The 72,089-nt window shown below is 33.3% G+C and overlaps 5 protein-coding genes across 7 annotated transcripts; 3 read left to right on the top strand and 2 right to left on the bottom strand.

The window, feature by feature from the left end:
• Positions 1 to 12,043: 12,043 nt before the first annotated feature.
• LOC129875582 (uncharacterized) lies at positions 12,044 to 12,850 on the bottom strand. The gene is made up of 3 exons (XM_055950880.1): positions 12,656 to 12,850; positions 12,482 to 12,595; positions 12,044 to 12,343 (listed from the first exon to the last, which is right to left on the bottom strand). The coding sequence occupies exons 1-3, from the start codon at positions 12,848 to 12,850 to the stop codon at positions 12,044 to 12,046; spliced, it is 609 nt and encodes a 202-aa protein (XP_055806855.1).
• Positions 12,851 to 16,433: 3,583 nt separating this feature from the next.
• On the top strand, positions 16,434 to 30,190 carry LOC129877839 (ATP-dependent zinc metalloprotease FTSH 8, mitochondrial-like). 2 transcript variants are annotated; one of them, XM_055953376.1, is made up of 8 exons: positions 16,434 to 16,663; positions 16,745 to 16,988; positions 17,079 to 17,153; positions 20,300 to 20,430; positions 23,581 to 24,066; positions 24,198 to 24,965; positions 26,834 to 27,061; positions 29,485 to 30,190. In XM_055953376.1, exons 1-8 carry the CDS (start codon positions 16,619 to 16,621, stop codon positions 29,953 to 29,955), a joined length of 2,448 nt encoding a protein of 815 aa, XP_055809351.1. In that variant the 5' UTR covers positions 16,434 to 16,618; the 3' UTR covers positions 29,956 to 30,190. The 2 variants fall into 2 exon arrangements, with proteins under 2 accessions (XP_055809351.1, XP_055809349.1); XM_055953374.1 differs by having other exon boundaries at positions 16,435 to 16,663; positions 16,745 to 16,991.
• Positions 30,191 to 32,347: 2,157 nt separating this feature from the next.
• On the top strand, positions 32,348 to 39,634 carry LOC129876303 (ATP-dependent zinc metalloprotease FTSH 8, mitochondrial-like). Its single transcript, XM_055951701.1, has 6 exons — positions 32,348 to 32,505; positions 35,509 to 35,669; positions 36,381 to 36,827; positions 36,927 to 37,694; positions 37,839 to 38,066; positions 38,810 to 39,634. Exons 2-6 carry the CDS (start codon positions 35,550 to 35,552, stop codon positions 39,425 to 39,427), a joined length of 2,181 nt encoding a protein of 726 aa, XP_055807676.1. The 5' UTR covers positions 32,348 to 32,505; positions 35,509 to 35,549; the 3' UTR covers positions 39,428 to 39,634.
• A 2,363-nt stretch (positions 39,635 to 41,997) lies between these two features.
• LOC129876737 (uncharacterized) lies at positions 41,998 to 49,031 on the top strand. Of its 2 annotated transcripts, none has more exons than XM_055952236.1 (3): positions 41,998 to 42,281; positions 46,881 to 46,987; positions 48,003 to 49,031. In XM_055952236.1, exons 1-2 carry the CDS (start codon positions 42,002 to 42,004, stop codon positions 46,955 to 46,957), a joined length of 357 nt encoding a protein of 118 aa, XP_055808211.1. In that variant the 5' UTR covers positions 41,998 to 42,001; the 3' UTR covers positions 46,958 to 46,987; positions 48,003 to 49,031. The 2 variants fall into 2 exon arrangements, with proteins under 2 accessions (XP_055808211.1, XP_055808212.1); XM_055952237.1 differs by lacking the exon at positions 48,003 to 49,031 and adding an exon at positions 47,276 to 47,994.
• A 441-nt stretch (positions 49,032 to 49,472) lies between these two features.
• LOC129876736 (scarecrow-like protein 9) lies at positions 49,473 to 53,022 on the bottom strand. Its single transcript, XM_055952234.1, has 3 exons — positions 52,758 to 53,022; positions 50,004 to 52,375; positions 49,473 to 49,909 (listed from the first exon to the last, which is right to left on the bottom strand). The coding sequence occupies exon 2, from the start codon at positions 52,367 to 52,369 to the stop codon at positions 50,090 to 50,092; it is 2,280 nt and encodes a 759-aa protein (XP_055808209.1). The 5' UTR covers positions 52,370 to 52,375; positions 52,758 to 53,022; the 3' UTR covers positions 49,473 to 49,909; positions 50,004 to 50,089.
• Between the last annotated feature and the right edge of the window lie 19,067 nt (positions 53,023 to 72,089).

The following is a 72,089-nucleotide window of genomic DNA, read 5'->3' as shown; positions in this document are numbered from 1 at the left end:
AGTTCAAAAATATGCAATGTCTTTCAATCGACTCCATCATAGTTTTTCAAATCGACTCAATCGTATGCAATCTCAATCAAATCAAATCATTCATTTTGTATTATTATTAGGGAGTTTCTCTAACTGACAACCATCGTTTATGAGATAGTGATGATACAACAAACTACTGTCGTTGTCACAACCGCCCATTACTTTGTCAGGATAAGGGACGCAAACTCAATGGATCCAAAATTACTCAAAATTCATCGTTTTGAGACTTAGAAAGGCATAGCCTTTATCCTATGCTGGCTACCTAGTTTATGGGCTCACCCCATATCGGTGCTCAATACTACTTTTTTATATTATGCTCATATCCGTCAAGTGAGAAAATACTCAAAAACATCATTCAGTCTTTTTTTGGACTTAGCTCAAAACTCTCATCTCTTCTCTTTAAAATAGGCATAATCTCAACTCAGTGAATGCATTTAAAAAAATATACATATATAATTTAACTTCTCAACTCAATCTCAAAATAGATGTTTTAATGTAATAATGCTCAACTCGTTTATACTTAAAATACTCATGCTCAAGATAATAATTAAGAGATTTCTCAAACTCATGCTCAAAATAATAATTATGGGACTTCTCAAACTCAACTCATGGTCAAACTCTTTCTCAATCAAAGATGAAAATAGTTATTCTTTAAACTTAAAATAGTGCATAAAATAATTAATGTAAAAACGTTCACAAATCATTCTTCAATGCATAAAATAAAACAAATGAAATATCAATTAGGGTTCATGTGAATGCAAACATGAATACATACCCTCAACAAGACTCAATTCAAGAAACTCATCAAGGGATATTGTAATATATACAAGAACACAATAGGAATCATAAATAACTCAAGAACTTAATTCATGGAACCTCGAAACTCACTCAACTCGAATCAATGAAGATGTAGGGCATGTGAAATAACTCAATCCACATTATGGTTAGCCTTACATACCTTAAAAGCTCCACAAATCTTGATGAAAAATCTTACTTGGAAACCCTATGATTAGGATTTAAGATTTCACTTAGCGATTCATGTATATATGAAGAAATTTGGGTTGGAAAGCTTGAAATATATGAAGAAGGACTTACCTTGTTGAAGAATCTTGAAAAAGAACTCTAACTTGATGCTTTCTTGAAAATTCTTGAGCGGTAAAGTTTAGGAGTGAATGAAAGGGTTTTTAATGAGGAAAAATTGATTTCTACACGTTTTGGGACCTTAAAATAACTCCTCAAAGATTTTTAGGAAAAAAAACCCTTAAAAAATAACAGGGACGTCGTTTGTCTTAGGCAGCAGATTCTGTATCCTCTCTGCGTCGCAAAGCCATCGCGGACTTCTGCCAGAATGGAGCGTCTCCAGTAAAACGATCATAATTTTTTACTCTGAACTCCAAATGAAACAAACTTGACGGCGTTGGAAAGAGGACACGTAGATATTTAATTTGATAGGTCATGAGCTAGCAAAATCTTAATATTCTGAGAGATATGGTCATTTGAAGTTGACCCTTATATGATCTTATAGGTCATGAGCTAGCAAAATCTTAATATTCTGAGAGATATGGTCATTTGAAGTTGACCCTTATATGATCTTATACGAAAACTCAATCGGTAAACGATCTTTGAACTCGACTTAGTACTAGAGGTTCCTTAGGACCCTAATTCACCTCTAATACACTTCAAAAACTTAGGAACTTATCCTAAAACATATATACATGTAGAAGTCATTGGGCTCGGGCATATAGGAATAAGAAGAATGATTTGGATCTTAGCTTAAATTTTTTTGGGGTATAACATATACAAAGTATAAAGAACTATACAAAATATTTTTTTATATATTAAAGGTTATACAAATAACCTCCACCCCACCCTCACCTACACACACTATTTATAATACCCTTTCACAAATAATCATGTATAAAGAAAAAAAAAATTTAAAAAACAACATGAAAGGAAAGGAAAAAAAACTATAAGAAATAAATTAAACAAATCCAGTACAACTCATCATTCCCTATTTTTTTGGCGTGGTAAATTGATTTTCTTACTGGAATATGTTATATAAGGTAATATTTTATATGTTATAATACATAATTAATATTGATGTATATATGTAATAAGTTTTTAAAAAACTGTCTACTTACGATTTCTTCCCCAAAATAATTAAACCATATGAAAAACTATTAAGAAAATAATTTATTATATATCATACGATCAGGACAATGATATATCTAGCAAGGAAGAAAATATTTTTTAAAATATCATATGAGGATAGTTATTTATCTAATCAAATGCAAAAAACTAAAAACTATTTTTTTTTAGTTTTAATAGGAGGGTAATGATATATCAAGTAAGGCAAAAACATTTATTAAATACCATATGAAGACAATGGTAAATCTAACCAAATAAAAAATATTAGAAAATAATTTAATTTTTTATTTGGTATAATGGGTGATGCTATATTTAAATAGGAAAAATATTTATTAAATATGATATATATGAGGGTAATGACATATCTAAGAACTAGGATCCATTCATAATTTATGAGGAATAGCTTGAATTTTAGACTATCTTTTGTTGATAGCATGAAAAAAAATATCATAATTCAATCTTAATTCATGTTATCCTTTAACTATTGAATCGTCCAGTATCTATCTTTTTTTGTGTCATATGTAGTCTTGATGATATCAAATTTGATTACTACACGGTTGGTACATATCTTTTTTGTGTCATATGTATCAAATGTGTAATAATCAAACCTAGTATCTTCAAGACTAATTTTAAGAAGATATTTAATTTTGTGTCCAAACCATTTGGTTAAAAGCTTATTCAAAACTAGTTATTATTTTTCGTGCTTACTCATGTGTAACTCAAGTTTACATAATCAAGTTGATTGAAGCAAATATTGAATTGATTGGATCATATTATGAATGTTGACTAGTGCCAGCAAAATGGATTCATATTTTGTAACCTGCTCAATCTATCCATATTTTAATGGTTGGGTGAGTGAATTTTTACATGCGTAAAATATGGGTTTAAACTCATATTCACCTCATAGAAATATTGGTAAAACATGGGTAAAATATGGATGAAAATACCTTCAAATCAACTTATTTTTCTCAAATTTAGAGAAAATGATCTATCTCCAAAACGTAAGAAAATATTTTTTAATTTTTTTTTTAACCTCACACTTTAACTTTTCACCCTAACTCAAATCTCGGGTCATAGTTCGAAAGTTGGCTCTAGGATCAGGTATTGAAGTCAGGTCCCGATTCAAAAATCGAGTTCTTTATCGGGTGTCGGAGTCGGGTCCCGATTTGAAAGTCAGGTATTAGATTGGAAATTGGGAACGTGTCTCAAATCAGGTATCAAGATCGAGTCCCGAATTCGTCGTCCAAGTCAGATGTCGAAATTGAGTTTTCAGCTAGAAAGTCGGATTTCGAGTCGAGTGTGAGGATCGAATCTCAATCGAAAGTCCAATCTCATCGAGAGTAGAGATCAAATTTCGATTTGAAATTAGAGTCCCGGATTGAATGTCGGAGTTAGGTCTCGAGTTGAAAGTTAGGTCCCTTATCGTATGTCGGGGTTGGATCCTCTCAGTTTGAATGTCGGATCCCAATTTGAATCCCGAATCAGTGTAGGGTCTCCAGTCAGGTGTCGATATTGAATCCCGAACCAATCATCGGAGTTAAGTATCGATGTCGGGTTCAGTTTGGATCCAGTTCAAATGTCGGATCTCGGATGAGTAGTCAAATTTTGGATCAAGGGTCGAGGTTGGATCCTAGATCATAAGTCGGGTTTGGATTTTGAATCAACCATCGAAATCAGGTGTTGGGGTCTAATTTCAATTTGGAAGTTCTCTCCTGAGTTGGATATCGGGTTTGGACTCCGATTCAGGTCTTGAGATCGAATTCCAATTCAAATATCGGATCCCAAATTGGGGATCAAAATTGGATCCCGAGTCGAAAGTCGAAAGTCAAATTTTGAATCAAGGATCGAGGTTGGGTCTCAGATTATATGTCGGATTTGGATTTCAGATCAATCATCGAAGTCAGATGTTGGGGTCTAATTTCAATTTGGAAGTTGGCTCCTGAGTTGGATGTTGGGTTTGGGTTCTGATTCAGGTCTCGAGATCGAATCCTAGTTCGAATGTCAGATCCCAAATTGGGGGTCGAATCCGGATCCCAAGTCGAAAGTCGGGGGTTAGATCCTGATTAAGAAGTCGTATCCTTCATCGGGTGTCGTGTTTAGTTTTATGATACAATAAAATTAAATAAAATATTTTCAACATTTTTCATTCAAAAAAAACTTTAAAAAAATTCTCCATTTTGATTTTTAAAATAGAATACTATTTATTCATGAAAAAATATGGGTAAATATGAATAAACTAGTATTTTGTAATTTCCACGAAGTAAAATTGATACATTATAACTAATGAATAAATTTATAGAGGTTAAGTGATTTTTAGTTATCTAACATTTAAAATTGTGATATTATTTTCTTCGATATTAATTCTTAAGAAGGAATTATCATAGGCAATATTATATATTTTCGATAAAGATAATCTCAAGAGGTTTTTACTAGTTTTTGACACAGATCAAACAAAAATATTTTGATCTGTATCTTCATTAGTTATGAATCAACTAATACACGTAACCTCAAGTAATGTTATCAGTTGATGATTTTACGTAAACAATACATAACTATAATACTGTATTAGTAATAAGTAATTATTCTTTAAAGAAATATATGTTGAGATTGAGATTATATCATAATAACATTGAGTGCATACAACAATTTGTTTTAACTCTTTTTAACTTATAGAGTTTTCTAAAGTTATTTATTTTATTTTTGTAGTATACAAATATAAGACACTATCCTTCTTTTAAAATTTTGATTATCTCAAATAGTAATCAAAACTATAAGTCTGTAATTTAGATTTTTCAATTTATGTGAGATGATGTCATAATTATATTAAAATTTAACAAAATACGAACGAATAATACTACAAACTTTGCCCTCATCACGTGCAAATCATATTAACCACAAAAGTCATTTAAATATCATACATATTTTCAAATCAAATGATGCAATATATTCAAATTCATGCATGAAGCATTTTAAAACATAATCCAATCGAAATTAATAAATGCGTTTTCATTTAACTACACACTTTTTTTTTCTCAGACACTCTCATTATTATAACCCAACACAATAATCTATGAACCCCTTATACAAAGATTTTCACTAAACACTTGGGTGATTTCTCGACTAATAAAAATAATGTATATGCAACATAAAATATATTAACTTCCATAGAATAGAAGTTGTGCTTATATATCATAACCCCTATTTGCTAAAATTTCTAATGTTATTTATAATTTAATTTCAAACTCGACCACACAAAAGTTGTTTAATTTAGGAAAAATCATGCCATATATGTATTTAAGAGTCAATATTACAAGTTTTAAATGTAGTTTTTAGTATTTACCACTTATAATATTTTATTTACAGGTCTTAACATATCTGTATTTATTTAAAATTAGTTTAAATTAATTCTTTTTTAATATATTTATTTAGAACATAATTAATAGGAGATAATTATGTGAAGATAGATTGTTACATTCTGATTTTTACCTTTAATAGGAAATAATTATGTGGAGAAAGATTGTTACATTCTGATTTTTACCTTTATCGTGTAGTTTTCAGTTTCTCTCTCTCTTTCTACTTCACCCTCTCTCTTCAAGTTCATTCAAAACAGTTTCCACTCCATTTCAAAATATCTGCGTTCAACACGATATCAACGGTTCTTCTGAGAATCCAACTCCTTAGAAGAAGAATCCAACTCTTCTGAAGATTACACCAAGAAGAAGAATACACCCAAGAAGAAGAACACTCAAGTAAAGAACAAATAAACCACAAAGAAGGGGAGAGGGGGGAAGAAAGGGGAAGAAGTTGGAGTCTCACACATCCGATTCTCATTCATCCAATTTTTCGGATTCAAATTCAGATTCATATTTCGTAAGTGAGAATAAATCAAAAAAGGCAAAGACTGTGAAAAATGGTGAGCCTTCAAAATCCTCTAGAAAAAAAGACCAGTAACATTGAAGGATTCAAAAATCCTCAAATCAAAAAAGGTCAAACATGTTGTGAAGGTATTTATATTTATGAACAAATTCATTTTAATTTTTTTTATGCATACCCCTGTTCTGAAAGATGTATGAAATTACTACTAAATTGGTATAATTTATGTCTTGTTTTTCTTCTCTTTTTTTTGTGAAAATAGGATGATTTTGGTATACATTATGTATATTTTTACATTGTTTATTGTTATTACAGACTACATTTTTTATTGTGCATTTCAGAGTTGTATTATACACAGGTCTTATACAAACACTTTTGGAATTTAAATTTTAACTAAATTTCATACAGTAATGGATAAGAACTTGTACATTTCAAATTCAAACAAATTTCATACACAAAAGAATGTCCTGCACAACTAATTGAGAAAATTAAAGATAGTAAATGCGAATTATTGTTATAACTAAATCAACTGAATGAGAAAAATAAGGGGTTTAATTTCTGGATTGATGATAATTCCATATTTTATGGTAACTAAAATTAATTGCCCTTTTTATTCCATTTTAATTAATTCTTTATATATTAAAACAATAAATCTCTGGAAGGAATATATCTAACCGCATCAATTAGTTGAGAAAATTAAGAACAGTAAATGCGAATTACTGCTACAACTAAATCAACTAAATGAGAAAAATAAGGGGTTTAATTCATGAATTTATGGTAATTATGTTACTTTACAAAATCTATATAAAAAATAAATTAATTTAAAATCATGGATGAAAGCATAAAATTTATATTGAAGATAAATAAGGAAGAAAAAGAAAAAAAAGTGCATGAAAAATTAATGAAAAAATAATAATGGGTATATTAAGGGAGAAAATTGTGTGAAAATATTAAGGGGAGATTTAAAAAATAAAATAGATTTAAGAAATAAGAATACTAAATTAAAAAAAAAGATTTTCAAATAAAAAAACAAAGAATGATATCAATTTTCAAAACAATAAAAAAAATATCGTAGAAAGAAGGAGGAAAGAGAAACTAAACCAAGAGATTGATACTATTAATTTTGATATTAATTAGGAGATTGATAACAATCAAAATAGTGTCCAACTAAATGGAGAAAATCAACGATTGATATATTTGGCCATTTATAAAACACTATATTTAAGGAAAAATATTTTTTTTATTTAATTACTTAATAAAATATAATCAATTAATTTATAAATTAAAACTAGAGTCTTAATTGAATGGTAATTTGGTATTATTATTAATACATTTATTACCTTTTTCTTTAATCCGTTTATTAATAAATTAATTACTGCATTATATTTTAAAATTTGTTATAATTTGATAGAGTTTTACTGCTACAACTTGAAACTTATAAAATCATGTTATAACTCGAAATATAATAACTTAATAATGACAATTCTTCAAAAAAATTCAATTTAATTTATCGTTTGAGTTAATTTCTTAAGTTTGACAATTTCATATAGCTATTTGTTGGAACGGCAAGAAAAGTTTAAGAGAAAGTCATAATAAATTATCTCAAAACAAAAATTAAAAGAAAAAAATACATCACCCACTCTGAATGTGATATTCATGCTTAATCAATTGAGATTAAAAGAACAAAATATCGCGATACGAAAATATGAGATTTTATCAATTAAATTAAATTCTTGTTCTAGATGAATTACAAGATATATAAGATACTTTCAATAAATATTATGTAAGAAATAATTTTTCTGTATAAAAAAAATAATAGTAAACTGATACGATTCAGCAGATAGATATGAAGTTGTAATTAAAAACTTTTCACCTACTGATTTAAAGTTGTAATTAAAATCAATTAAATTATACGTAAAAAAGTTTATAACCAAATTTTGGACTAGTAATCTGAAGTTTCGAGTGAACGTATGCGAAACTGTTCGAACAATAAATTCTTTATTTGTAAAAAAAATATTAAAATATGGACAATAAATAAATGATGACCTCAAAGGGCTACATGAGAAAAACAGTTGATTTGCACAAATATGAAAACGGTCCAAAATAGCTTTATCAATAATTATTAAGGAACATTGGGCTAGAAAAAACTATTAATTGATTTGCACAAATATCTTTAGATATTGATAGTTCAAACTTCAATCATACTTGTTTGAAGTTATAAACTACGACCATACTTCATTTAAAATATCAAAAGTTTTAAACTGTCATGCTAAACTTTATTCGAAAATGTCGGATATTTTGAATTGACATGCCAAATTTTAGATAAAAATATTGACAATTTGTTTATTCAAGCAATGTACCAAACTTCAGGCAAAATTCATAACTTTGGACGCAAAATTTTGCAACTTGAATCGCATATAGGAAAAAGTTCAAACGAAATCAATAACTCTAAACGAAAAAAGTTATTGATTTATTGGTAATGAATTATTGATTTAGCGTATTTGACAAGGTTTTGATTTTTTTATATAGCGAGTTATCAATTTTTAACAATTTAAGATTTTTTTCTTAATGGGTTAATTGACAAACCGATAGTAAAATAATAAAATATATGTTGGGATATACTATTAACCATGTAGTTGAGTTATAGTATTATTTAATCCCTTATAAAGATTTTTTATTTTATTTTATTTATTATAATAAAATATTTATTTAAATAGATCGTTGTGTATATATGTGTGTCCATTGATTATATAGTAGATGATTTTGTGTGTGGAGTGTTTTAACTCATACATGAGAGATTAAAATCGTCGGTTGTTATAAGTTATAAATTAAATGTTCACAATCAAAGATGAAGTTGGACAAACATTTTGATGATTGTAGCATAAGATTAGATATAATTTGATCTTAATTATGTGAATGGTAAGATTCCAACTTCTTGTGCTAGTACATTTTGTATGTATTGAACGGACCAATTAGAGACATTTATTTATGTTGTGAATATTGATAAATAAATTCTTTAGTCCATTACATGTACTTATACTCTTAATCTTGATATAATTATTATGATCTATGTGATTGGTTTTATTATTCTAATCTATTAAAAGGTGAGACTTTTTAATGAGTCAATAAAATCTTAGAAGATTGGATAATGACCAATTACATTAGTGAAATAATAATTAGTTGATAGAATTGTGGCTCGGACTCGAGATAGAAGACACCTCTTTATGATTGCTTATAAGTTTTCACGTGAAACCCTGCAGGTGAATTTTTATCCGACATGTAAAATAAGTTAAGTATAATAATAAAAGATTAAGTTAGTCGATAAATTAAATTTCAGAAAATTTGATTTAATTGGTTGGTGTCAGTAATTCTTACATGGAGAGTTGAATAAGATGTAATGGTATATTTCAAAATTAAATCGAGGAGTGCAATTACAGATTTTTAGTGGAATAATTTATAATTTATTACGATATGATTAATTTATTCTTTTGAAAATTAATATCATGATTGGAAGCCCCTATTAATAAGTCTACAGTCCCAACTATGTCTGACTAATTGACCAGTGTTGGAAAAGAAATAAATTAAAGAAGATGTAAATATTGTATTTACTGGTCTTATTAATGGAATTAGATATTTGTTTTTAAAATATCTTAAAGGCAGAAAACATTTTGCCCTTTTAAAGCAAAAACGTTTTGGCCTTAATTCCATTTTTTTTGTCCCTTGGTTGTCCCTCTTAATTTCTCCTTAATGGCTGAAATTCATTTTGGTTCTCCACCTTGGAGTGAAGGAGATGTATAAAAGGGCAAGAGGACAGTAGAGAAAAGTATCTTTTTCAGAAAACAAACAGTAGTCCACACTAAGATCTGGTAGAGTAATTTGTAATAATAGAAGATTGCAGTTTTTGCTGTTCTGGATTTCTTGGCTTTGAACGAATTTTGTGACAACTTCAACAAGTAAGTAGTTTTCTAGTTCGTTTATATTATATTATTCAGTTGGTGTGTAAGTTTATGATCTTGTTTAAATGCTTCTGATGTGCATAATCTAATAATTGAGGTAGATTTTTTTGAATCTCTATTTGACTGAAAATCTGAATCTGTGTACCCAATAGGTACAAGATTACCAGAATGAAAAACAAGCATATAATTTCTAGTCCTTTTCAGGTACTTAATTATATGCTTAACTCGTGTCAAATGTTCTTGTCTGGGATTAGACTGAAATCTACTAACCATGCCAACACAAAGCAGATATCTAGTCTAGTGCACAACATAGCATACATGAGACTCCCTACTGCAGAAACATAAGAGACCGTCTTCATCCTCTCTATCTCATCGGTCATTTTAAACTACTAATCCTTTGATAAAGTAATTTCATGTCTAAAAGGAAGAATCTCTTTTTGGAATTTTGCATGCTAAACCTTGCAAGAATAGTATCAATATAAAATGCTTGAGATAAGCCTAATATCTTTTATTTGCGATCTCACATAAGCTTGATCCTGAGGATATGAGCCGTTTCTCCCAAGTCTTTCATATCAAAACGTGACGATGTGGAATGTCAACAACTGTTTGTAGAACTTGTTCTATCGATTCATCACTAGTTATTCTTTTGGTCAGTTCTTGTAACATAAGTTTATTTCTAGGAATATCGTTCATTAAATAGTCCTATTCTAGAAATTTGGCATTTGTTGAGACAATTACATTTTGTTCCTTAGGACAATAAAATAAATCTTTTTTAGTTCCTTTTGGATATCCAATAAAAATGCATACTTCTGTTCTAGATTCCAACTTATCTGTTTTTCCTTTTAGTACATGTGCTGGACAACCCCAAACTCGAATATGTCATAGACTAGGCTTGCACCCATTTCACAATTCGGATAAGGTTAAAGGAATAAATTTGGAAGGAACTAAGTTCAGAATGTAATTCGCAGTTTCTAAAGCATATCCCCAAAAAATAAAAGACAAATCGGAATAACTTAACATAGATCTAACCATTTCCAAAAGAGTTCTATTTCTTCTTCCTGCCACACCATTTTGTTGTGGTGTTCCTGAGGCAGAATATTGAGATGTAATTTCTGATTCTGATTAATATTTAATGAATTCGACAGAAAGGTATTCATCACCATGATCAGATCGTAATGTTTGAATATATTTACCATGTCACTTTTTTGTTTCTATCTTAAATTCTTTGAATTTTTCAAAGCATTTAGATTTACGGCGCAACAAATAAATATAATCATATTTTGAGTCATCTGTGAAAGTCACAAAATACACAAAACCACCTCTTGCTTGTACATTCATAGGACCACACAAATCAGAATGAATTAACTCTAACTTATTACCGGCTCTATTTCCTTTAGAAGGGAAAAGTCTCTTTGTCATTTTTCCTTCTAAACAAGATTCACAAGTTGGAAGTGCCTCCACTTTCAAGGAACTCAAAGGTCCATTAGAAACCAACCTTGAAATCCTATTTATATTAATATGACATAGACGTAGGTGCCATAAGTAAGTTTGACTCAATTCAGAAATACATTTTCTTTTATGAGAAATATCAATGTTATTTAATTCGGTTTGTTGTAGCATGTTAAGGGAGACTTCAAATATAAACAAATCTTGTATTTTAGGAGCACTATGGATAAAATGATTATTATATTTAATAACAACACAATATTTATAAAATAATATTATAATCAGCATTCATTATTTTTGATACAGATAATAAATTCCTTCTTATCGAAGGAACATAAAGGACATTGTACAAGAGTAAAACCCTAGAACTACTCACCGAAAAAGAAATCTTTTCTATGGCTAAGATTGGTGTTGGTTCTCCATTGGGCTGAAAAACACAGACTTCATTCTCACTTAGCCGCCGCGTTTTTTGAAACCCCTGTAAAGAATTGCAGACATGGTCAGTGGCTCCTAAATCTATAGCCCACAGTTGGATAGAAATAGCCGCTAAGCAGTTTCAACGATATTTAAATAAGAAGTATCTTTATTTTTTATTTTGGCTTGATAGTTGGGGCACTGTCTTTTATGGTGACCAGACTGCTTGCAATGAAAGCACTTGCCCTTTGGCTTAGCCACACCACCCTGGCATCTGCAAGTGCCACAACCTTACGAGGCTTCTTCTTCTTCTTTTGAGCTTTCGTTGATTTAGAAAAGGAAGCAACGGGGTTGTACACCATGAATGCCATAGAGGGAGAAGCTTGATGCTTGATAATGGATTCTGCCGCTGTCAGTTCATTCAACAGTTTCTCAAGAGACAAATTCTTCTTATTCATGCTATAATTCAAGCAAAACTGTTGAAAATTATCCGGCAAAGTCAGTATGACCATCTCTACCTAAGATTTCTTATCAATGGCAACGCCAATTATCTCCAGCTCATTCAGATAACTCATCATCTTCAGCATATGTTCCCTGATAGAGGATCATTCAACCATTTTGGTTGTCAAGAGGGCTTTCATGGCAGTCCCCTTTGCAGCACGATTCTGCTCTACTAACATCTCTTTGAGAGATTTGAGCATATCATAAGCAGTTGTCATAGATTGATGCTAATGCTGCAAGATATTAGCCATTGAGGCAAAAATGTAGCACCTTGCCATCTAATTAACCTCTATCCACTTGTCATAGGCTTGGATCTCCTCATCAGCAACATCTGCTTGTTTAATTGGGTGTTCCTCAACCGGCACATATTTGAAACCCTTAGACGTAAGAACTATATCAAGATTTTTTTCCCAGTCCACACAGTTAGGACCTTCCGGTTTGTTTTGGTTCAAGATAGAGGAAAGAGGATTGAAGTGAGACATAGTTAATCTGAGAGACATTTTATAAACAGATCCTTAGATATATGTTCAATAAAAAAATAGTAACATAAGACACATATAATCATGTTAACGTTTAGTTATGTATATCTACTTCATATAATCTATTATTCATTGATTTAACATGTAACTTAGTTGGAAAGTTAATATAAGTCATCAAAATAAAAGACTATAAAAAACAATGTATAAATATACAAGCTTATCCGATGAGGAAGAATACCTATGTCAATATATAAACTTATACATATACTGTAAAAAATATTTAAAACCATAAAAGATGAACCCTTGAATCACTGGTTTGCAGAAAATAATTTTTTTAGAATTTTTAATTTTTCGGAAAATACAAAAACTGTCAAAAACCCATCAAAACGACTCTAAATGACCAAAATAGGGTCTAGGTCATAGCATAGCGGTGCGTATTTCTCAGTGGGTCATTTTTGATGAACCAGCCAAAATTCATGTGAATCAGAGTTCGTCAAAATTTAAAAAACTTTAATACCAACCAAATAGACAAACATCAACGAGGTTCTGTGCGAGGGTCAACCAGGCAGTACACTCGTTATGGCCTAACCAGTATGTTACTGGTTTTGGCATTTTAGAAACAACAATAATTGGAAAAATTCAAAAAATCATCCAAATTTATCCTCAATCGCTAAAAATTATGTATATAGTTATCGGTAAATATTAGTTTTAGGGTTAAATAAAAATCTCAAACAAAATTACCTTATTACTATAATTTCAAGATACCATAACTCAACTGCATGGTTAATAGTATATTCAAACAATCTTTGACTCATAACCATGCATTCAAAATTTTAACTCATACTCAAGAGATTAAAATTATCGGTTCTTATAAGTTATAAATTAAATGTTCACAATCAAAGATGAAGTTGGAAAAACATCTTGATGATTGTAGCTTAAGATTAAATATAATTTGATCTTAATTATGGGAATGGTAAAATTCCAACTTCTTGTTCTAATATATTTTGTATGTATTGAACGGACCAATTAGAGATATTTATTTATGTTCTGAATATAGATAAATAAATTCCTTAGTCCATTACATGTACTTATACTCTTAATCTTGATATAATTATTATGATCTATATGATTTGTTTTATTATTTTAATCAATTAAAATGTGAGACTTTTTAATGAGTCAATAAAATCTTAGTAGATTGGATAATGAGCAATTACATTAGTGAAATAATAATTCATACCATTCAGTATGTTAAGTCTTTGACTAATGATTTAGTTTCAAACTTTCATTTATAATTGTCCCAAACTTCCGATTATTCTACAAGTTACCAGTGTTTGCTTTTAAGCAAGATACAATGTGTCAAGTCATGTACATGGTTCATTTGGTTTGTCACCTCGTTTTAAAGTGAATTTCAATGATTTTTATATGAAATCTCAATGGTTAAACCGATAAAGAACAATAATTAATAAACCAGTAATCGATAAATCGATATCTTAATAATTATATAATGATTTAGCATGGTCTATAAATTGACAACAGATAAAATAAATAAATAAACTTTAAAATCGAACCAAACCAATTGATACACATTAAAAAGTTGTTTTCAAGTGCTTAACTTACAAAACTTTATAAACTTCAACTTTAGCTTAAATAAAGGATAAATTATGCGGTTTGACAAACCTTCCTACTATATTGTGCGTTTAGGGTATAGTTTAAAATAATTATGGCTTGCAGCAAACATAGCTATCTATTTACGCGGTATGCCAAATTTTGCTTTCCAGATATACAAATATATATGTATATCAGTTACCATTATACAATTTTTCTAACAAATATACATATACAATTCGACAGATATACAAGTACAATTCGCTTCTCGCTCTCCTCCCTCTCTCAATATCGCTTGCCTCTCTCCATCTCGCTTGCCAAATACACAAATACATATGTATACCAGTTATATATATATATATATATATATATATATATATATATATAATTTTTTGACAAAATATACATATATAATTCGACAGATATACATATACAATTCGCCTCTCTCCTTCCTCTTTCGATCTAGCTCGCCTCTCTCCTCCTCTCTCTTAATCTTGCTTGTCAGATATACAAATACATATGCATATCAGTGTTTGTATATTTCGGTATACAAATAATTTGTGGGTATAACTTTTGTATAATTCGCTACAACGTTTATCTAATGACAAATTTATGTTTGCCATTATAAGTAATTATGGAAAATATATCCATATGGAGTAATTATGTTTAAAAGGTTTGTCATATCTGAAAATCCTTTTTTAAAAAAATGTCCCAAACTGGCTATCTATTCACTTTCCAACTTCTATTCGTATATTATAATGATATTAAAAATCTTTAATGAGACACTTTTAAAATCCTTAATGATACCATAATATTATATTGATACTTTATCGGTATCATATAGGATTGAGTTCTTTTTTTAAGAAATAAAAATAAAACAATTAAGAAAAAATTATTAAAAGCATAATCTTATTTATTAAACTAATTAGTAAATATATTTTTTGTGATACTCCGTCGTTATATTGATACCATATCGGTATCATATAGGACTGAGTTTAATTCTTTGTGATATTCCATCGGTATATGATACCCTATCGGTATCATGTAGGGTGGACGCTGACATCAGCATAACGTTAGCGTACGAATTTAAAAATAATTAAAAAGAGTACAGGAGTAATTAATTTGGCTGAATGAAATTATTTTGGGGTGGGGTATAGAATGGTAAATAATCTGTTTAAAAGGTCCATTTTATGTAGTTTTTTCAATTACAACTATTTACGTTTATCACTCTTGAAAAGATTTCTCGTAATACGACATATATATAATATTTTTATAATATATATTTTATTAATTAACGCGATACGTAGAAAGCATTGCAGTCTAACTTGTAAAAATGAAAGAGAGGAGGAGGTGTTCGAATTTTCATTTTCTTTTCCCTTTATTAACATGGACCCATTTTTATTTATTTATTATTTTTTGGAATATATATATATATATATATATTTGAAGGAAGATTCTTGATTTGCTTGGAGAAGAAGGTAAGGGTTGACCCCAATCTAGTAAACACACAAATGAAAAATAAAGTCTTGTTTATAACATATAAAAATAAAATGACTAAGTAGGCATTTGGTCATGATTTGGGGCTTAGATTTGAAATTAATATTTCTTTATACCATGTGAATAGAGTTTAATTTTAATTTTAAATCATGATTTAAATTTTAAATTTTTAAAAAATAATAATAGAATTTTAAATTTTAAGTTGTGATTATATTTTACTTTTAAATGTAAAACTTGAATCATGAATTTATATAGAAGAATAGATAGTTTGTTTGGTAAGACTATTTAAAAATTGAAGAAATTTGTATAATTTTCACAAACTATAATTCTTTATATTTATAACAAAAACTACAACTTAAGAAATCTCAATTATATTTTAAAACAAAATTTGACTAAATTCAAATCAATAAATATGTTTAAACGGGCCCTAAGCAACACGAAGCCCATAAATGACCGGTCCACAATCGACCAAGTAACATAGTCCGAGTCGGTTCTCTCCAACTTGTTCTTTCAGTCCCTCTATTTGTGTTCTTTGCAAACTCAGCAACCTGAAATTTATATTTTTCGTTAGGTTTAATTTAATTGATTGCTTTGAAAACAAAAAAATTTCAGAATCAATTTTAGGGATTTGATAATTCTGCAGAAATTCATGTTCGGAACATCAATAAGATGATTCTTTCACATATCAATCGTTCTCGCTCGACGATCAATAAAGTAAGCTGTAATTATACAAATGTTTATTTTTTCTGATTTTTTTTTGGTTTAATATGATAGGTTTTCTTTTTCAATGAGCAGGCGTTAATTTCTGGTGGTCATGGTGTGAGGTGGGCGATTTTGGATGAAGTAGCATCAAGTAATGCGTGCATTACACGCGTTAATGGTGGATTAGGTTTTGTGAGAAGTTATTTGACATCCATTGGAGCTGGAAAGCAGGGTGTCAATAAGGCGTCTTTGCGAAGGGCGTATTTGTCTGAAATTGATTCACTTTGTGCAAACCCGAGACTCAGGAGGTTTTTTTGTAGCCAAGGGTCAAAGAAAAGTAGTGAGAATAATTATTTATGCGGTCTTTGTTTTTGGTTCCTTCATATTATGGTGATGGATTCTGATTGTTGTGTTTTGATTTTTGTAGACTATGAGAACTATTATCCGAAGAATAAGAAAGAAGTACCGAAAGGGAACAATCAAAAGGCAGAATCGGGCAAAGGTATGCAGTGCGTTAATCGGTTACATTTGATGTTCTGTTACTACATAGGATGATTTATGATAGAGTTATTGGCTTTACTAGAATGTGTAGATGTAGGGAATATTACAATTGGAGCTGAGTTTACTTTTTCTAAAGTAAGTAGGACTTTTGGATTACTAGAAGCATTTGTATTAGAACTTTCTGAAAAACTACTAACGAATTGGTTAGAGATAGTTGTTAGAGATCTAGATCATTTCTACTATTTGAAATGTTTGGAAGATGAGGATGCTTAATCATGAACTGTGATGGAAACGTACAACGGGGATATAGTTGGATTATAGAGATCAAATCATTTATACTACTCCGAATAGAGACGGGAATTAACAAGGGGAATAGGCGTATTTGCTTAAGTTGAATGTGTAGAAATAGATATTGATATTCTGCAGTATGCCTTTTGTGGTCCATTGTCTTAACAGACTGTACCACTGCCTACGTAGTTCATGGATTGAAACCTTCTTACTGTGAAGTTAATTTTTGTGTATGGAAGTTTATGGTAAAGTTTCTTGGAGGTTAAGATTACACACTTTCTATGAGTCTAAGATTGTCTTGGGAATTGGATGTCTTCTATAGCAATTCTCACTTTAATCTGTCTACTGCCCTTAATTTGACGGTGCAAAATGTCTGATATGTTTATGTCAGTGTTAGAAAATGCCATCGGTTGTAGCTTAAAGTGATGTGAATCAAAAAGTTATCGCTTCATGGGTGAAGTCATGCGTTTTTGAGAAGTGAGAACTTCAAATAATAGCATCCTGTTGGTTATTTTAATCTCAACTTTGAGGAATTGGATTGATATCAGCATTATTGTATATTGGATGCTTAAGTTATTTTTTCAATATCATTTTGAATGTTTTAGTTCTCTCTTCAAAACGGAATTCATATGTATTTGGTATTTATAGTTTTCTGCTAATTGTACACTTCATTTCAAAGAGGCATGTGCTGAACTTCACGAGCTTCAAACCACATGAATCTTTTCGCTCTTGATTGTTATAGTACTCTCTTTTGTGCTTATCACTTCTATAAACACTGATTTTTTGTTATCTAAGAGGGTTTCGCAGATAATCCTCTATTTATGGAGAGATAAGATTGTATTTGTTATTTTTGTTGAGAAGAGAGATTTAATGATACTTTTGTACATATCACTTCTCGACATGGCAGACAACTAAACTGTGACAGGAAAAGTGGGCAGTAAGTGGATAACTCTAGTCATATAGTTAGACATGTCGCAAGTAAATATTTTATAGCCTAGTTGGTTGTATGTTGACTAAGCCATTTTTTAAAAGTTTGCAATTAAAATATCATCTAAAAATTAATCAAGGTCAGCTCCAGAATTTACTTTCGGAAAATAAAATGATCTGATCTACATCATTGATAATCTGATTAAGTATGATATTGTGTGAGTTTTCCCTTTCTTTTTCTTGTTCTTCTTTCTTTCCTCCTTTTCTGCTAATTGTTTTTCTCAACATACTTTGACAAATCTTTTCCAGAACTTAAAGTTTGGACCACTCTTAATTCTTCCATTCATTTGTGTCAAAAGATCTACTGTAATCACAAAATTTTAGTCAATGAGCTGATAAATCAAATGTCTTTTAAAAGGTTTGCAGTGGCTTTTAGAAAGGTCCAAATATGCTCCTAGCACTAATGGCAGAAGCCACATCGGGTTATATTTGGACCTTTTTAATTGCTTAGGGGTATATTTGGACCATTTCAATTGTTCAGGGACATACTTCAAATTAATTCATTTGTTGCTAAATTTGTATACTTTATCCACTTGGCATAAGACATAACTCTTGAAAAATATCAAGAAGTATAGGCTAAAAAAATAGTATTAGCATATCATGTCTCTCTAAAGAAAATTGTCTCTAGTAAGATTAAAGTACCAAGATCTACGATACAATCATAGACTCAATGGATTTAATTAACGGAAACTTTGGTCACAATTGCGTGCATATATGTTATAATCCTTCAACCCTTCAAGCAAAATGCGGCGCAAGAGAAGTAAGGAAAATTCATGGGCCAACCCCATCATCTCAACCTCTTAGGAACTACGAGATCACCACAAGGAAACCTTCACTTTGCAGGGTACACTGCTCGACCATAGAACCCTGTACAGTAAATGGAATGCATTAGCTGTCATCTTTTAGGATTGATTTGACCTACTCAGACAATTAGAAGCTAATGAAGAATAAATTAACAAGGGAAGCAATGAATAAGAACACTATAATTGGAAAATTAGTTTAGAGAAAAGAGTCAAGTTTCTCTTACCTTTATCCAAAAAAAAAGAAGAAGAAGAGCTAAGCACAGTCCAAGTTATCACAAGTTGGTAAGAACATTGGAATCGAGAAAATTATGATATGCTAATATTATTTTTTTAGCTTATACTTGATACTTTTCAGTGGTTGCGTCTTATGGCAAGTGGATAAAATATACAAATGGCATACAATATACAAATTTTGCAGCAAATGAAGTAATTTGAAGCATGCTTCTGAACAATTGAAATGGTTCAAATATATTCATAAGCAATTAAAAAAGTTCAAATATAACTTGACATGGCTTCCACCCTTACTGCAAAGGGCATATTTGTACCTTTTTAATTGTTCAGGAGTATATTTGAACCACTAGATAACAGTGGGTACTTATGGTCCAATAGGTTAACGAAGGGTAATGATAAAACATATCCAATAGGTTAGGGACATTTTTGACCATTTTCGTTTAAATTAATAAAAAAAATATTTGTTTAGGTTAAAGATCAGTTCACATACTCAAATTTTAAATCAAGGGACAGTATGTTCGCTTAATTTTGCTTTTTTGCATAGTTGAACTGAAGCTCTCTAATTAAACACTTCCAGTGGACAAGAAGATATTCAGTTACTTTATTGTGAAGGCAATCTTTGTGTAAGGAATTTTATGGTACTGAGGTTCTAGTAGGTTAATAGTATACACTTAATATTAAGTTCAAAAACTGTAATATCATTGCATTTTGTATAATAGAGTGAAACAAGTGATAAGTAACAATTGCTAGCATACCTCCACATTCTTTTCTTGTTTCATTATGTTCCCTTTTGGCCTTGCTATGGTGAAAAACTATTCTTTGGTTTCTTTTTGGGCAGAGGAAAGTACAGGTGAGCAAGGAAACCCTCAGGAGAACTTCATGAAGCAATATCAAAATATTCTCACACCCTTGTTATTTATTGGGTTTATTCTGTCATCGACACTTTTTGCTCCTAGTGAACAGAAGGAGGTTAGTGTTAATTGACATTTACTTCTATATTTTGAGTTTTCATTGTTTCAGTCCCTTCCTGGGAGGATGAGTTTAGTGCCTTGTGGAGTGTGAGTTCAATTTGAACTTGATTGTAATCGTGTTGATATCTATGTTAGGACCAACTCTTTGTAATCATGGCTTGCCTTTTCACAAGAAGGGGAAATGAAAGAACAATTAACTCTAGTAGTAAAAGAGGATTCTGGGATAGCGGGTGATCAAGGTAGGGATTAATTTTGGGGAGTTGGTTTTGGAACTTCCACAGACAGAAGCTGTGAGATGGTTTAGAAGAACGGTTTTTGGGGTTGGTGTTTGAAATGGAATTTTCTGATGTTTCCAAAACCAAAATAATTTGGTTTGATTTTTTTTTTCTTTCCAAACTCAAGTTGGTTTTAGTTTTTGGAATGTTGTCCGAGAACTTTTTAAAAACCTAATGCCATTTAAAAAAGATTGGTTGATACAGCTACCCAAAAATTCTCATTAAAAGAAAGATTTAATGATTTAGCTGTCCAAAAGTTAATATTACTTATTTTTGAGGAGACCAGAGTGATGAAATTAACTATTCAGCATTTGTGTTTTTGGAAGGTATCACTTGCTTTTTTTGGGGGTTTGGATGGCATTTGATTGGAATTTGTCTTCTCAAAGAACATTTTAAATAATGATATTGTTTGGTTTGTTAAAAAAATTGATTTTGTATAAAAGCCAGAAAGTTTCCTAAAACCCAAAACAGATTTTAGGTGTATTTCATTGTTTTCTGAACAACTATTTGCCCCAGAAACATTTCAAACACAGTTGTTTTCTAGAAGTTGTTTTCAAAATCTTCTCCTGATAATTTTTTTTTGAGAAACTAACATGAAGAAACAAAATCCAAACTCCGCGTATGGTTTCACAAAAAACCATGAATGAGAAAAAGGTTTGCTCAGCTTGTTAGTGATCAATGGAGATGCTTCTTTATTGCAGATGCACTGTGAACCCAATAAGAAATCTGAATTAGCATAACTTGATATTTATTTAAAAAACTCTACGATGAAGTTACAGCCCTTCTCATATAAAGTTGTTCTTCTGGTCTGCAACCGTTACTTCTTCTCTCCTGCCCCCCTCCCAGACAACCTGCATGTGTAAATAGATTAGCTTGTAGTATATTGGTTTTAGTTCACTTGAGCTTGTTTTTTACATGGTCCGACTGATCATTGAAAGATTTATGTTCTTATACCATGCACTGGTTCATGGACAATTTCATGTTTTTTCATTCCAATGCTTTATATCCAGAGACATTATTACTACTGTTTATCCTGTACATGCAAATCCAGATGGTGCAGCTATTTGCCTTGGTAGAACTTAAACCTAAGAAGAGAAACAAATCCATCTAGAACAAGAAATAGTGCACGATTTTTATTGAATTCAAACAGTGAAATACATGAGCAAATCAACCTCAGCTGCATTTCATTATAACTTAGTCTGAAATAACTCATCAACAAGTTTAGTGACGACTCCAGTGGATAGAAGATTGTATACTTGTTAGAGCAACATACAAGAGTGAGAAAGGAAACCTAAGTACTGACTCTATTTCATCCCACCTGATAGTCCTTGAATATTGGTTATACTTGTTAAAGCAACATACAAGAGTGAGAAAGGAAACCTAAGTACTAACTCTATTTCATCCCACCTGATAGTCCTTGCATATTGCCTCACTCAAACAGTGTTATCAAAAGAAAAAAGCGCAAAAAAGCTCTAAGGTCTGTTGGGGATTTAAGCACAAAGCTCAAATAAAGCGTGTGCTTTAATGGAAAAAGGTGCAAAGGGAGAAAAAATACAAATATATATGTTTAGTCCAAGACTAATAGTTTATAAGCATAAATGACAAATATGTGAACAAAGAAATTGAAAAATAGTTACAATTAAGTGAAATATCAATTGTTTAGTGTCGTCTCTTCAGAAGAGGTTCATTAGCAAGGTAAAGTATGCCTTAGAACCTTGTTGACGACAATGAAGCGCACATAAAGCGAGGTTAGGGGTGGCAATTTCAGCCCATATAAGTGAAATGAGTCCATTTAGCCCATATTAAATTAAGTGGATCACTCATATTTTCTTAAATGGGTAAATATGAGCTTCAACCTATTTAAGCTTATACAAATATGGACAAAATGGGTAAATCATGAAAATCCATATATACCTATATATCACCCACTTATAATAAAAATCTTTAATTGCACTATTTGTTTTTGAAAATTAAAAAAAATTTGGGGGGTGGGGGTGGATGTGGGGTGGGGATGAAATTTTTTTTGAAAATTTGAAAGTTTTTCTATAAAAAATTTTTGGGTGTGGGGATTGGGTGGGGTGGGGTGGGGGTAGGGTGAGCAATTTTTTTTTGTTGGGGGGGGGGGGTAGGGTGGGCAAATATTTTCATGTTGAATTTTTTTTTGGCGGCGCCGTGGTGGGGGTAGGGTGGGTAAATTAATTTTTTAAATTTTTTTTTCGTATGGGTGGGGTGGGGGTATAGAGTTAAAAAAATTAAATTTCTTCTTTTGTATGAAAGAAAATTATTTAAAAAATAGTAATAATATAGGGGTGGGGTGGGGTGGTAAGAGTTGAGGTATTAACAATTTAGCTTTGATTTAATATTTTTTGGCTTTAGGAGATTAAAGTAGGTTACAACCATTTTATCCAAACCATATTTGACCAAATCCATATTTACCCATATTTTATATGGGTGGATTGTGATCCAATCCATTTTAACTCAATCTATATTCAATCCATCCAAATCCAATCCAATCCACCCATTTGCCACCCCTAAGCGAGGTGAAGCGCAACATGTTTTGAGCCTCGTTTCAGGGCTTAAGCGCGCCTTTGATAACACTGCACTCAAAATGACTATCTTGACAATTTTAACAACAATAAAAATAAGTAAAAATTAAAGTGGATTATATTGATGAAGAACTTCTTTTAGTGTGGCTTTGAAATTATTGAAGCAGTGTCACTTCCGTGTATATTAAATCCTTTCAGTGATGACTGGTGACTAAGCAGGTTTTCTATTTTGTAGGAGCGGCAATTCTATCTTATCTTCATTAGTTGGTTGTCTTCTGTATCTTTCTTTGCTTTATCATGGTTATTAACTCTTTATGTAAATTCCAGATTAGTTTCCAAGAATTCAAAAACAAGCTACTTGAACCTGGTCTTGTTGATCGAATTGTTGTTACTAACAAATCTGTGGCCAAAGTTTATGTGAGGAGTTCTGCACCTGGTATTAGTCAAACAGGTGATGACACTGTTCAAGGTCCTACGAGTGGTACGGATGGTAAAAGAAACACGGGCTACTACAAATACTATTTTAACATTGGGAGTGTTGAGTCATTTGAAGAGAAGCTTGAGGAAGCACAAGAAACCTTGGGAATAGACCCTCACAGTTATGTTCCTGTGTTATATGTTGATGAAATGAATTGGTTCCAAGAACTGATGAGGTTTGGTCCAACAGTATTGATTCTAGCTGTCCTTTATTTTATGGGACGAAGAGTGCAGGGTGGCATAGGAGTGGGAGGCCCTGGTGGGAAAGGTGGTCGTGGAATATTTAATATTGGCAAAGCGAATTTCACCAAGACGGATAAAAATGCAAAGAATAAGGTGAGAATCACTTTATATTATTCGTTCAGTTTCAAAAGTACCAGTATTTTGAAATGGAAAATTTAAAATGATACATGCCATGATATTTCATGATTAGTTCTTAGAAAGTTATTGGCATTTTCTTGATACAGGTTTTCTTCAAGGATGTGGCTGGATGTGATGAGGCTAAGCAAGAAATTATGGAATTCGTCCACTTTCTTAAGAACCCCAAAAAATACGAGCAGTTGGGAGCCAAAATTCCTAAGGGTGCTCTGCTAGTGGGTCCTCCTGGGACTGGAAAGACACTTCTAGCTAAAGCTACAGCAGGGGAATCTGGTGTACCTTTTCTCTCAATTTCTGGGTCAGAATTTATGGAGATGTTTGTTGGTGTTGGGCCAGCTAGAGTTAGGAGCTTATTTCAGGAGGCAAGACAATCTGCACCTAGTATAGTTTTCATTGATGAGATTGATGCTATTGGTCGAGCAAGAGGGCGGGGAGGCTTTAGTGGAGGAAATGATGAACGTGAAAGTACTTTAAATCAACTGCTTGTAGAAATGGATGGATTTGCAACCACATCTGGTGTAGTTGTACTTGCTGGCACGAATAGACCTGATATATTAGATAAAGCCTTGTTAAGGCCTGGTCGATTTGATCGCCAGATTACCATTGATAAACCAGACATCAAAGGCCGTGAACAAATTTTCAGAATCTATCTGAACAAGTTGAAACTTGACCACGAGGCGTCATTCTATTCACAGAGACTTGCTGCTCTAACACCAGGATTTGCTGGAGCCGACATTGCAAATGTTTGTAATGAAGCTGCTCTAATAGCTGCTAGAAATGAGAGTACAATAATTACCATGCAACATTTTGAGTCAGCGATAGATAGGGTGATTGGTGGTTTAGAGAAGAAGAATAAGGTATTGGATCTTCTCACTTTCCCCCCTCCACTATCTACCTTTCTATCCCATGTTTCCATAACAACATAGGGTTTCAGTTTTTGCGTCGTTACACCAGCAGCATTTTCTGTTATGTTTTGTTCATCTTTTTCTGCATCTTGGTTGTCGCAGCCATTTGTTAGTATGATAATGATAGGATTCATTTGACTTATCCTTGAAAGTGCATTGGTCCAATATCCATTGGTACTGGAACATTATAAATCTACCGCTTAGTAGAGGTTTGCTTAGGTGAGTGTATTTGTTGGAGAGGTTTGCTTTATTTCCTTGGGGGACAATTGGGATGTTGATACAATGTTCTTCCATCTGAACTTAGATAAAATGCCTCAATTTTTAATAAGTAAATTTCTCCTTTTTTTATTAAACCTCTTCCCCAGGGGCTCCCACCTTTTTTGCTCCCTTGGTGCCTCGAACTCACAACCTTAGGTTGGAAGTGAGGGGTGCTTACCATCCGAGCAACTCCCTCTTGTCAGTAAATCTCTCTTTTGTTTTATAATTCGTGCAAATAAAATATGTTTACCTGTTCATATTAGGATTTGTACTGTAATTCAATCACACTGTTGAGTTCTTTCTGTAATGAGAAGAATGCGAGGTCGGTGAACAGTCTCCTAGAGGCTTGGGGTAAACCACTGTGGCACAAGATAGGGTACTTCAAAATTTGGCAAAATACCTAGGGATTCCACTAAACATGTCACCGTTTTATTCAGTGCTTACTGGAACTAATTTTAGTACCAACTAACCCCTGAACCTGGCTTTTCAATAATCTCGACCTCCCTGAAGTGCCACTGCCAGTCTGCCACCTGGCAGAGAGTGGTCCTCCTCATTTTTTTGGTCTCTTTCTTTTATTAGATAATGTTTTGTAGTTTTGTTGTGTTCATATAATTTGTGCTCGAGTCTTCGGAAACTGGACAATTGCAGCCTAAACTCAAAATATTGGCTGGAATAGCCTATTAAACCCAGAAAAAGTTGGTTAGAAATGGGCTAATAGACCCAGAAAAATTGGACTAGAAACAGACCAATTGAAAGTTTAAACTGGACTGGTAATTTGCCATCAAGGGGCGTTTACAAAAACATCCACCAATCTCCTTCAACAAAACAGCCACCAAAGTGCATTAACTTAACATCCGCCAGAAACAAACATCAAAAACAGCCACCAGATATCCAAGTTGTTTTTAAGGGAGATTTTCCCACAACTTACTGGAAATTAACCATTAAAGCAACCCACAAAACCCAGAAAATGAACCCTCTCACTGACGCACTACTTATCCGAGAATAATTATTGGAAATCTCAAGAAGAAATGTCGAAGGAGGCACCCAAGGGTGTGGTCTAATGGTCAGTGAAGTGGAGTGGGTTGAGAACCATGAGGTCTCAGATTTAGCTCCCAACAGAGGCAAAACAACATTAGTTGATTTCTTCCCATCTATCCAAGCCTTAGTGCCCGGTCAGTGGAATTAGTCGAGGCGCTTGAAAGTTGGCCCGGACACCACTATTATCAAAAAAAATGTTGAAGAGGAAACCCTAAAATCTTTCAAATGTTAGACAAACTAAGACGAATATTTTCCTGCTGTTACTGCTCTTTTCTGAATTTTCTGATTATTTTGTACTGCTTTCCTTATTAATTGACATGTTTTCTTCACTGCTGTATTTCCTTTTTCGTAATAACTTTTATTTGCTGCACTTGAGCAGAGGGTCTTTAGGAAACAATCTCTCTACTTCTACGAGGTTGGGGAAAGGTCTGCGTACCTCCCCCCTCCCCCTGACCCCACTTGTGATAGTACACTGAGTATGTTGTATATAATATAATACAAAGTAACCTTGGTGGTTTCGGCAGGTCATAAGTAAGCTGGAAAGGCGGACAGTAGCCTATCACGAAGCTGGGCATGCTGTTACTGGTTGGTTCTTGGAACATGCAGAGCCATTGCTTAAAGTGACAATTGTTCCCCGTGGTACAGCAGCCCTTGGATTTGCTCAGTATGTTCCTAGTGAGAACCTTTTAATGACAAAAGAACAACTATTTGATATGACATGCATGACTCTTGGTGGCCGAGCTGCTGAGCAGGTAAAATTATCAACTCTCTCTCTCTTTGCATTCATATGTTTACCCTATTGGCATTAAGCCTCAATTTATTGAAAACAATAGTAAACCACATTTGATGCATGTATGAAACCATTCATGCAAAGCACTTTATTTGTAGTGGATCCCCCACCCCCCACAAAAGCAAATTTGATATCTTGAAGCCACTTCTTGTAGGGATGTCAATGGGGCCGGAGTGGGTGGGTGGGTGGGTGGGGTGGGGGGGTTAATGGGACGCGGTTGGTGGGCTTTTAAACATGGCAGGACGGGGCATTTCCACCAAAAATTTGAGCTATCGTGGGGCAAGGCAAGGGTAGACCCATTAGAGACTCTAGCTTTATTTTTTAACAATTAAATTTAAAACTTGAAACTCCAAACCCCACTTTGTGGGACTACATTGTGTATGTTGTTAAAAACTTGAAACCCTTAAAGAGAAAAAAATAAAGAAAACAGCAAAAACATTATCTCCTTCATCCCTTTTTACGTGGCACACTTTCCTTCCGGTCTGTGCCAAAAAGAATTGACACCTTTTTTATATTTAGAAATGATTAAACTTTAAACTTTTAATTTTACCCTTAATAATAAAAGGAATTATAGTCACACATTGTCTAATGATTTGTTTTAGACCACAAGTTTCAAAAGTCAGTTTTTCTTTCTTTAACTTCATGCATAGCCAAACATCATCACATAAAATGGGACGGAGGGAGGCCGGGCGGCGATGGGCACAGCAGAAGAGACCTAAGAGATTTATACACTTTGGAAGAAGAAGCTTGTACAGTTTAGGGAAGGGGTTTTGATTGATCAAGAGAAGAATCTACTTCACCGACTAATATGCCACTTTTTTATTTTTACCATGGTTACTGCTTGCTTCAGTTATTTTCTAGTTATATCATATATTTTCTTTTACCTTTTTCGTGAAATAGGTGTTTTTACATGAACAGTGTTACTTTCTTTATTGGTTTTAAAATGAGAGATGATAACTAAACACTTGAATTCTCGAAACTACGCTCCTTTTTTTGTTCTCTCTTTATTCTATTAGTCAGTTCCTAGTGGGGATATGAATTAGTAATCAAGGATGATTATTTGTAACTTATAAGTTCTTCTTTTCTCAGTCATACTATTAGAATATTTATATAAAATTGAATTTTATGTTGGAATTTTCCTAAACTCTGGTAACATGGATTTTTGTTTTCTTAAACATTTTAAAATTGAAAAAATTTATAACCTATCCAATAGAGCAGCACTGTAACCTGGAAAAGAAAGTTCACAAAAAAAAGGTTAAATGGGACCAGCACAAGGCACACTGTAAAGTAGGAAAATGCTAATCTTAACATTGTTAAAATTGAAAAAAGTAAACTATCAAATAGAGCAGCACTGTAACCTGGAAAAGAAAATTTACAAAAAAAAAGATTAAATGGGACCAGGCCAGGGCATGCTGTAAACTAGGAAAATGCTAAACTGGTTAGAACTTTGGCTGGTTAAATTACTTCACCTTCCTTGTGTGTCATCCCTACTTCTTTGGCACATGTGTAGAATTTCTTTTATGCTCTGCAGAGATATGCCCCCCTTCAAATTTTGGTGTTATTCTTAAATCTAAATCATGTGCTTTGTGAGGGGCAGAAGGTTTTGAGTTACAGAGTTGAAGATCATTTGAACTTTTTTAGCTTGGTTCAAAACTTTGAATGACTCATATCACTTTTTCTTTTTGAGATGTCTGGATAACCACACCACTTTCTAAATAAATGGTTGGCTTTTATATGGTGAATCCATTATGACTTGTATTACTACGGTGTAATGATTCTGCGCGACTAGTTCTAGGCATCTAAATATGAATGGTTGGTTTTCTAGTCGTCTACCAACTTTTACAGAGCAATACGTCTGACGGTCTGAGTGTGTGTATACTAAGTAATCCATAGTGGGGTTGATCCTACCCAGTTTACTGCCTTTCAACCCCATTAAAAAAGAAGCTCAACGAAGTTCTATATCTTGTTTATGACTCTGGATTCGTATGGAACAAATACCTTTTGCTTGGTAACTCTGCCCATGGTACTTTGTTTTTTGGCCAAGATTTAGTCACTACCTTGGAGGGGAGCCTTGGAGTAACTGGTAAAGTTGTTGCCATGTGACTAGGAGGTCACGGGTTCAAGCCTTGGAAACAGCCTCTGGCAGAAATGCAAGGTTAAGGCTGCGTACAATAGACCCTTGTGGTTGGGCCCTTCTCCGGACCCTGCGCATAGCGGGAGCTTTAGTGCACCGGGCTGCCCTTTTTTTATTTAGTCACTACCTTATTGAAAAGGCAGTGTATCTTTAATAATTGTTTAAAAGCAGCTTGGCCTTTGACGTTCTTTTGACTAGTGAATCAGATTTTTACAATCTTCATATGAATATTAATTATTATTTTTGAGTAGGTTTTGATTGGGAGGATCTCAACTGGAGCTCAAAATGATTTAGAGAAAGTCACCAAGATGACTTATGCCCAGGTAGCAGTATATGGTTTCAGTGACAAGGTTGGTCTCCTTTCGTTTCCACAAAGAGAAGATTCATTTGAGACAAAGCCTTACAGTAGCAAGACAGCAGCTATTATCGACACTGAAGTTAGAGAGTGGGTAGCCAAGGCATATGACCGTACTGTACAACTTGTAGAGGAACACAGAGACCATGTGGCTCAGATTGCAGAGATGCTACTTGAAAAGGAAGTCCTCCACCAAGAAGATCTGGTCCGGGTATTGGGTGAACGCCCATTCATGAGTAGTGAGCCCACAAACTATGACAGGTTCAAGCAAGGATTCGAAGAAGAGAACAAAGATAGCACTGAGGAAAAAACCACACAAGATGATGGATCATCATCGCCTGTTGAACCGGAGATTGTACCAGTATAGTCGTGGGGTTGTGGTTTGTAACAGAAAGCAGAATAGCGAATGTCTTGTATTATCGTTCAATTTTAGATTATTGTAAAAATCATTAGTCATGATATTAATAACACAAACATGGTTTTTACAAGTTTTTTTTACCCCCAAGAGACATTCGAATTTTAACTGAAGTTACTGTCAGCAGTGTAATTAATACTTTTGGGACGTGAAAGGTACTTTTGATCAAAAAGTCTTGGCTCATAAAGGATTCCAAGTCCAGCACTCTGCAGAAAAATATTTAACGTAATAAGTTTTTGCACGGATTGCTCTATTTTTATTTTTATTTTTATTTTTAAATTTGATGAGCTTTAATTTTTTGCCTCGGTTATTCATTGAATAAAAATTTGAAAGTCAAAGTATTCTTATTTATTCAAATCTAATTCACTCAACGTAACTTTAGATAACTTTTGTCTCGCTTGGCCTGAGTCAGTGAGTTGTGTAGAAATTAAGTTACACGAGTTATGTAGTATTTTTCAGATTTTATTATAGTGTCCAATAATTAAAGTGATGCTTTGGGGGCATATGTTAAAAACATTGGTAGCTAATGAAATATATGTGCAGGTTTTTTTTTTAATATATATATATATATTATTTGTTATTTCAGTATCAAGAAGCATTAACATTTTATGCCTTTTTATGACACAACTTGTGAGATATTATGATACGAAAATATAAATTTATTCACTGAAAGTTGTTTGTTCTTTCTATGTTTGGGATATTCTTAATTATTTTTAGTCACTTAAAGTGTTGAAGAGCAAAAATTAAAGATTACAAATTTAAGGGATAAAAATTAAACATCGCCTCAAAATAGAAACATTTGCGTGAAGAACCCTTATACAATTAAATCATTTACGAGGAAATTACAAAATAATACTATTTAATAACACAATTGATATTCTAGAATAAATGACAAATATCCTGTTATAATAAGTAAAATTATACACTGCTTACATTAAAAGAATTATTAAAGTTATCCATGTCAAAATTCCAAGTTGGTAATTAAGTCTCCAACTGTACATAAAGTTTGAGGAAAATACTCCTGGCATTTCCTACACAATGGAGCTGGAAAAACAGTCTCAATAAGGCATATATCTTGCAACTTTTTCAGTTTTTGCAAACGAAAGATATTTTTATTAATTATCCATTAATACCAAGATTAATAATAGAAGATTTTTTTTTGAACTTTACATATTTATACTTTTTAAAAAATTAATTTTAAATGCAAAAATGAGAAAAAAATAATCAACTCTTTCTTGATTTTATAAATTGATAAATAATTTAAGATATCTATTTTTAATAATATAGATAAATAATATGGGACAGAGGAAGTTAAAGCTTTTAAAACTTATTGTCATGGATATATCATAACATTTGAGTGATTATGATTCCTTTGAAACTTGTGATCCTAAGGATATCACATTAGAGCCTGTTTGGATTGGTTTAAAAGTTGGTCAAATCAATTTTTAAATTATTTTTAGCTTATGATAGTGTTTGTCAAATTTAAAATAAGTTAAAAATCAAAAGTAGGCCCTTCCTATTTTTTTTTTAACTTATAAGTCATTTAGATTTGACTTTTTATTTTTTGACTTAAAAACTATTTTTTTTTCAGTCAATCCAAACAGGCTCTTAGTTTATTTGGTTGAACTTCTAAAATCAACTTATTTTAATACCTGAATCATAAATATATCTTAATATTTGTGTAATTATAACTATTTTGTAATCTTAAAGATATCATTATATGTGTGTGGTTATTAGGCTGATCGATGTACTTCTAGAATTAATTTATTTTGAGAAATATATTTTTTTAAAAGTATTTTCGATAAAAAATAATTCATGTTTGACTAATTTATATGGAAAATTACTTTTAAACAACAATTAATTTTTGATCAATTTTTTTTTAAAATAATATATATTTATTTAAAGTGTTCTTGAATAAGTACTTATAAGGAGAAATTACTTTTCTGCTTATGTTTTAACTCAAAAACACTTTTTCTTTTCCTAAAAACTTGACCAAATACAACCCTAGAAACAGTAAATGAGAAATATAGTAAAAAAGTTTAAATATAATAATATCCATATAAAAAAATAGAGTTCATTAGAGAAATAAAAAAATATCACTGAAACGTAAACAATAACTAAAAACAAAGCAGTAATCCACCACTTTGGAAAAAAAAATAAAAGAACAATCCCATCCCATATAAGATTTTTTTTTAGCATCATTTCGTGCGATCGATGAAGCTACTCTTTACTTAGTTAGTGAGTCTCGAATTTGAATCTTGAATATACAAAAATTCTTCATAGATATGCTGCACGAATTCTGTTCCTTTTTCCAGATATAATATTATATAAATTACTATTTGTTAAGCTACATAATATTTTATGTTGACCAATATGTTTTTGAAAATTTCCCTTTAATTTCTCTAACAATACATAGGAGAAGAACACATTAATATACCCAATTGGCTGGTCTTTCGTCCCCGCCAAGCCATTCCATTTTGCCATTTCTGCAAGCATTTAGAGGTAAGTTCATCAAGCTCTCAGATAATAATGGTGAATATCATACTAGCCTTTTAAAATAATATAACAAACTAACATCTTTACCTTTTTTATTTTATTTTATTACCTAGTGTCTAACCAATTTTTGAATACTTTCACTAATTTCATGGATATGGATAACTCTGTTCACCAGTGCTTGGAGCTAAAAAAAGAATTGCCTTGTGCGTTTTTGTCTACGAACCTAAGACTTAGCACCTTTACCCTTGTAGTTACAACACTCTAGTTTTCTAGCATTTGCTGAAACTGTGAATTGTCTAAGAAATTTATGACCTTAATCATCATATTGTCCACAAGTTGTAAATTCGAGGCGGCACTTGGATTTTGAATTTATGGGTTCTGAATTTTCTAGCAACTTACTAGGTTTTTGATAAGTATTAAGTGTATTGATTTTTTAAATACAAATATAGAGTTTGAACCAAATTAGCGGATTCTGCTGAACGCAGACGAAGATGTAGCTCCGCCCCCTGGTTGTAATTTGCTGAAAGATTCCAGAAACAGAGATTTAATATGTTGATAACAATTTTTACTGCAAGATCATCAATAATCTCATTAGACAACATTTTCGTTTAGATTTGGGATTTTCAAGAGCCAAATGATTAAGGGGTTTGGGTAAAAAAAGTTTTTTTTTTATAAAAAACTGGGTAAATGTCTGGCTCTATTTGTTAGTAACTTGGAAAGCACACATTCACATTTTCGCTAAATTTATATTTTTGAGTGACCAATCATAAGTTCAATGGCTTCAAAGTGGTAAAAGATAGTTTACGGACTTTTGCAAAAAAAAAATAATCAGTAAGTTTAATGACCACTTGAGGGATTAGCCCCTAATTCCAGTTTGATCGTCACTGATGTTACGTTTGATGTTAGAGAACATATGATGGAGTAAAATGGTTTGAAGTGATCTAACAATCGTTTTTCGAAGATGTACTTGTAGGGATTATATCAGTTTTATTCTGAAGTATGTGCATATAATATATAAAAACTTTGAATTCGATATCATTATATATTCATATTTATATAAACATTGTATTATTACAGATAACGTCAAGAATCGAGATGTTCTTCACCTATCAAAAGAAAATGTGTAGATGTACTTTATACAAGAAATTGGTTATAAAACTTTGTGCAAAACTAGTAAGAAATCTTTTAGAGATAGTGATAGAGATCTAATTCTGGTTATAAATCATTTATACTATTTTGGAATATTAGGAAGATGAGAATACTTATCCATGAACAGTCATGAAGTCTACAAAGTGGGATAGAGTCGTCCGTTGGGCTGTAGAGATCTAAATGATTTATGCTATTCCAAAATGAGGATACTTTATCTGTGAATGGTGATGAAAATCAAAAGGTCGGACGGAATTTGAATGTGCTTTTCTTGTGTTGTGTGTAGAGAGCAGACAAAGGAAATTAGAAGAACAGGGATTCAAATTGCCTATTTTCTTTAAGCTGGTTGAGATGTTGGGTATTCTAATTTACTGCTATTGCGTTTCTTTTTAGAGTTCCCAAACTGAAAAGGTAGTAAGCAGTACATTTTAATATTATGTCTTAACAATGGTGTAAAGTGCTTGTATACTAATCATAACCATGTATTAAAGCTTTCCTAGTGCGAAAACCTTAATGTATGGAATAAGTGATAAAGGACATGTATGCTGGAGCCAACACTCGGGATAAGACGGTGGGAGGTGACTCAGAGCACTTTGCTGTTGAGATGGGACTACATCAGGGATCTGTGCTGAGTCCTTTTCTTTTTGCCTTGGTGATGGATGAGCTGACACGTTCTATTCAGGAGGAGGTTCCATGGTGTATGTTATTTGCGGACGACATAGTTTTGATTGATGAGACTCGGGACAGAGTTAATGATAGGTTGGAGGTTTGGAGACAAACGTTGGAGTCCAAAGGGTTCAGACTGAGCAGGACCAAAACAGAATACTTGGAGTGCAAATTTAGTGGTGCGATGGATGAAGAGGGCATGGAAGTGAGGCTTGCCACCCAACCTATCCCCAAGACAGAAAGATTTAAATATCTTTGATCCATCATCCAGAGTAGTAGGGACATCGATGATGATGTCAAGCACCGCATTGGGGCAGCGTAGATGAAATGAAGGCTTACTTCTGGAGTCCTGTGTGATAAGAAAATACCACATAAACTTAAAGGTAAGTTCCATAGAATGGTGGTTAGACCAGCGTTGTTATATGGAGTGGAGTGCTGGCCAATAAAGAACTCTCATGTTCAGAAGATGCATGTTGCGGAGACGAGGATGCTGAGATGGATGTGTAGACATACTAAGAGTGATAAGATTAGGAATGAGGTTATTCTAGAGAAGGTGGAAGTGACATCTGTGGCAAACAAGATGAGGGAAGCGAGACTGAGATGGTTTGGGCATGTGCAGAGAAGGGGTGTCGATGCCCCAGTTAGGAGGTGCGAGCGGTTGGATGTGGGGGTTATGCGGAGGGGTAGGGGTAGATCGAAAAAGTATAAAAGAGAGGTGATTAGACAAGATTTGGCACTACTCCATATCACTGAGGACATGACCTTAGATAGAAAGGTGTGGAGGTCGCGAATTAGAGTAGAAGGCTAGTAGAGATAGAATGGTGTCCTGCCATGTGTCGGTTTAGGGTAGTCGTAGGTCTAGGCGTGTCTTTATAGTTGTGTTGTTATTGCCTTTGATTATCATATTACTTTGCTATCGTTATTGTTCTTGTCTTGTAAATTTGCATCGCTTTTCGTTTTTTGTATTATGCTATATATGTTGTTTTTCGCTCTTGCTTGGGAATGTGACTTTTGAGCCGATGGTCTTTTCGAAACAGCCTCTCTATCTCCATGAGGTAGTGGTAAGGTCTGTGTACATCCTTCCCTCTCCCGACCCCACTTGTGGATTTCACTGGGTATGTTGTTGTTGTTGTAATGTTTTGTTCCCTTTTAGCTTGTCTATGGTGAACTTTTTTTCTTTGGTTTAATCTTTGGCAGAGCAAAGTGCACGTGAACAAGGAAACCTTTAGGAGAACTTCATGAATCAACCTTCATCGAAAAAGAACTTCATGAAGCAACATTACTATATACTACTGTTGCTGTTTATTGGTTCTGTTCTGTCGCCAATATTACTCCTGAGCTATCTTGATCGGGAGGAGGTTAGTTCTTAACCAAGATTTTGTTGTTTCAGCTTCTTTTTCTTCTATGGTAGGATGAGTTTAGTGTCTTAAGAAGCGTGAATTCAATGTGAGTCGATTGTAATCTTTCTGATATCAATGTTATGACCAATTTCATTTAATCGTGGATATCCCTGGTGGAAGAATGAAAATGAAAGAAAATAAACTGTACCAGTAAATGAAGACACTAGGATAGAGGGTGTTCGAGCTAGGCTTTTGATTAGGAAACTTTTCAAGAATGAAATTCTTAGTTTGCTTTTGATATATCGGTTCAAAGTTGGTCTTCGAGATGAAATCAACTTCATTCAGCTGTTTTTGAAATTAGAACAACTTAATTCAAATGTCATATAAAGAAGCTTTGGTGCTCATGCTATTTCATTCAACCACGTGCACTTTCATCTCAGTTTTAGATTCCCAAGTTGAAACATATTCTTCTTAATTTAATTGGTTGTATTGATATCTATAAATGTAATGGTATAATAAGGTTGATTATATTGATGAAGAACTATTACTCAAGGTTTTACAGTGTAGCTATGAAATTAAAGAAGCAACAAATTCTGTATATATTAAATCCTTTTAGTGGTGACTTAGCAGGATTCTATTTTCTGGAAGGGGGCGAGTGTTTGTATTATTCTCATCAGATGGTTGTATTTTCTCTTTGTCATGGATACCACTTTTTGTGTAAATTCTCAGATTAGCTTCCAAGAGTTCAAAAACAAGCTACTTGAACCTGGTCATGTTGATCGAATTGTTGTTGCTAACAAAGAAGTAGCCACAGTTTATATAAGGAATTCTTTACCTGGTAATAATCAAACTTGTGATGACACAGTTCAAGGTCCTATAAGTTGTACAAATGGTAGTAGAAACCTGAGCCACCACAAATATTATTTCAACATTGGGAGTGTTGAGTTATTTGAGCAGAAGCTTAAGGAAGCACAAGAAGCCTCTGGAATAGACCCTCGCAATTATGTCCCTGTGGTATATGTTAATGAGTTGGATTGGTTGCCAGAAATGATGAGGTTTGGTGCAATGATATTGCTTCTAGCCATCCTTTATTATATGGATTGGGGAGGTGTTCGTGGAATATTTAGTATTGGTAAACCGCGTTTCATGAAGATGGACAAAAATGCGAAGAACAAGGTGAGAGTTAGATCCCATTATTGGTACAGCTTCAAAATAACCATTAGTTATTTCATGATTAGTTGGTAATTAAAGTCAGTTGGCACTTTTATGGTACAGGTCTTCTTCATTGATGTCGCTGGATGTGACGAGGCTAAGCAAGAAATCATGGAGTTTGTCCACTTCCTTAAGAACCCCAAGAAATACGAGGAGTTAGGAGCCAAAGTTCCTAAGGGTGCTCTTCTAGTGGGTCCTCCTGGAACTGGAAAGACACTTCTAGCTAAAGCTACAGCAGGAGAGTCTGGTGTACCTTTTCTCTCTATTTCGGGTTCAGATTTTTTGGAGATGTTTGTTGGTATTGGACCAGCTAGAGTTAGGAGCTTATTTCGGGAGGCAAGACGATGTGCACCTAGTATTATTTTCATAGATGAGATTGATGCAATTGGTGGTGCAAGAGGGAGGGGACACTCTTCTGGAGCAAATGATGAACGTGAAAGAACTTTAAATCAACTGCTTGTAGAAATGGATGGATTTGCAACCACATCTGGTGTAGTTATACTTGCTGGCACAAATAGACTTGATATATTAGACAAAGCCTTGTTAAGGCCTGGTCGATTTGATCGCCAGATTACCATTGACAAACCAGACATAAAAGGTCGTGAACAGATTTTCAGAATCTATTTGAACAAGTTGAAAATTGATCAAGAAGCAGCATTCTATTCACAGAGGCTTGCTGCTCTAACACCAGGATTTGTTGGAGCAGATATTGCAAATGTTTGTAATGAATCTGCGTTGGTTGCTGCTAGGAGCGAGAGTACCAAAATCAAAATGCAACATTTTGATTCAGCAATAGACAGGGTGATTGGTGGTCTCGAGAAGAAGAACAAGGTATCCAATCTCCTCACTTCTTTCTTGAGATGCTGTTATAAATTGCAGTCCAGTAGGTTCTTTTAAGAACTTGCAAATGACAAAAAACTTTATGTTTGAATAATATAATTTACGAATTCAAAGCTACCTTTGTGCTTTCTATAGGTCATAAGCAAGCTGGAACGGAGGACAATTGCCTATCATGAATCTGGCCATGCTGTTGCTGGTTGGTTCTTGGAACATGCAGAGCCATTACTTAAAGTGACAATTATTCCTCGTGGTACAGCAGCACTAGGATTTGCTCAATATGTTAGCAGTGAAAATCTTTTAATGACGAAGGAGCAGCTATTTGATATTACATGTATGACTCTTGGTGGCCGAGCTGCTGAGCAGGTAAATTTATCAACTGTCTCCTCTCTTTCAAATGTTTTCTTACAGAATTATCAGTTAATCTTTTGGAAATATCTCATCATGCTGGATGTATATGCAAACCATTCCTACGAAAGACTGTTAGAGCATCCCCCATTGGTTGAAAAAGTAGGAGTCGTCTCCTAATATGGTCTTGGATAATCCTCGCATTGTACTACAAGAAATGACTCATGAGACATTCTCTTTAGGAAACCACCGTTTTTTCATTATCTGCTCTGTCCACACTCAAAGAAATAGTTAGCCTCTAGAAGGTGAATCCCTTGTAACATGAATTACTTGTGTTATGGTTCTGCCAGAATATTTATAGACATCAAAATTGTTTGCAGCATGTCATATTTAGGTACCCTTTTTGATGTCATAATATGAATGAGTAATTTTCTAGGTGTATTTAAGACGACAGTGTCATGCCACCAACTTTTCCAGCGTAACATGCCTAAGTGCGTACATCCTAAATGATTCCGAATGAGTTTGGTCATATTCCATTCTCTGCTTTTCAACTTCAAAGAGCTTCTCAATGAAGTAGTTTGCCTTAATACAACAACTCTGGTTTTTATAGAATGAATAACCTAAAAAGCAACTTCACTGCGTACCTTAATGAAATTCAGTCTCTTAAAATCCTTTTTCTACCTTTTCTTTTTTCCGAACTTCCTACCTTCTATTTTTCACAACGTTCATATGGATATTAACTAGTACTTAATTTTGAGTAGGTTTTGATTGGGAGGATCTCAACCGGAGCTCAAGATGATTTGGAGAAAGTGACCAAGATGACATATGCCCAAGTAGCAGTCTACGGTTTCAGCGACAAAGTTGGTCTTCTTTCTTTTCCGCGAAGAGAAGATACACTTGAGGCATCAAAGCCCTACAGTAGCAAGACTGCAGCACTTATTGACAGTGAAGTTAGAAAATGGGTAGCCAAGGCATATGATCGTACTCTAAAACTTATAGAGGATCACAGAGAACATGTAGCTCGGATTGCAGAATTGCTACTAGAAAAGGAGGTCCTTCATCAAGCAGATCTGGTCCAGGTATTGGGTGAACGCCCGTTCGAGAGTAGTGAGCCCACAAACTATTACAGGTTCAAGCAAGGATTCATAGAAGAAAACGGAGAAACTAAAGATAGCACTGAGGGAAAAACCACACAAGATGATGGATCATCCCCTGTTGAACCGAAGATTGTCCCAGTCAGTGTTGTCAAAGGCAAAAAAGCGCAGGAAATCGCAGAGAAAGGCACAAGGTATGTTGGGGCTTTAAGTGTAAAGCGGAAATGTTCAATTAAAGGATGGGTTCTAGTAAAGAAAGGTGCAATGAAGAAAAAAATTATATGAACAAAATAATAGGAAAAAACACTACAACCAATTGTAATATATGAAGTACAAACCATGTCTATCAAGTTCAAAAACCAGTTTGGAGCTTTAATTTAGATGCAAAGGTGCAGCTTTTAGTTTCTAATTCAGGTTAAATGACTAGTTTTCTTATGTCAAGTTTCTAAATTCCTTTTCTGATAAGTGAAAAATTTATTTATAACACGTTAACAGTGGTGGAGCCAGGAATTGCAACAAGGGGATTGTCTTAGTATAATTATGGTTCGTGTTTTGTAAATGACAATGAAGAATCCAATTTTAGAAAATTGTATAAATTAAAAGTAGTATTAGTATTGTCTTCGGTATTTTTATTATTTTACTATCTTCATACTTCTCACTCCTAGTTTTCTATTACTACTTGTTGCCTCGTATGCCTCTAGTTCTTACTGCTATTGCATATGTCTTCATAAATATTGTGTTTTTGCTTTGAGCCGAGAGTTTTTTGGAAACAACCTCTCTACCTGATAAGCTTAGGATAGATTTGCGTACACTCTTTTCTCCTCATAGCACACTTGTGGGACTATACTGGTCTGTTGTTTGTTGTTACTAGCCCTGATGTTAGTAGGGTACTCCATGAATGATATCAGGGGGGAAAAGGAGAAAACTTCTATTTATCTTGATTCATAATGACTTTAAAAAGTCGCTTGTACTTTTTTCACAAATGTTCACAGGTCTCTTTCTCATGCTCCCTCTGTTTTATTATATATATATATAAATTAATTTCATTTCAATTTCCATTATCTTGGTGAAGGGGTCATGCATCCCAACCTATATCCAAATTTAACAATAATTTTCCTAACATAAATAGTGACTAATTCATGATTTTCACTAAAAAAATTTGAAACACAAAAATGTAGTGTTTGAGTTTTTCCAAAAGTTGCATTGGAGAAGAATTATTTGCAACAACTTATCTCACTCAAAATGGTTGTTCACCTTAACGTTGGTAGCTCATGGATTGACTATGACCTGGAATCAGCCGTTCCGATCCTTGCCTAACAGATGAGAAGGCATCTTCTTTTGATTCACGAAATGTGATCTCGGACATGATGAGAGTTTATATTATATTGATAATTCAATTTTTTTTCAATACCGGTGCAATATATCGGTGCAATATGAAAGAGTCCTATAGAATTCCTTTGAATACGAATGAGATAAAAGAACACTTTAAAGGAAGCAGACAAAAAAGCTAATGAGAAAGCATATGTTTACATTCATAATTACCATAAGTTTTTTTTCTAATTGAGATTGACTTGATCCTCAGTATATCCTAATAAAACCTAAAATCTTAGTCCCTTGCCTTTTCCTTTTGATAGACTAGCTTGCGCGCCTTCTCTATGACCGTGCTTTCTCTTCTGTGTTAGCAAAGGAAGAATAAAAGTAGAAACAATCGGCCAAATGATTGTTATTCGACTTATAATTATAATGCCAATAAACACAACTACTTAATTTCTTTTTGAAACCATCCTATTTCAAATTCTGAATATCACAAATCAAACATATGACGTACGTAATGTCGTCAACTTAATAATTATATGATGTAAGTATAACATACACTTCTCAAAAATAAAAGAATTTTAAAATTGAAATGTGATCCATTTATTTTTAGGGATAATTATTATTATACTCCCGAAAAAAAACTATTTACCATTGAATACCCCATTATTTTCATACCCTTTATTTTTAATTATTTCGCGCATTTGATATCATGACAGTATATAATATATCTAATGGTATCAAGCAGTTTCGCTGAAGCACTGTTTCTTTCATCTTGATACCTCAGAGTATAATATACTCTGATGGTATCAAGAAGAAACTGCTCGATAAATTGCTTGATACCATCACAGTATAATATACTCTGATGGTATCAAAGAAGAACTAGGGAAGGAGCACTGGCGTAAATACACGTTTGATACTATGAGAGTATATATATACTCTGGTGATATTAAGAAGGAAGAGAAAGTGTTTCAGCGAAACTGTTTGATACTGATGGTATCAAAGAGTAGCAGTGATGCTCACATCAGCACGACGTCATGCACGAAATTAAATGAGAGAAAATGGGGTAAGAAGGTAAATAATTTAGGTCATAAATCTATTAAGAGTAAATAATTTGAGTTGAATCCAATTTTGATAAATAATTTCACAATTAATCTATTTTCTCTTATTTTTTATTTATCAGGTTTCACTAAGAGCAAAATTTAAACCAATATTATAAGTCAAAAGATAGTGAACAGAATCCAAATAGTTTTCTCGATAATCGTGTCAGTCGATTACAACTGAAATTTCTTCTTGTTTTGAGAAAATGAATGAATTAAATAAAGACAAAATAAAAAAACAAAACTGAAAAATTACACTATATATAGGGCTCCAGCAAAATCTCAAGCATTTCTTCAAGGAGGCACTATTCTCTCTCAATCGATCAATTTCAGAGAAAGCATAATCACTCGAAAAAATCAAGGTTTTCATTTCAAATTCAGATTCAATTGCTTAGATTATCTGTTTTTCACGATTTTGTTTTTTGTAATCTGCAGAATCGAAGCAATGGCTGAGGACAAAATCATTGCCGGAGAAGAGAGTTTCAATCAGGATAACAGTCATGATGAGACGACCGGTGATAATCAGTCATTATCTGAATCTGAGGTGTCTGAGGTATCTGAATGCATTGAGAAGGAAATGGAGGAACTTGAAGTGCGACGTACTAAAGTTACTTGTCCTGTCTCTCTAATGATCATGGATCGTCATAAGGAAATACTCTTTAATTACCTCGGAATTAGGCAAAAGAGGTTGGAAGAGGTGATGTATGGAGTTCAGCCAGGTCAAGGTATATCATATTCTAGTTGTGTGCATGTCTATAAATTAGTGAATGCTTTCCTTTGCGTATAGACATACACTTGTAGCGAAGTTATTCTTAAATTCTTCCGATTGATCTTAGTGATTTGGTGAAAAGGTGTCACGATCCGATTCCTCAGATCATGATGGCACCTACAATAACTCATTAGCAAAAACTAAACAAGAGTGACGAATTATAAAAATAAGGAGAAAGAATAAGCGTAAGTCACAAGTACAGAACTGCTATAAAATAAAAGATGAGTACAAGTCCCAAAAGTGGACCGGACATATATATACAACAACTGGCTAGTCTCAAAAGGCAAAAGACGGGTCATCCATACTGAAGGAGACAGAAGTGACCCAGAAACGCCAAGTGCTTACCCTAGTCTCCGAATCTGACTGCAACAAGCTCGATCTATTCGTGACGGTAGCTGGTGCTCGATCCTGCATCACGAAAGTAGATGCAGAGTGTAGTATGAGTACCAAGACAACAAGTACCCAGTAGGCATCATAGGTCGACTGAGCAGAAAAGGTAAAAACAATATGAAAAAGAGGAATAAGCCTAAATAAGAGTCAACATAAGCATCACAAGTGAAAAAAATACTATCTACGAGAGCTACAGTTCACTATACCCAACTGGGCCCCCATAAGCTCACCAGGGACACTCGTGCGCAATTTAAATAAAAATCCGAATGAACCCCCATAAGCTCACCGAGTACACAGAATAGCTACAACTACCAAGGCTGGAAATCAAGAATCTGCGAGGTCAGGAACTGAAGAACTGTATCATTTCCAAACCCAGAATCTCCAAGAGTCAACGGACTAGGGGTGCCTTAGGAGTCGAGATCGGGACTGAGACCCAGATGCTCGCCCGAATATTCATAGTGGCCAAGGCCGAGACTGAGTACCCGGATGCTTATCATAATACATCAGTACAGTTGAGGTCAGGACTAGGTACCCAGATGCTCGCCGTAATACATCGATGCGGTTGAGGCCTGGTACCCGGATACTCGCCGTAATACATCGATATGATTGAGGCCAGGACTAGGTACCCGGATGCTCATCATACTAGCAAGCCGGTAGAGGCCGGAGCTGGGTACCCGAATGTTCCCCGATAATTCAGAACGGAGGCCGGAACTGGGTACCCGGATGCTCACAGATAATTTATCCCATGGTTCCGAATATATCCTTTCCAACTAAATAACAACAGTACCGAAAATCTTTTCCCCAATGAGTCAACTGATATACCATCAAAACTTGAACCGGAGCCAAAATCAATGATCACGAAATCTATTATTGCCGACACATCACGAAAGTCACGATTATACCGAGTTATGGATGAGGGTTTTATTAAGAGCAAGGGTATCTCCTAGCTAAGGCCAACTACTAGGCATTAGCCCGCTACACCATTCTACAAGGATCTAAGTCCACCGGAGTGACGTCAGGGCATCTAAAGCAAGTTTACATCCTATACTAAGGCCAACATACTCTACAGTATCAACAACATGCTCATTCAACTCTTCTTATAATACTTACAAATAACGATAAGATACACATGCTTCTAAATACCCGAAAAACCCGATAACAAGCCTAAAGCATGATTTCTAACACCTGAGATATACAATTAAACTACCCAACCAAAATTTCAACTATTTCAACATACTTTCACACATTCCATCTCAATCTAAAGAAAGGTAACTGTAGCCTACCTGTAGGCTAAACACGCGAGCTTCAAATTACTGTGTTGGGGCTTTTCCCTTTCTAACAGCCTCGGAATACTGCCACGATATCAAAAACAGTACCACGACGTCGATACGGTCGTTTAGACACTAATTTTATAATTTTTAGAGATGGTCCAATTTTGGGGTCTAACATGGGAATTGTGGGACCCGCATACAAAATTCTGGATTTGACCCCCAAAATAGGTTTCAAACATCACCCCAAGCTCACAATTCATATTTATAACACAATTTGGGGTGGAAAAATAACGCAAGACGATCAAACAATCAATTTCCACATTTTCAAACTAAGAAAACAAACAAGGCAGCCTCTTTACGCGTCGATTTCTCAAAAATGAAAATCTCTCAATCAAAACAAATTACACCATGACGTTTCTTGTAAAAAAAACCTACAATCTAGCCTCAAGAATCACTCAAAATAGAGTTATATTGACCAAGATACACTCTTCCAAAATTCAACAAAATTTCATTCTGAAAAAGACTAAATCAGTAACTAAACATGCATTTTTACCTCAAACAAAGCTTCCCCTTGCGTTTCTGAGCTCACCAAGAGATTACTAACGAAATTCTCTTGAATTTAAACCCTTGAATCACCAAAATTAGGTTTATATAGGCCAAATAATAACTTCTCAAAGTTCTTCAAAAAATCATTCCAAAAATGGACACTGCTACAAATAAAATCAAGATTTTTATCTGAATCGAATGCCCCAAATCAGTTTTCAAGCTCTCCAATGTGTTCTCCACGAAAAATCTCACAAGTTTGACTTTTGAATCACCTAATTTGGAGCTATATAACTCAAGTTGTAGGGTTTTAAAGTTGAGGCCAAACCTAAAAACGGGCTTGCACCAGATTTTCTGTAACACCGATTTTGGAAAAGTTCAAAATCTCCAACAGGGTGCTCAGGATTCGTTCGGAATTCGATAAAAATAATTCAGATATGCTACCCCACTAAATTTGATATTCCGGACTCAATGGTTCATTCAGGATTCTCATACAAGATCATTTTAAGAAAAAATGGGTTCCACTCCTAAATGTCATTTTAAGCCACATTCCACAACGGGCCTCGAGATTAGATCGGAAGCCTCGGAAAGCGAACGAAGGGTCGTTCTACACCAAAATAGACATTTCGGAACTAACCGCTTTGTCAAAATTTTCATCCAAGTGCGTATTCCAAGAGTATTGACCAAAGTCAATCATAAGCTAACTTTCAAAGTCAAAAGCGTCAAATGGTCCCAAACTCGTATCGATTGCCTCGATAGTCATTCCAACAATGTTACTAGCCTAATTTGGCCATTCTGGAGCTGATGGAACCATCAGAATTCGAGGTCTCCTTGACCCAACTCGAAAAGTCGCAACTAAACCAACTTAGGCCTTCAAAATACCAAAATGGGCTCGGGACCTCTAAAAATTCAGCCAACACTTCTTCTAGACCAAAAACCATCCCCCGAATCCAACGGAGTCGTCGGAATTTCATTCCGAGCATTGAAACTTCAAAAGTTGACCAAAGTCAAATCTTGGCTTAAAATTCCTCAAATTCTCAACTTAAGGCTTCAAATCTTCGTTACAACTCCAAAACTGATTCCGTAAAGTCTCCTAAGCCAATTTCGACATTTCGGAGCTACTGGAATCAAAGGAATTCCTTTTCGAGACCTGTAGCTCCGATTGACCTCAAATACCACTTTTTAATACTTAAAGCTTATGAAAACTCAAAATTTTCAAAGACTTAACTTTTCACAGAATTTTCTAAAAATCAACACCCAGTACCAATCAGAAATGACTCGTGACATTCCACTTAAAAACGAAAAAACGACTCTCCAGGCGGTTACCTTTGCCCCACGCATCTAACCAGCTCGCGTGGTTCACCGGTTCCACCCACACCGAGATGGAGAGAGATAGTCGGGCAAGAGCGCTATCAAAGACTGTTTCCCTGGAAGAAGAGCTGGGAGCGAGTGCTTATTGATTGTTCTCTATGCGAAAATATTTATCTTTTGTCTTAATCTTAATAAAAAACGCAGAGACTTCGGTCGAATGAGTTGAACTCTGTTCAACGAAGCGCAGCCTTTCAAGCCAATCTCTTGATTCACATGAATGTGAAACCACTTGAGTTCGGTTTCCCCTGGAAATGATGGAATAAGCTTTTCTTCTAGTTCCTTCTTGTACAATCATCTGATGAATTCTCATCAAATAGCTCTTCCACTTCCAGTGGTCACATAGTTACAAACCCAAAAACTTCAGCATGGATGGATAGATGCCATACGGCCGTTAGCTACGTATGAGAGAAGTAGTGCTGCTTCCAAGATAGGTACCATGAAATCAAGACCCCTCACTGCTCGGAATATCCTTCTTTCGTACCCAAGAGTAGCCCTATTTCTAACTTCTCTTTTTAATACGCAATTTCAAGTGAGAATTCAAGTTCCGCTTTGGAGAATTCCAGAACACGTATCAGAGAATATAAAAAGAATCAAAAAAAAGCTCAGAAAAAATGAGAAAAGCGCTTCAATCGGCCTGCATCAGCGGAAAATGGAACTATCGAATCATGACAACTAAAAGGAGGGTAAAATAATCATTTTACAAAATTTTCAAAAATGACCATCTGGGTCATTACAAAAAGGGAATTTAGTTATCTGTAATTCTGTGGATTGTTAAGAATTGGAGTTGATATAGAAGCTTCTTTGATTAATTCGACGCCGAAAAATACATCTCTAATTTTTGTTTTTCCAGGTCTTAAATGCCTTTTCAATTGATAAAGTTTATCGTCTTCCAACTTACTTATAGACTTAATCTTTCCTTCAGAGCTGTAACTTCTTTGACTGAATTTTAATCCTTGAAATACTGATGTTTCCAATCTCAGAGTCCCTTAAAGAGGATTATCAGACCTTGACTGACCTGGAAATTGAGATAAATACTGATGAGAAGACGAAAATCTGATGACGGAGCATGGTGATCTGCAAGTTAAAGGTACAGCTTCAGTTCTTACTGTCTGTCTTGTGTATGTAGGGTTGTATATCCGAAGAGCATTCATGTAATAATCCTTTTTATGATCATTTGGAAATTACTTATGTATTTTTTGATTAGAAGATTTGATTAATGCTCTGATCTATTTGCTTAAGATATTCATTGAAGTTTCTCTCAGATTCTGCTAAATTATTCTAATAGGCCTCCTGTCTGTGTTCATCAGAGGTCAGCTTCATAATTGTTGTACTTTTATCTCTTTGTTAAAACTCTGTTCTGGTATATTCGTTTCAGATGTTTGCTCATCTTGTTATTCATTGGATTTCTACCAGATTCTGCTAAATTATTCTATTAGGCCTTCCGTCTATGTTTTGAGAGGTTCAACTTCAAAATGGTTGTACTTTTATCTAGCACTTATTTTTTACTCTATTCTGATCTATTTGGTAAGATGTTTGCTCATATTCGTATTCATTGAACTTTCTCTCCGATTCTACTAAATTATTCTATTAGGCCTTCTGTCTGTGTTCACGAGAGATTCAGCTTCATAATTGGGATTTGCTGCAGTTTGAAACTTCCTTTCGGCTGAATGGTGAAGATTCTGCAGTGTTTTGAACATCATCTCTTTGTCTTTCATTATGGAGGCTCAAGAGAAAGTGAAAGTGAATCACGATAATGTTGATGAACAAGGCTCTATGTATCATGAGATTTCAGAGTTAAAAACTTTAGTGTTCATTCTATTTGCCTTACAGTAATACAGCTATATACAATTCATATACAACATGTAGAAGAAAATTTACTAAAAATAAATTGCAACATCCTTGGAATATAAGTCACACAGTCTCTTTATTATAAGAGCATATCACAATCCCATATTCTGGTTATTTGATTCCCAAAAGATATGGGATTTTCCTTTGTGTTTCGAACACTTTGTAACTTGTTAGCTTAATTTAACTAATTTATCACACCTTATGTATGCCGTTTACATCCTTAGCAAGTACTTAATACTTTTATCATTTTTCAGAGACGACAACTGATGAGAATCCTAAGAAAGATTCAGCTGGGACTTCTCCATTAGGTGGATTCTTTACTAAACAGGGCCAAGAGGGGAAATGCATGCTTGACCTAAAGTGAATCTCACCACCGGTAGCAGAAAAAGAGATGAAAAAGAGTGATGATTACAAGCAGTTTAGCATTGGCAATTTGAGTAGTGGTGATTTGATCAGTCGCCATTTTTTTTAATTGAGTTTGAACCATGCAAAAGCAAAAGGGTTGAAGAAAGTTGAAGTGGCAGATGGCGATGTTGATTTGAAAGGAGGAAAGGAGACTACTGCTGATTGTGGCATAAATAGCAACCCTGAAAATGAGGAGAAGGGCAACAACTGAGGTTTGCAAGTTAAAACTTTGTTCATATTTCAAGGTTTAGAAGTTAACAAATTTTCTCTGGTGTAAATAAAGCAGTGAAGTATGAGAGCTGAACCAACAAGGGTTGTGGGTGGAGTAGTAAGTACTTCATCCTTAACCAGAGGTCTCGGGTTCGAGTCCTTTGGGTACGGAGTCGCCTTTGTTATGGAGCGTTTTACCCCTTGATGTGGAACTTCCCAGTGCGATTCCGGATTTAGTTGGTCTCCAATGTGGAAACCAAACACCGGGTGGAAAATAAAAAAAAAGAAATATGAGAGCTGATGTTGAGACTAAGAACGACTTGTTTTGTCCTAAGATTTGGTGTGAGTACTTTTTGGTGAAAAGCAAGTAAGGACAGCAAAATCTTCAAATAGGTCATTGCATTAGAATGCTAAAGTGAAACACACACGAATATTGTGAGACAGAAAGATTAGTTTTTAGCTGAATGAGAATAAGGTGCAGCAGCTTATTACTAGACTTGAATCTTGACATTCAGTTTTAATACAATGCTTAGTCCTGTATTTATTTTCTCCGTATAGTGTTCCCTCCATTTTCTAATTTCCAAATTGCTAATCGAATAGAACACACACTGCCTGAAAAAAGAAACTACAAAGGTTTCATTTTAGCAGTGTCTAGTTTCTAGTTAAAAGATGAGTTAATGGTCAAACACTCTTGAAGTGATTCCCTTTGTATTAAAACACAGCTTGATGCTGAGTTGGTCAAATATAAAATCATGCATACGTAAGTTGTCATTTTCTGATAATTAAGTAGAAAGTATTTTATAAAAAGAACTCCCTCACATTTCCTAGATGCATAATATTCTTTTTTTGCTCAATTTGAATGAAACAAGACGCATTTGGAATCCACACACTCTGTTCTGCATATCCTAAATTATTTTTGTTGATCTATAAAAGTTTTATGCTTTTGAGGTCTTTGGGAAGAAAAATAGAAAAGGCACCCCACTTGCAACATCGCAACATTATTAAATTCCAGATTGCCTATTGCGAACCAAATATTCTTGAGAAGAAACTTGGATATCCAAAAACTTGCTCTCTTTTCATAGTGGAAACCCAAATAATGGACAAAGAAGTGAAACAAACAAGAAAGCAATGTTTCATAACAAACGTGTTGCACATAAGCACCCAAGGATGTGGCGAAGTAGTCCCGAAGCGAGAAAAAGCCTCGAGATCAGGAAAGAAATCTCACTAGAGACCAAAAAAAAAAACTCTAGGCGGTTTCTTCACATCTACCTAGGTCTTGGTGAGTAGAGTTATTGGGTAGTAGCAGGTATTCAAGGAATTGGTCGAAGTGTGTGCAACCTTAGCTTGTATACCACTGATATGGGAAAAAAACAAATGTGCTTCACACTTTGCGGAAATGACTATCTTCTAGCCATTTGACTTTATCATCATTGACAAGAGTATGTTCTGAAGCCTCCCTTTGTCTGATCATTTATTGAGTATTGAGCAACGACATGACCCTTGTGTCACTGGTGTGAACAATATCTAGAATGAGCTTGCCACATACCTGCACGGGTGGAAAATTTTGTCACTTTTAGATGTGAAGAGACGAAGTGGAATAAGAACAAAACATGTGATGAAAAATAGGCTATGAGACTTACATCTGTATTGTTGAATTCTCCAAATATGTGGAAGTACAAGTTCATTTTCAAAAGACAGCATGCTAATAGCATGCCTTGCAGGTTTCTTAAATAGGTGTCCAACAAGATAAGGCGTAGATTGTTCTCCCTTTCCAACCCAGCAACATCCACTTGTTATCTTGATCTATTACAAAGTCTTTGTGATAGCTTGCTCTCACCTTTTCAACTGCAGTATTCATGATCTCCTGTTGCTCAAAAGGTATTTGTGTAAACCTTGCCCTTAGATGACGAACTTGCCACTGTTTATATGTCTCTGGCCTTTCAACTCTTTCCCATCCCTCACAAGCTATCACATTTAGGGCTTCCCTCCCAAAGATCTCTCTCTCAATTAACATTCTTTCTGGAAACTCACGGGGTACATTAGCTTCCAGCATATCAAAAAGTGCTGAAAAATGAAACAGGACCTCACGGAACCGTGTGACAAAGAATGGGGCGCTATAGGCCCCATTGACAATCCCATGGATGAAAATGTCTGGATTGATCTCCCTAATTAGATTGAGAACGAGAGTTCTAGAACTGTCAGCTGATTCGGTCAAATCGTGCAAGTTCCTAAATCTATACAAACAATTGACAACAAGATACTCATCCTTTTCAAGCTTTAGATCCTCAAGTCTGATGGTTTCCCATTTCTTTGCTATTGCTTGGTACTCAAATGGAACATTAAAGGACTTGGCATAATCGCTCAAACGGCGTCCTGTTTCTTCAATCCTTTCTGCTGGCCTGAAACCAGGTTGAGGAAATTCTATACCAGTAATGCGAAGTTTTGGTGGCCCACCTTCTCTTGCTGCAATACGTTGAATAAGCGTAGGCCATTGAAAGCCATAGAGGATACCAAAGTCAATGACATGGAGCCTTGTAGCATTCCTTGCTTTTCTAATGATTGTCTTGTTTGAGGTAAAACCTGAAATCTTTCTGAATGGGCATGAAGCAAGATACAAATGGTAGGCCTTTAAAAAATCAGCTGCTGATGTTCTTTTATTGATGAGGGCCTTATAAATCTGGCTACCAGTGCCTGCCAAACGTGCTTCCAGACCATCTGCAAAGCAATGAGCTAATCTTTGGTTGCCATCTCCAAAAGGAGATGAATGGAATCTAATCTGTTTCAGCAGCTCAGTTGCACTCCTGCAATCATCAGCAGCAACAGCCTGTGCACAATTTATTAAAAGAGACCTTAAATCTATGACTTCCTTTTTACCAGAGTATTTCTTCCCGCGGCCTCCCTTCCCTACAGTAAATCCTTTTGATTGCACCGGGGGTTTTGTTCTAGCATTCTTCAAGCTCTCACGATAAGCTGTCAATGCTTCCCTTCCATCCCCCATGCTATGCAACAAAATTACATCAAACTCCTCCGAACGAACTGTAGATTCTGTATAAACTGCAGCTTGCTTGCTACTTCTTTCTTCTTCTAAATCCCTATCATCTCTATGAGGATTTTTCCTCCCTCTAGGCCCTGTAGGTGAACTCCCTACCTCATCCCTTTTCTCCACCTGAGCTGCCACACAACCACTTTTCTCCTGAGGCAGCAAGTCACTGATAACCACATTGTCCAACAACTTATTATTAGTAGGGAGGAATTTGCTCGCTTCTTCCACTCCTTTCCTAAAGTTCCAAATCAGGTGGCTATCATTATATATATCAGGAATATGAAGAGGACTTACAGGAGAGTCCAAGAACCCATATACAAGATTATTTATGCTATTTGATGAGCTAATCGAAGAGTAAGTACCATTACAAACGGAAAGGCCTTGTTCATAATAGGAATTATGATCACTGGAAATGCTAACCAACCTTGGATCAATTAGGTAACTACTACTGTCAATGACATTACTTGTAGAACTATACAAACTTCCTGAGTAATAGCCATCCGGTATCTCACCGTTCTGGTCAGTAATGGACAGGTTCTGCTGAGGTGAAGGCGGATACTTCTTGCCAAGGGCCTCATAAAATGACCTCTCTTTCGCTTGAAGTTCCAACGACTCCTGAAGCATATGTGTCTTGTCCTCCATATCTTCTTCCATTAGCATCTGATTTATATAGCTCAAAACCGTATCCGAGAAATCAAAGTCTTCATTGTAGTCATCCTCAGTACCAATCTCAGAAGTCAATGCTGTATTGTTTGTTGGTGAAGGGTCATTTGAAAGAGATTGAACATTATGTTGGACAAAACTATTTTCAAATTTTGGACCATTGACTAGTTTCTGATCTGGATAAATAGCCCCAATTATAGGTTCATTATTCTTCCAATTATCTGAAAAGCTGAGTAAGGATTGGTTCTCCAGATTGAATCCATTCACAGTAGTAGGAAATCTATTGAACCTTGGATCCATTTTAACCTAGTAATTCATAAGTTCTCATATCAAATCTCAATGTCACATGATTCTCCAAAAACCATTAAAAAAAGGAAGAAGAAAAACACCAAGATTATTGAACGAGACAAACAACAAATCATGCATTAACAAGATTGAATTTTATCACAGATTATCTGAACTATCTTCAGATTCTTGCCACCATTAGATCCTTTTTTATACAAAAAAGTCATAAACAAAGTTGCATCATTGACTCAAAAGTTGTGCTCATATATAAAGTACTTGAACAAAAATCAAGAATTTACATGCAAGCATAACCCCACCCCCACCCCCACCCCCACCCCCACCCCCCAAAAAAAAATTAAATTTTTTTACAGTTGATATGAAGGGAAAAATGTAAAGGGCATACCTCAAAGCTAAGGAAAGAAGAAGAAATGGAGAAAGAGGCACTGTGGGGGGAATTAGAGAGTTTGTTTTATATTGCAAAGCTTTAGCCAGTTAAGTGATCTTTCTTGTGAAATTGAAAGTTTACTGTGGTCAGCTTTCAAAATGAGAGCACAGAATTGGTGTGGATTTAGACCAATTAGTATATTATTTGCAAGTAACCTGTAAACAAGAACCAATAATTTTTTATTTTATTTTGTATCAGCTTCCTTTTTGAGTGGGCACGTTACTGTACTGTTCAGAAGTGGATTGCATGTGCTTGAATACAAAATTGTTGTTTTCTATTCAGCAGTCGGCACGTATTAAGGTGCTGACAACCCTTGTGATGCACACTTTTAACTCTTGCCTCTTATTTCAACAAAATCTCAAGAAAAATATGACAACAAAGAATGATCGGATTATGTTGATTTGTCTATTTAGTAAAGATTATATAACAATTACATAATTTTTGATAATTTTCTTATTTTTTATATTTATAAGAAAAAATATAATTTTAAAAAATTTAATTTATATGTTTAAATAAAATTTTAATTTCACATCAATTAAATTTCATATCGCATATCCAAATAAGTTCTATAAAGGAGTGCCATTAGGGGTATGTTTAGCATGAAGGCAAATATTTTCATGAGAAATAAGAGGTTTTTTTTTTATATATACATATATTTGCTAAATAAATAAAAAATATTATCTCAAAAATATTTATATTAAATATTGGGTGCATGGTCCAGGGACATTGGTGGGTGAGGATGAGATAATAAGTTAAACTACTATTTTTTTAAATTTACATCTAAGGTGTGGCCCTCGAGGTATGCGTTGACTTGGACACTACTGACATAAAAAAATAATACTACTTTTAAAAACAATTGTTTTTTCTATTTCACAAAAAAAAATATTTTCTAAAAATATTTATAAAACTCTCACGTTCATTGGTCAGCAACGAATATGAAATGCAAACAGTATTTTATACACACTAATTTTATAATAATTTGAGCACTCAGTCAATGAGGAGAAAGAAGGAAAAATTAAGTGGGAAACTGGGATTGGAGAGAGTTGGGCCACAGACACCACTTATAATTAGACGAAATAAATAAATATATATTTTTAAGTTTGTGTGTCGTAGGTTTAATGGATTGTTTCGTCTTTATATCTGGTGGTGTTTGAAATGTCTGAAATCTTACCTATTTACTCCGTGCTCAGTTAAATAGGTTTTCCTAATTAAAACGCTTCAAGCCACACATGTGAATATAATTTTGTGAGGTTTACGCTTTAAGCGTTCGATTGTATTCTCTAAATATATTTAACGTTTAAAGTTTGTCTAATGATTTTTAGATAAATTATGTGTCAAACTCTTTAGTTAATGTCATATATTGACCTTTAAAATTTTTTGATAAAAGGAAAAATAATGATTGTTTAGTAGTTTTTGTTGCATCTTTAATTTGTATCTTGTTATTTTTATTCATGTAACCCCACTTAGGAAGCTTTTCTTTTGAACCGAAGATATATCAAAAATGACTTTTTTATCCCTATAAAGTAAATAGAAAAATTTTGTACATTCTATTTTCATCAAAACACTTTCAAGAATGCATAAAAATGCTATCAGATTCCGATTAAATGAACCTAGACATATTTTGATCATAATTATCAACACTTGAAACTTATCTTAATGGCTGAAAATTTGATAGTAAGTATTATATTGCTGTTAATTTTTTATGAAATAAAGATGCTCAATGAATGATTAAAAAGCTATTTCCACTTAGAAAATTTCAAATATTCAAAGGTTAAAAACTACTACTTTGGAATAAATTCCAACCACAGCTTATGATAATGTCCTTTCCACGCGTATAGGGTATAGATAATAAGCAAAAAAGTTGGATCCATTCATATAATGCTCGTTTTGACTACTTAATTTGTAAGATATTACCAAATATAATACATAGAATTTTTTTTGGTTTTTCATCTCGTATTTGTTATTTATATTGAGATTTAATTAAATTTGGATCTGAGTCGAAAAATCCCACATTAGGGTAAAGCAACTCCATACCCGGAATCCGAGACCGCTTACCAATATTCCACCACTATCCTTTGCTAATTAATTCACCCAAAACATTAGGGACGAAAGTAGATCAAACCCCAAACTAAAGGAACAATATTATTTTAAGTCAAAAACTCTTTGCAGGCGGAAAGTATCATAGCAGCATTATCAAATTCCAGGTTTCATACTGCAAACCAAAAGATCAAGCTGTGATTTAATTTGATTATTCATCTTACTGTTGGATTCGCTTTTGTTAGAGAATATTTGGGACTTTCCAGCTAGGTTTTCAATATGGGTATCTGACACTGAGTGAGAAACTAAAAAAATCAAAAAATTATTCAGATTTACTGTTGTATTCCGTCACAGAAGTTATAATAGTACTCGTGAAAAAAAACTGATCTCATTGCATCAAATTCTGCATCTATGCTACTTGACAGTTTAAAGGATGTCTAAGATTTCTCTTTTTTCATAATGGAAAGCCAAATGATAGATCAAGAAACAAAACAAATTAAAAATTAATACGATTTGAATTTGTGCTCAAACTTTAGGTTCACAACAATACTACATAGACAGGAACATAATACGGCAATGACTATGACATTCATTGTCTAATGCCTTTCAACTCTTTCCGAGCCCTCACAAGCTATGACATTCATTGCTTCGTTCCCAAAGATATCTCTTTCAATTACCATTCTTTCTGGATTATCGCGGGGTGCTACAGTTTCTAGCACGTCAAAAAGTGATGAAATGTCGAACAAGACTTCATGGAATCGTGTTACAAAACATGGGGTATAGAACTCTCACGTTCTATAAAAACAATTTACACAACAAGGAAGTCATTCTTGTCAAGCATTAGATCCTCGAGTACGATGGTTTCCCATTTCTTGGCAATTGCATGATATTCAAACGGACACTAAACGTCTCAGCATAATCAGCCAAACGGGCGTCCTGTTTACTCAATCCTTTCTGCTGGCCTGAAGCCAGATTGGGGAAACTCTATACCAGTAATCCGAAACTTTGTTGGGCTGCGAATGCTGCCTGATCTGTCTTAGCAGTTGAGTAGCACTCTTGCAATCGTCAGATGCAACAGCCTGTGCACAACTTCTTTCTTACTAGTCTCCTGTATACTTGCAGCATGCTTCAGTCTCTCAAGATAACCTGTTAATTCGTCCCATTACTTGCCCGTGTTATGCAGCAAAACACTATCAAACTCCTCAGTACCAACTGTTGATTCTACATAAACTAATTCAACTGTAGACATCAAAATTTTGTAGGACACTCCTATTTCAATTAGGGTTATTTGGACGCTTCTTTATTCTAAACCCTAATTGATGCCTATATAAAGGGTATTTAATTTCCTTGAAAAGAATCTCAAAAATTTCACAAAGTCATAGAATATTCATAAAGAGATCAAAATATGTCAAAACTCTTTTTGATAATCAAATAGTTCAAAAAGATCCACAAATCCTTTTACGGAGATCATGATGGAGATTAAATCCAAATCATCACAGGTCGAGAAATACGCCAACTAACGGTTCTCGAATCATGAAGAAAATTCAGAAAGAAGAATACAAACAGATTTTTACCCACATATTTTATCAATAAAATTATGTTTAGTCATATTTTATTTGTGATTGCAGATTATTTTCTATCACATTAAAATTTAAATTTGTTGCAAACACCTACCTCACTATTTATTGACTAGATTTTGACCTGGATCAATAACTTCAAATGATCTAGGTTTCATTACTCTTCAACGGATCCGAAGAACCGGCTAATTGCTGGTTCTTCGGATCAAATTCATTCACACAAGTCGGAAATCCTGTTGAACTTAGGATCCATTTTAACCTAGTGGAGTAAATTCATAATAACATCAATCTCTTAAATTAAAGATTTATGTCAAATAGAACATTCAAATAATGCATAAATTAACGAGATCGAATAATTGTCCTGTCCACCATAAGATTAATTAATAAAATTATTAAAGGGGAGGGTAAAGTTCAGCAGCACTCAATGGATCAATTCTATATTAATCCAAAATTGATTTTAGCAAAAATTGAGCTCACATATATGAACAAGTCTTTGGAATAACAGAGTTGAGATTTGAATAAAATTTACAAGTCGTCAGCTTAATGAAGAAACTAATCGTCTGTTTCAACGTAAAGTTTTTGTCTGCAGCTCCAGAAAAATCATAGGAAAAGAGAAGTATCTTTTGCATTGGCATATTTGTCTTATTTAAAATGTAATAAGTAAATAAACTTGGATGCATCTAGATTATCTCCTTTTTTTGAGTTTATATATAGGCTATTGAGAGTATAAATTTCGTATATAAATTATCATTTATATTTGAGCAACGTTCATCTCTTTCACAATCCCCAAAAATTAAAATTTTTAAATTTTTGAAAAATAAAATTTAAAAGATTTTTCTTTACTAACTCCACCATCATTCCTTCCCCAACATCCCAACCCTCCAAAAAAAAATTCAAATTTTTTAAATTTCTTTTATATAAAATTTTAAAATTTGTTTTTAACCCCCCACCCCATCCCCCATCCCCCTTCCCTCCCATAAGAAATTAGAGATTTTTTTCATTTAAAAAAATAAAATAAAATCTTACCCCACCCTACAAAAGAATTTTACATTTTTTAAATTTTGAGTTAGATATATACAAATGTTTTTAAGAAAATATTTTCTACTTGCATATGAAACTTTTCAAAACTGAAAAATTCAAAAAAAAAAAGAAGTTTAAATGATAAGTACGTGATATGAGATTAATTATTTGAATTTGAAGTTATTCTTTGCTAAATGTTTGTCAAGGAGAATTTTTTCTATATGGAATAACATGTGGTGAGGTTTTTTAAATAAAAGAGAGAGTGTAGTACACACCGACACATATTAGTTGAGTTGTGTTTTTCAAACTAATGAGTGAGAAGTTAGGTATGAAACTAACTCTCAATAGTTTAGGTATGAAATTTTAAAAATGGGATAATTTAGGTGTGTTTTTAACAATTAACTCTAAAAAGAAGTAACAATTTAAAGAGGTTAGGGGGCTTCTTTTGTATAATTTTTTAAAACAAAAATGTTTGAAATATGAAATTAAGGCCAAGTTAAGAGGGAAGTGTACAAAAATCCATTTTTTGTGTCGCCGTTTAATTAGTATCCATTTTATAATTTTTTTGGTCAGTATACCCGCTATGGGTAAAAGGTCAGACAATTGCGTCTGAAACTTAACACTTTAGACATTCACCTCTAAAAAGTGTGGTTTTGTGAAGATAAGACATTAGACATTCTTCACCTGATATTGTGATATGAAAATAAAATTTATACCCGGCCAAATAATTATTTATATGAGAGGCAAAAATTAAAGATCACTACAAAATAGTAGGAATGGACATAAATATTGGAAAATCGAATTGAATCGAACAAATTTGGCCGGATTTCTGTCGATGTATGTCATGTAAAGGAACCCGTCTTCATCCTTATTTTCCTCGAGCAGTAGTTGGAGACACAATGTTCTTAACAAAGTCGACAAATATGGTCTCTTAAGTACAATAAGTATTTCGAGATGAGACACATCATCACTTAACATGCTTTTAAATTTTGAAGTGTCTTATACTTTGATTTTGGAAGGGGAGCTTTGGAGTAACTGGTAAAGTTGCTGCCATGTGACCAGGAGGTCACGGGTTCAAGCCTTGGAAACAGCCTCTGGCAGAAATGCAAGGTAAGGCTGCGTACAATAGATCCTTGTGGTCGGGCCCTTCCCCGGACCCTGCGCATAGCGGGAGCTTAAGTGCACCGGGCTGCCCTTTTTTATACTTTGATTTTGTCCTCATTTTATTTTTCATTTGCATCAAAAAAACTATTTTATAAATACCGAACCAAATTAAATCAAAATTAAAAAAATTAAACCGAATGAATTCGATTTAATATTCAGTGCATACTTTTTCAAAACTAAAAACCGAAGAACCGAATTGTAGTTCCAATGAACAAAAGTGCAAATGATCCAAATATTGGAGGACTAATAATGCTCTGTGAAATGGCTGACCCAATATAAATTGGTTTAGCATTTTGTTGGGCTAGGGCCCAATAAGTAAATATTCGTTCCTACAAGACTATTCCTGATGTTTCTGACTTTTAGGTTAAGCAAATGATTTACCCCCAAAGACTTTGAAAATGAGTGCTTTCAAATTTTTGACTCCCACTTGCTCCACACAAAAACCTTCAAGATGAAAATTAAAATCGATTTTAAGTTTTTTTTAAAAAAAAAATTAGCCTATTAACGAAAAAGGTAAATATACATTATTCATTAGATAATGAGAGTATATATGCATTATTTGTTAAACAACAAGAGTAAACATGCACCACTTTTTAAATGAGAATATATCTACTCTAAATTATAAAGTTGAGAGGTATATTTGCCTCTTAGCCCAAATCACATTACCTTTGTAAATCTCCCATCGTATCGACATGAATTTAGGATCATAAATATCTAGTGATCCACTAACCAAATCCAAGAAACGCATAGGGTATATATATATATGCAGAACTTTTAGAGGAGCATGTTTGGATTTACTTAATTATTAAGTATTTTTAAGTCAAAATAACTTTTCAATATTTTTGAATTATTTGGATAAATTTAAAAAATGCTTATAAGTACTTGATTTTAAGTTAAAATTGTTATAAAATAAACTAATTTGATAAATTAATTCGGAAAGAACAAGAAAACAAGAGAAGCAGAAGAGTAAATTGTCGTATGTATATCTCTGTGTCTTTCTTGTGTGTTTCATTTTGCATGGAATTGTGCCTATTATATGGGTAAGAAGTAGAGGGAAACTTGCCCAATTTGTGCCTAGTGGGTGGGTCCCACTTGGATAGTGACATCCAATATAGTGACATTCAATAATGTAACACTCCCCCTTGGATGTCTATAAAAAAAAAATCTAGTAAAGAATAAATATATATATATATATATATATAGTTATTTTGAACCTACATAGATGTTGTGCCTCGTTAAAATTTTACTGGAAAAAACTCAGTGGGAAAAAGCCCAATGAACGAAAAAGAGTACACACATCTGGTAATACGTCTTGATTGTTGCCTCATTAAAAATCTTACCAGGAAAATCTAATGGGACAAAACCTTGGTTAAGGGAAAAAGAGTGCAGCACATATTTTACTCCCCCTAATGAAAACTTCATTTGATATTTTAGAGACGACGCATTCTAATCTTATATCTTAGCTTCTCAAAAATTGATGTTGGCAATAGCTTTTGTGAATAAATCTGCAAGATTATCACTTGAACGAACTTGTTGTACATCAATATCACCATTCTTCTCGAGACCATGTGTGAAAAATAATTTTGATGAAATATATTTCATTCTGTCTCCTTTTATGAAGCCACTTTCAATTAAGCTATTCACGCGGCATTGTCTTCGAATATAATTATGGGTACCTTGACATCATTTTCTAGGCCACATCTTTCTTTGATGAATTGTATCATCGATCTCAATCACACACATTCTCTACTTGCTTCATGTATTGTTATTATTTCAGCATGATTTGAAAAAAGTAGCAACAATAGACTGTTTTGTAGATAGCCATGATATAACAATTTCTCCGTGTGTAAATAGATAGCCTATCTAAGATAGAGCTTTATGTGGGTCTGATAAATAACCTGCATCTGCATAACCAATAAAGTCTGCACAACCTTTATTAGTATAAAACAAACTCATATCAATAGTACCCTTTAGGTATTGCAAAATATGCTTGATACCATTTCGATATCTTCGCATTGGGGATGAACGATACCTTGCCGGCAAATTAACAAAAAATATTATATCAGGCCTAGTTGCGTTAGCAAGATATATAAGTGCACTAATAGCACTGAAATATGATACTTCAGGACCAAGAAGTTCTTCATCCTCTTCTGGAGGTCGAAATGGATCTTTTCCACTTCAAGTGATCGAACAACCATTGGAGTACTTAATGGATGTGCTTTGTCCATGTAAAATCTTTTAAAGATTTTTTTAGTGTAGGAAGATTGGTGGACAAAGACCCCATCTGCTAAATGTTCAATTTGCAGACCCAGACAAAGCTTTGTCTTTCCAAGATCTTTCATCTCAAATTCTTTCTTTAGCTATTCAATTACCTTTTGGACCTCTTCAGGGATTCCAATGAGATTTATGTCATCAACATAAATGGTGAGTATAACAAACTCTGTTTCCATTTTCTTAATAAAAACACATGGACAAATGACATCATTTATATAACCTTCATTTATCAAGTCCTCACTAAGGTGATTATACCACATGGGCCCTGATTGTTTCAGACCATATAATGATCTTTACAATTTCATTAAGTATATATCCCGAGACTTAGTACATGCTTCAAGCAATTTTATCTTTTTGGGATTTTCATGTAAATTTCATTATTAAGTGAACTATAATGGTAATCTGTAACTACATCCATTAGATGTATTTCAAGATTTTTATGTATCGCTAAACTAATAAGATATCAAAAAGTTATTTCATCCATAACAGGTGAATATGTTTCTTCATAGTTGACCCCGGGTCTTTGAGAGAATTCTTGTGCAACAAGGCGTGCCTTGTATCTTACAATTTCATTTCTCTCATTTCGTTTTCGCACAAAAACCCATTTATAGTCAATTAGTTTTATACCTTCAGGGCTTTGGACTACAGGTCCAAAAACCTCACGTTTAGCAAGTGAGTCTAATTCTGATTGAATTGTCTTTTGCCATTCTGGCCAATCACATCTACATCGACATTCTTCGACATATTTAGGCTCAAGACTTTTATTCTCTTGCATGAAGTTAAGTGCAACATTATATGCAAAAACATTATCTACCATGATTTTTGATCGATCTAAATTTATCTCATCACCAGTAGAACTTATTGAAAGTTCTTCATTCACTTGAGTTTCGGGTTCACTGATTTCTTCAGAAATATCAGGATTACTCAAATCTTGACCTTTTTCAGGAGGTTCTTGTGTAGTATCATCTTTATTATTCCTCACGCTTCTCTTTCTAAGATTTTTATACTTTGAACCCAATGGTCTACCACGTTTCAGGCGTGTTTGGGATTCAGAAGCTATGATACTAGTAGGTGGTCCTTTTGGTACATCGATTCGGATAGGCATATTCACTGGAGGGATAATCAAATGCATCTGACATTTGATTTGCTATTTTCTGTAAGTAGATGATCTTCTGGACCTTCTGCTCATATGTGCTGGTGCGTTGATCAAAATGAGATAGTGATGGTGCTACAGGCACATATATGTTGTGGTGGTGCTACAGGCACATATACAGCACAACCAAAAATTCATAAATAGGCTATATTTGGCTTATGACCAAATACTAATTGTTGACGGAGAGTATTTATTATAATATGTCAGTCTGAGACGTACAAGTGTTGCTGCATGTAAAATAGCATGACCCCAAACAGTAATTGACAATTTTGTTTTCATTAGTAGAGGTCTTGCTATCAATTGTAGGCGCTTAGACTCTACAAGGCCATTTTGTGTATGAACTGAGCAACAGGATATTCAATTTTTATCCCAATTGATAAACAATAATCATCAAAAGCTTGGGATATAAATTCTCCAGCATTATCAAGGCGAATGGCCTTAATAGGATAATCTGAGAATTGCGCCCTTAATCTTATTATTTGTGCTAACAACTTCGCAAACGCCAGGTTGCGGGATAATAAGAGGCACACATGAGACCATCTAGATAACGCATCTATTAGGACCATAAAATATCTAAACAATCCACTAGATGGATGAATAGGTCCACATATATCTCCATGTATACGCTTTAAAAAGCCAGAAGATTCGATGTCAACCTTCAGGGTCGATGGTCTAACAATTAATTTGCCTTGATAACAAGCAGCACGTGAAAATTTATCATTCGTAAGAATCTTCTGATTCTTTAACGGATATCTAGTTGAATTTTCAAGAATTCATCTCATCATTATTGAGTCAGGATGACTTATTCGATCATGCCATAGTACAAATATATTTAGATCAGTAAACTTCTGATTTACGATTATATGTGCTTCAATTGCACTATTTTTTGCATAATATAGGTCAGACGACAAAATTGATAATTTTTCCAAAATATATTTTTGGCCTGAGACACTCTTGGTTATACCAAGTTATTCAATATTCTTTTCATTTAGTGTCTCAATATTATATTCATTTCTGCGGATATCTTTAAAACTTAATAAGTTTCTTGGGGATTTAGAAGAGAATAGTACATCTTCTATAACAATTTTTATCCCCTTAGGCAGAAATATAATAGCTCTTCTGGAGCCTTCAATCATTTTTGAATTACCAAAAATTGTAGTAACATTTGCTTTTCTTCCGAGCAAGTTGGAAAAATATTTCTCGTCTTTAAAAATAGCATGAGTTGTTCCAATATCAATTACACAAATATCCTCGTGATTGATCATTAATCAAAACAAAATTTGAGGCATATCCATATTTTTCTTCAAAAAGAAGTAAAGTAAATATTATAATTATTATATGGTTCATTACACCAATTTTACTTGGATTGAAAAGTATAAATATAATATTTAGTATAGATAAATAAAAAGAAAACTAAATATTTTTAGGCTTATCAATTTCATATTGTCTTCTGCAAATTAAAGAAATCAGCTAAATTCAGATGCATAGGCTCAATATTATCTTCAGAGATAAAATTTGTCTCAGGATTATTTTCTGTCATTTTCAGGGATGCCTGATATAACTGAACCAGATGTTTTGATGACCGGCAAATCCCTGACCAGTGCCCCACACCTCCACATCTATGACATGTGCTTTCTGAATTTTTATTTGGTAAAGCTTCTGGTTTTTCACTCTTTTTTTATACTACTGATCATTTCTCGATGACAATCGAGCATTATGATTGTAATTTCTTTTTCAACTAGAATCACGACCACGACTGGGGTCATAACCTCTTTCTCGTTGTTATAATTTGCCTGATTCACTTTAGGGAGTGACAAAGAACCAACGGGCCGACTATAATTATTTTTCATTAACAACTCATTGTAGCTTTAGCAATCAGAAGGTGAGAGAGTAATTCAGAATATTTTTTAAAATTCTTTTCGCGATATTGCTGCTGTAGGAGCATATTTGCGGATAAAAATATTAAGTATGTTTTTTTTTAGTTTATCTTGGTCAGTGATTTCTTCTTCGCATAAATTTAACTGAACTATAATTCTAAACAAGGCAAAATTATATTCAGTTATATTTTCGAAATCCATTAATATCAGATTTAGCCAATCATAACGTACTTGTGGAAGCATGACCAACTTCAGGTGGTCATATCTTTCTTTTAAAATTTTCCATAATTTAAGGGGATCTTTTAATGTGAGATATTGCAATTTTAATCTCTCATCAAGATGGTGGTGGAGAAAAATCATGGCTTTGATACGGTCTTGATTAGATGCCGTATTGTCATCTTTGATGGTGTCTACCAGACCCATCAATTCTAGATGAATTTCGGCCTCAAGTGCCCATGATGAGTAGCCTTTTTCAGAAATGTCCAGAGCCACAAATTCAAGTTTTGAAATATATTCCATCTTAAAAAAATAAAATTAAATAAAACTCTTACCACAAATTTACTATATTGGATGTCACTATACAAGTAGGACCCACCCACTTGGCACAAATTGGGCAAGTTTCCCTCTACTTCTTACCTATATAATAGGCACAAATAAAAATTATTGTGGCAAAATATTTTAGACAAAGTAGAAAAAGAAAGGAGAATAGAGGAGCAAAAGATTAAATAACTTCACAATTCAAGAAGTAGAAAATATGAAGAAGAGAGAGAAAGATTAAGTTGTTTTCCTTATTCATTCAATTACATGCCAAAACATGACATTTATAGGGATGAAAAGAACAATGAGAAAGTGATGTCTACAAGGTGGGCAATCCACTTTCATAAGGTGGACAATCCAGCTTCATAACACTCCCCCTTGGATGTCCACGTGTAAAAACAAATTTACAAGAAATAATATACATAGTAATTCTCAACTCTCATAGATGTTGTGTTTCGTTAAAAAAACTTTACTAGGAAAAAACAAATGGGAAAAAGCCTACTGAAGAAAAAAGAGTACACACATCTGGCAATACGTCATTTTAAATATTTTTGAATTATTTGAATAAATTTAAAAAATGTTTATAAGTACTTGATTTTAAGTTAAAATGATATTTTATGACTTTTGGTTTATAAGTCAAAAATTAAAAGCCAATCCAAACAGACTATGAGTTTAATAACTTTTGACTTTTGATTTTGAAAGTCAGTCCATGAGGCACGCATATATTAATAGTTCAAGATCACACATTTTAAAAGTTTTTGAGTATAATTTTATGATATAATTCGTTAGTATATTTTATATTCGTCTTTCTGTTATGTATTTTCTCTGATGATTCTTATGTCAATACTTTGCCATAATTTGAAAACGTTTTTTTGTGACAACTATACCCCAACTAGCATCCTAACACATGAACATGCATTCAAAAGATTGTGAAAACGGTTTTTAAATAAGTTTTAATTGAGTTCCCCATAAACTCAAAAAAATAAAGAAACAATCATCAATACAGTCAACATACGAAAGTAAATCCCCCCTCCCCCTCCTGAGGACTTGAAAGTCATTGTACTAAAACTCTACTAAGGAACTAGTCTAAGAGTAAGGGGATGCAATCCCAAAAAATAAAATAAAATAGTCAGATGATAGAGTCTAAGTCCGAAAGGTTGGACTGAGATCCTAGAAGAATCCATGGCAGTCTGAAAGAGTTGTCTCGCCCTTAAATCCTGAAAATTCAGTGATCCCCTAACTGAAGTCTGTCAGCAGCCGTCTAAAGATGTCCTGTACTCAACAAGGAAAAAGCAAGTACAGTAACAGTACACATAAATAACGGTGTCCTGATAGGATCACGCGGTTAATCTAGTCAGTGAAACATATGCAAACAACTATAATACAGTTAAGACAGACAGACATGAACATATTACCAATTAGCAAATTCATAAACATTATTCAATTTTCACAATGTCAATCTCATACAATAGTCAGCTATATTACTCTAATGGTACCCACACCTAAACCAACAGATTGTGTGTGTGTATATATATAGGTGTGTGTGTTGGAACGTGACACTCCGATCCAGTATATAACATTACAATCTACAACAAATAGTTCACATACTTGCACAATCAAGTGACAGATTCATTGCATGTAATTAATCTCAGAAATCATTTCTTTAAGCTTATTACATCTTTCTTAGTCTCACACATGCAAGCAATACTATCAATTACAGTAACCAACACATGTACCACAAATAGAAACGTAAATCATCACCTACCTTTAAATCAAGCCTTGAAAACTCTAAACAGCTGGAGCTTTTCCTTTCCAAAGTCTATCAGCTTGTTCTTGATCTAAAAGTAAACAAGAAATACACAAATCAATGAACTATTGACCTACAATATCCAGGTTACATCAAAATCCTAACCCTTGACCACTTTCATTCTCCTATCATCCATCTAGGGCTAATTTTCCCCATTAAATTCAGGCCAAAAAACCTCCCTTAAGATAATTATCATGGATTCTAGGTTCTAAACATCAAATTATGAAGTAGGGAAGTATTTCACTTACCTTTGGCGTAACAATGAGTGAAAAACTAAAAGGAATAGCCCTAATTCGTCCCTTTGCAATCCAAAAATAAGAAAGTGCAGAAAATAACATTTTGAGACTTTTTCCGTTTAAAAACACGTTTGTCCCACCATGGAAGCCACTCCATACAGTGGAGGAGCCAAGAAATTTATTAAAGGATGTCAAAATACAAAGTAAAAAAATAAATGCTGCTAACAAGGGTAGAACACACAACCTCAAGCAACTTTTACAACTCCTTAACCTATACACTAAACCTTCAACTTATGCTAAAAGGTGTCAATATTTATATATATATTTATTAAACCAAATTTTGATCTATATATACAATATAATTTTTCGACAAAGGGGTGTCGTTTGACACCCATCGGGCAAGGGTAGCTCCGCCCATGCCGCCGTAGCGGGAATAATCCCGTCGTGGCGGATTGCATGGGATAGAAACTCGAGATTTGTGCCCCAAGCTCCCATTTTGCAACATGCCTTCAAACCAAGACGTTCTAAAATTAACATTTCACACCAATATCAATTACGGGAGTTCTACTTACCCGAATTTGATTTTGTAAAGCTGTACGAGCTCCTTAGTGTCTTGGCTATCGATTCAGTCCAAGTTTGGCCTTACCTGACTCAGATTCCGTCCAAGTCTGGCCTAGGCTCAAATTTCTAAGTTACTATTCACAAATTTTCTGGCCCAATTTCCTTCTCTATTGGCTTATTCATAATGATGGAAAGAGATGGTTACAATATGATACAAGGATTTTCATTTCCATGTAAAGTTTTCATCTGCTCCTTCGTCTCATGACATTCATTTCCCACCCTCTAAAAACAAACAAAAAAAGCATTATGTTAAAAAAAATATTTATTCTTCTTTTATTAATTAAATTAAATTAATCATTTGTTAATAAAGGTCCTAAGAAATTTTGTAGGACGAAATTCTAATTGGCATTATGATTGGTCATATAATTGTGCTGACGTATATACAAAACTCTTAATTGGTTAGATAAGATGAGCTGAATTTATTCTCTTTTTTTTATTTTTATAGACGAGTAGTTGGATTAATATATTTCTTGAAACATATCTGTCCAAAAAATATATAAATAATCTTTGATAAGTAGAGTGTCAATACCAAGTATCAAAAAAAGATGAATAAAATTGAACTTAAAGTTTATTAAAAAAAATGTTTGTACAGAGCAAAGACGCAGATCATTTGTTACGGATGATATGAACTTAATAACTTTCGCTTTGATTATATATTTATATTAAAAAATTCATTAAAAAAATACATAAATATTTAGTTATGAGCACAATTACGAATCAGGGAACCCAAATGATCACTCTTGCACGTAATCAATTACGTACGACAGCATATGTTTCTAACAAAAATTAATTGTTAGAAGTCTTTCAGAAATGGGAAAAATAATACTAGTATTATTCTCATAATGGTCAACTCTCAATGAAATATATAATTTATTAACAAATTGAATCTTTTTTTTTTAATATCTAAAAAGACAGACGAAGTAGTACGTATATTAATTGGGTAAATTACCCTTTTACACATATTCCCCTAATATATTTACTTTTATTCCCATATACATCAAAAAATTTCCAAATTCCCTCTTTTTCCTTTCTCTCTCTATACCTCACTGATACATCCGCCTCTTCCTTCATCCTTGCCCTAATTTGCTCTAGTTAATTTGTTATTCTTCAACTGTTAATCAATTTCAAGGTTCCAAATAAGGTATATTTCAATCTTCCCTTATATGGAATTTTACTTCATCCTCATTCAATCTGATTTCTCCTAAAATTTGTATATTTTGATTTCTTCTGAAAATCTTTGAAAAATCTTCTAAATTTTTATCATTTGCTTTCTTCTATAAATCTTTCTATTTTTGTTTCTCATACCTTCAATGATACATATGGAATCCGTTCATGGTCTCAAACAGTCCAATAAAAATCAACGAATTCTTGTTTCTCCTGGTTCTGATTCGTCTTGGGAAGGTTACGACGAAGGTTAGATCCAAACATCGTAACGATCCAGCAGTGATGAATAAGCTACGTGAGAAATTGAAGTCGAAAGCTACAGTTAAACATGCACCCAAAAAAATAGACAACAAGATTGAAGGGGTTACAACATGCCCTAATCTCCCAAAGGTATGTGTTCAATTAAGTTTTTGTTTTAGAATGAAAATTTTGTGAAGGTTTTAATGATTCTGATACATATCATTTATGTATCAGATACATAATGTCTTTTTAAAAGGAATTTTTTTTTGAGATTTTCTATTTCTGATACATCATGTTTAAGTGTCAGTTTCTGTTGTTTTAATTTTTAATGATTCTGATACATATACATTTATGTATCAGATACATAATGTCTTTTTAAAAGGAATTTTTTTAGGAGATTTTCTATTTCTGATACATCATGTTTAAGTGTCAGTTTCTGTTGTTTTAATTTTTAATGATTCTGATACATATACATTTATGTATCAGATACATAATGTCTTTTTCAAATATAATTTTTTGGAGATTTACTATTTCTGATACATCATGTTTAAGTGTCATTTTATGTTGTTTCAAGTTTTAATGAAGCTGATACATATCATTTATGTATCAGATACATAATGTCTTTTTCAAATGCAATTATTTGAGATTTACTATTTCTGATACATTATGTTTAAGTCTCAGTTTCTGTTATTTCAAGTTTAATGATTCTGATACATCTACATTTATGTATCAGATACATAATGTCTGTTTCAAATGCAATTTTTTGAGAATTACTATTTCTGATACATCATCTTTAAGTCTCAGTATTTGTTATTTCAAGTTTTAATGATTCTGATACATATATATTTATGTATCAGATACATAATATTTTTTCAAATGCAATTTTTTGGAGATTTACCATTTCTGATACATCATGTGTAAGTGTCATTTTTTGATGTTTCAAGTTTTAATGATTCTGATACTTCTACATTTATGTATCAGAATATAATATATAATTGTTTCTGATACATCTTCTGTATGTATCAGAATCTCATCTCATGGATCAGATATTTTAATGCATATGATACATCGTATTTATGTATAAAGTTCAAGTTGTATTTAACCATTTTCATGCCAATACAGGGAATGAAATACGTTATCAAGAAGATCCCGTCCCACCCATTGAGATTCGGAACGGCATATAGGGCTAATTTTCTTGATGATTTTGAATCATCAATAGGTGAAGAAGGTATAAAGTTATTTAGGATGGAATTTCTATTCCAAATACTGGACTACATGCCGAATTCTTCCGTTCAAGATATGCCACACTATTGTGGAATTTTGGTTGTCGAAAGGCCAAGGATGGTTATGTTAGCGATACCGAAGATCCTAAAAAATCTAAGAGAGATTTCATATCTTCTAGTCAAGGAGAACCGATGGACGTCGAGTAGTTTTTTTTTTGAATTTTGTATTAAAAGAATGTACAATTACCAGACTTTTAAGTTTTTCTCATGTATGAAACTCTAATATAAGATGAAAGTTTATATATCATATTATCAAGCATCAAACTTGACTGCTTCTTGATTCTGATACATACTATTAATGTATCATATTCTAATGTATAAAACTTGACTGCTTCTGATACATATTGTTAATGTATCATATTCTAATGTATAAAACTTGACTGCTTCTGATACATACTGTTAATGTATCATATTCTAATTTATCAAACTTGATTGTTTCTGATACATACTGTTAATGTATCAGATTCTAATTTATCAAACTTGAATTCTTCTGATATTGTATATGTATCAGCATCTCATGTATCAAGATTTAGTGATTCTGATACATCTTATTTATGTATCAGAATCTCATTTATCAGCTTTAATGAATCTGATTCATCTTGATTATATATCAGATTATCATGTATCAATATTTAATGTTTCTGATACATCTTGTCTATGTATCAACACCTCACGTATCAACCTTTAATGTGTCTGATACATCTTATTTATGTATTAAAATTCTCATGTATCAAAATATAATGATTCTGATACATCATGTTTATGTATCAGATTCTGATACATCTCATGATTCTGATTGAATTTTTTTTCGCACTGATGCTCTGTTTTTAGAATTTTCCTTGATCTTCAGAACTATTTTGTTCTTAAAAGGATTCTTTACCTTATTTAGCACTTTAATTGATTGAAACAATCAATCATAACTTAAATTACGTTACTATCCATAAATAACTCACAAGCATTAATTATTTTACACCCAAAAACTGATGTATCAGGAAGGTGAGTAATGTATCAGAAATTTGAAAAAAAAAGGGAAATCGGGTAATTTAAGAAAAATGAGGGATACATTGTAATTGAGCTTTTTCACTATGGGATTTAGGTAAAGTTTACATATTAATTTATGAACAAATTAATTAGGACAACTTGGTTTATTGGATCACATGGGCCTTGAAAAAGTGGTACGGAGCAAGTGCGGTCGTTGCTTAGAGAACACTATTTAATACTCACAAAAATAAATATATAATGTTCTTCAAGAAATGAAAATTTAATTAACGGAGAAGATTGTGGTGAGATCGATGGGTGATAGGATCCGTCTAGATGTCTTGAGCAGTGATATAGTCAAAATTTTCACTAAGAAGGTTTAAAATATAAAGAAGTAACTACGCGAAGAAGGTAAAGAGAGTTCGGTTCAATATCTATTATATATATAAAAATAATTTTAATTATGTACTATAAACAATGTAATTTTCTGTTGAAGGGGGCTCCGATGAATCCCCTCGTTCCTATTTGGCTCTATCCCTGATCTCAGGTTACCTGGATTTAAAAATCTTGTTAGAGAGCACTTTCCTCTTAAATGGATTTAATTCTACGCAACGTGGATCGAATTTAAATTAGTCTGGACTTGAATATGAATATCGAACATCGGAAGAAATTTTAAAAAAATATATATATATGGATTGATTGAATTCTCCACTTCCATGTTGTGATTAGATTTCTAGGTGATGATGTTTAGATTTCTGTAAGTTGACGTTTTCAATTTTAAAATCATAATCAATTCGATAACAGTTTCAGTTACTTGAGATTATTATTTAATCTTCTTATGTAAGCTTTGTTTATATTATTCGTGAACATTTTATATGAGTAATTAGGGAGTAATAATCAATGGTGTAGTTAGGAATTGGTCTATGAATGTTTAAACTTTGAAGAAGTCAACAAATTCTTATTTTTATGAGTATGGGCGAAAAATATTTTTAATCAAACTATATATATTTTAGCTAATTAATCTTAAAAACACTTGTAATATATAGAATGACAAACAAATATTTCACATTTAATCAGCAAGAAAAACAAAAAATAACATCTTCAAGGAGTAATCACTTATATTTTGTTAGCAAAATAAACAAGAATAACATTTTAATTAAATAGGAAACTCTTACTTTACAAGCAAAAATAAATTTTTAATGAGTAAATCATACCTCTACCAGTAACAATGCAAGTAATATGAACATTTTCAACAGGATATTCACACCCTTCTAGCAAATATAAATTTCTACAAGTTAAAACAAAAAATTCAATAATATTAC

This window comes from Solanum dulcamara, chromosome 12 (genome assembly GCF_947179165.1).
Source record: "Solanum dulcamara chromosome 12, daSolDulc1.2, whole genome shotgun sequence".
Classification (NCBI taxonomy): domain Eukaryota; kingdom Viridiplantae; phylum Streptophyta; class Magnoliopsida; order Solanales; family Solanaceae; genus Solanum; species Solanum dulcamara.
The sequence above is the reverse complement of the archived record's forward strand: the minus strand, read 5'-3'. Positions and strand labels throughout refer to the sequence as shown.

Bases quoted from the DNA above. Each gene is read 5' to 3' on its own strand.
- LOC129876737 (XM_055952236.1), top strand. From the start codon at position 42,002: ATGGCTGAGGACAAAATCATTGCCGGAGAAGAGAGTTTCAATCAGGAT. The intron at 42,282-46,880 runs GTATATCATATT...TTCCAATCTCAG, and splicing joins TGGAGTTCAGCCAGGTCAAG to AGTCCCTTAAAGAGGATTAT.
- LOC129875582 (XM_055950880.1), bottom strand. From the start codon at position 12,850: ATGTCTCACTTCAATCCTCTTTCCTCTATCTTGAACCAAAACAAACCG. The intron at 12,596-12,655 runs GTTAATTAGATG...TTGCAGCATTAG, and splicing joins CCTATGACAAGTGGATAGAG to CATCAATCTATGACAACTGC. The intron at 12,344-12,481 runs GTTGAATGATCC...AATTTTCAACAG, and splicing joins CCCTCTTGACAACCAAAATG to TTTTGCTTGAATTATAGCAT.
- LOC129876303 (XM_055951701.1), top strand. From the start codon at position 35,550: ATGAATCAACCTTCATCGAAAAAGAACTTCATGAAGCAACATTACTAT. The intron at 36,828-36,926 runs GTGAGAGTTAGA...TTTATGGTACAG, and splicing joins ACAAAAATGCGAAGAACAAG to GTCTTCTTCATTGATGTCGC. The intron at 38,067-38,809 runs GTAAATTTATCA...AATTTTGAGTAG, and splicing joins GTGGCCGAGCTGCTGAGCAG to GTTTTGATTGGGAGGATCTC.
- LOC129876736 (XM_055952234.1), bottom strand. From the start codon at position 52,369: ATGGATCCAAGGTTCAATAGATTTCCTACTACTGTGAATGGATTCAAT.
- LOC129877839 (XM_055953374.1), top strand. From the start codon at position 16,619: ATGATTCTTTCACATATCAATCGTTCTCGCTCGACGATCAATAAA. The intron at 16,664-16,744 runs GTAAGCTGTAAT...TTCAATGAGCAG, and splicing joins CTCGCTCGACGATCAATAAA to GCGTTAATTTCTGGTGGTCA. The intron at 17,154-20,299 runs GTATGCAGTGCG...CTTTTTGGGCAG, and splicing joins AAAGGCAGAATCGGGCAAAG to AGGAAAGTACAGGTGAGCAA.